The sequence below is a fragment of the Drosophila obscura genome, unplaced genomic scaffold (genome assembly GCF_018151105.1).
Source record: "Drosophila obscura isolate BZ-5 IFL unplaced genomic scaffold, ASM1815110v1 contig_75, whole genome shotgun sequence".
NCBI lineage: Eukaryota > Metazoa > Arthropoda > Insecta > Diptera > Drosophilidae > Drosophila > Drosophila obscura.
Genome location: NW_024542867.1, coordinates 3,493,028 through 3,565,116, shown reverse-complemented (window position 1 = coordinate 3,565,116; position 72,089 = coordinate 3,493,028). Strand labels below are relative to the sequence as shown.

The window sequence follows — 72,089 nt, the reverse complement described above, 5'->3', positions numbered from 1 at the left end:
AACTATGCACGGGGTGAGCTGCTGTCTGAGTGGATTACCGAGAACCGAGCCGGCGTGCTCAACGAGGCCAGTCGGGTGTTTACATTCGATAACCGCAGAGCCCACAGCGACATCGATGTAACAATCGCCAATCAAGCTGCGACTATGTGGGCCACATACGTTTGGGAAGTGAGGGAATGGGATACGAGCGACCACAACATGATCCATGTTGAGGTGACGCGTGATCCGACCGACACAGTTGAGAGCATTGCTCCTGTGCCGTCCTGGAAGCTTTCCAATGCGCGCTGGCGATTGTTCGAGGAAGAGGTGGTAAGGGAGACATCCGAATTGCCGGAGGACATCGCCGAATCGCCGTTGGACAACCAAGTGGCTGCACTGCGCTCTGTAGTGCACAGTGTGTGCGACAGAGTGCTGGGACGCAGCACGCCCAGAGCCGCGAGGAAAGTAGTTTGGTGGACTGCCGAGCTACATTCCAAACGCCGAGAGGTCAGGAGACTGAGGCGGCGGCTACAGGACGCTCGTCGGCACGAGTCCGACGCAGCAGAGCAACTTGTGGTTGCGTTGAGGATCTCCTCGGCGCAATACAAGAAGCTCATCCTGAGGACGAAGGAGGACAACTGGCGACGCTTCGTGGGAGACAACAGAGATGATCCATGGGGGCACGTCTACAAGATTTGCCGAGGACGCAAAAAGTGCACGGAGATTGGATGCCTTCGGACGGATGGTGGGCTGGTTGCAACATGGCGCGACTGTGCGGGTGTGCTCCTCCGCAACTTTTTCCCTGTTGCGGAGTCGAATGCGCACATTGCCATCACGTCCGAAGCTCCACCGGCCCTTGTGGTTTCCGAGGTTGATGCTTGCGTCGCCAGGTTGAAGAGCAGACGCTCTCCCGGCATGGACGGCATCACAGGTGCCATTTGCAAGGCATTGTGGCGTGCCATCCCTCAGCACATGACAGCGTTGTATTCCCGCTGCCTGGAGACCGGATACTTCCCCAAGGAATGGAAACACCCTAGGGTGGTTCCACTCTTGAAGGGACCCGATAAGGACAGGACGGATCCTGCTTCATATCGGGGTATCTGTCTGTTGCCAGTGCTGGGCAAAGTGCTTGAGGGAATCATGGTGAATCGTCTGAAGGACACCATACCGGATGGCTGCAGATGGCAATTTGGATTTCGCCAAGGACGCTGTGTGGAGGATGCTTGGAAGCACGTCGTGAGCACTGTTTCGGCCAGCCGGTCGAAATATGTGCTCGGAGTCTTCGTGGATTTCAAGGGAGCCTTTGACAACGTCGAGTGGGATGCTGCACTACGTCGTCTCCTCGAGCTGGGCTGCCGTGAAGCAGGCTTGTGGCGAAGCTTCTTCTCCGGCCGGAGTGCGAGCATCGTCAGCAGGCATGGAGTAGCCACTGTTCCGGTGACAAGAGGTTGCCCACAGGGGTCCATAAGTGGTCCATTCATATGGAACATCTTGATGGACGTGTTGCTCCAGCGCTTGGAGCCACTTGGAGCGCTCAGCGCGTATGCCGACGACCTGCTCCTCCTCATCGAGGGAAACGCCCGTTCAGAGCTCGAGCGAAAAGGAGAGGAACTAATGTCCATCGTAGGCGCTTGGGGAGTTGAAGTCGGCGTTGCCGTTTCAACTAGCAAGACGGCGATCATGCTGCTCAAGGGCATACTTCGACGGCCGCCCTTGGTACGGTTTGCTGGAGCAAGCCTGCCATATAAGCGCGAATATCGGTACCTTGGCATCACAGTCGGTGAGCGGTTGAGTTTTCTCCCGCACATCACGGGCTTGCGTGATAGGCTGACTGGAGTCGTAGGGGCATTGTCTCGCGTACTGCGGGTCGACTGGGGTCTCAGTCCCCGCGCAAAGCGGACAATATATGCCGGACTCATGGTGCCCTGTGCACTATTTGGTGCCTCGGTTTGGTCTGTCGTGACGACGACGCAAGTGGTTGCCAGGAGGCACCTGCTTGCGTGCCAAAGGGCTATCCTGATTGGATGCCTACCGGTATGCCGAACAGTGTCCACCGTGGCACTGCAAGTACTTGCTGGAGCCCCCCCGTTTGATCTGGTCGCCAGACGCCTGGCAATCAGATTCAAACTCAAGCGTGACTACCCGCTGGAGGAGAGCGATTGGCTATACGGCGAAGATTTGGCAAATCTTAGCTGGAAGCAGAAGATGGCGCGACTAGAGGAATGCCTGCTGAGCGAGTGGCAACGCAGATGGGATGATGGTGACTCCCCAGGTCGGGTGACGCACCGCTTCATCCCGAACGCAGGCTTCGTCTACAGCGAGCCAAGGTTTGGCTTCACGCTGCGCGCTGGATTCCTGCTGACTGGCCATGGATCGCTCAATGCATTTCTGCATGAGAGAAGCCGAAGCGACACGCCTGCATGTCTATGCGGCGCAGAGCGCGAGGATTGGCAACACGTTCTATGTGTTTGTCCGCTCTATGCAGATTTGCGAGACCTTGATGGACTAGGAGTGCAGCACACGGATGGCGAATGGATCTTCTCGGAAGTGGTGGCTTCGCAGGAAAGAATGCAGTTGCTGGACAGATACGCTGGCGACGCGTTCTCCAGACGGCAACAACTGATGGACCCAATGGCGACAGACGGGCCGAGAGCCCCGGACTTGGAGAGTCCCCCTCAAGGGTACCCTATCCGAGCCAGTCGGGGCTAAAAGGGGAGGGTCCACTGAGCCCTAAAGATCGGTACCACGGGTTGTTCAGCGGTCCAAGGCTGTTCATTGAGGTAGGCCCCCTAGTGGGAGCATCGTGGTGGCTGTGGTAGGCTGAATTTTACGCGGCAAGAGCCGCTAGGCTCCACGTGGAGTTGCGATCTCAACCGGGTGCCGAGACCCATAGATCGGAAGAGGTGATAGATACACTTCGCTCCTCACCAAGGGGGAAAGTATGCCCGACTAGTATACTTTCGAATTGGTACCAGGGTGGGTCGCTATGTATTTGCTATAGCTTCTTATCCTGGGGCGTAAATTGGCGCATGTACCAGATTTACCGTGACATGTGCATTGCACTCAGCACATTAAACACCGTGGTTGAAATCCCTTCCTGTGGAACCGCCACGTTAAATAAAGCTGAGAGATCAGATTTATCTGTCCCTATCTACTATCTAGCGAAACCACAGCCAAGGGAACGGGCTTGGAATAATTAGCGGGGAAAGAAGACCCTTTTGAGCTTGACTCTAATCTGGCAGTGTAAGGAGACATAAGAGGTGTAGAATAAGTGGGAGATATTAGATTTCGGTTTGATATCGACAATGAAATACCACTACTCTTATTGTTTCCTTACTTACTTGATTAAATGGAACGTGTATCATTTCCTAGCCATTATACGGATATATTTATTATATCTTATGGTATTGGGTTTTGATGCAAGCTTCTTGATCAAAGTATCACGAGTTTGTTATATAATCGCAAACAAATTCTTTAATGAGAAGATGCATTTATGTGTTTTCAATTTGAAAATTTGGTATAACTCCAATTACTCAGGTATGATCCAATTCAAGGACATTGCCAGGTAGGGAGTTTGACTGGGGCGGTACATCTCTCAAATAATAACGGAGGTGTCCCAAGGCCAGCTCAGTGCGGACAGAAACCACACATAGAGCAAAAGGGCAAATGCTGACTTGATCTCGGTGTTCAGTACACACAGGGACAGCAAAAGCTCGGCCTATCGATCCTTTTGGTTTAAAGAGTTTTTAACAAGAGGTGTCAGAAAAGTTACCATAGGGATAACTGGCTTGTGGCGGCCAAGCGTTCATAGCGACGTCGCTTTTTGATCCTTCGATGTCGGCTCTTCCTATCATTGTGAAGCAAAATTCACCAAGCGTTGGATTGTTCACCCATGCAAGGGAACGTGAGCTGGGTTTAGACCGTCGTGAGACAGGTTAGTTTTACCCTACTAATGACAAAACGTTGTTGCGACAGCATTCCTGCGTAGTACGAGAGGAACCGCAGGTACGGACCAATGGCACAATACTTGTTCGAGCGAACAGTGGTATGACGCTACGTCCGTTGGATTATGCCTGAACGCCTCTAAGGTCGTATCCGTGCTGGACTGCAATGATAAATAAGGGGCAATTTGCATTGTATGGCTTCTAAACCATTAAAAGTTTTTAATTTACTTTATAAACGACAATGGATGTGATGCCAATGTAATTTGTAACATAGTAAATTGGGAGGATCATTGATCACCTGGTGCCGCGCTAGTTACATATAAAAACATTATTTAATACAATGACAAAGCCTAGAATCAATTGTAAACGACTTTTGTAACAGGCAAGGTGTTGTAAGTGGTTGAGCAGCTGCCATACTGCGATCCACTGAAGCTTATCCTTTGCTTGATGATTCGATATATATAATGTATTCTTTATATATGAATAGTATTTTTATATATTTATATAAATATATAATTATACATCTATATAAAAAAATATATTTTATATAATTATTATAAATATATATAGGTATGTATGAAAATCCTAACCTATATAATTTTACATATATTATCAAATATATGTAAATATGAATATGCAGAAAGAGAGAGAAAAATAATATAATATACAAAGGATATATAAAATATAGCAACTTACATAAATAAGAAATGAACAATATGATATAAATGCAAGTCGTAAGTTGTTATATATTATAGCTTCAGCATGATGAGAGTATGAAGAAAAGAAATGATATGATTATTTCATATGATATTTCGTATGATATTGGGCAATCATACATTGATACAAGATACAAGTTTAAAGTGGTTATTATAAAATAACAAAATGATGGCTTATATGGATATGGGAATTTTTCCCATATAGCTTCAGCATGATATGAGTATGAAGCAAAGATATGATATGATTATTTCATATGATATTTCGTATGATATTGGGCAATCATACATTGATACAAGATACAAGTTTAAAGTGGTTATTATAAAATAACAAAATTATGGCTTATATGGATATGGGAATGTTTCCCATATAGCTTCAGCATGAAATGAGTATGAAGCAAAGATATGATATGATTATTTCATATGATATATTGTATGATATTGGGCAATCATACATTGATACAAGATACAAGTTTAAAGAGGTTATTATAAAATAACAAAATTATGGCTTATATGGATATGGGAATTTTTCCCATATAGCTTCAGCATGAAATGAGTATGAAGCAAAGATATGATATGATTATTTCATATGATATTTCGTATGATATTGGGCAATCATACATTGATACAAGATACAAGTTTAAAGTGGTTATTATAAAATAACAAAATTATGGCTTATATGGATATGGGAATGTTTCCCATATAGCTTCAGCATGTAATGAGTATGAAGCAAAGATATGATATGATTATTTCATATAATATTTCGTATGATATTGGGCAATCATACATTGATACAAGATACAAGTTTAAAGTGGTTATTATAAAATAACAAAATTATGGCTTATATGGATATGGGAATTTTTCCCATATAGCTTCAGCATGATATGAGTATGAAGCAAAGATATGAAATGATTATTTCATATGATATTTCGTATGATATTGGGCAATCATACATTGATACAAGATACAAGTTTAAAGTGGTTATTATAAAATAACAAAATTATGGCTTATATGGATATGGGAATTTTTCCCATATAGCTTCAGCATGATATGAGTATGAAGCAAAGATATGAAATGATTATTTCATATGATATTTCGTATGATATTGGGCAATCATACATTGATACAAGATACAAGTTTAAAGTGGTTATTATAAAATAACAAAATTATGGCTTATATGGATATGGGAATTTTTCCCATATAGCTTCAGCATGATATGAGTATGAAGCAAAGATATGAAATGATTATTTCATATGATATTTCGTATGATATTGGGCAATCATACATTGATACAAGATACAAGTTTAAAGTGGTTATTATAAAATAACAAAATTATGGCTTATATGGATATGGGAATTTTTCCCATATAGCTTCAGCATGATATGAGTATGAAGCAAAGATATGAAATGATTATTTCATATGATATTTCGTATGATATTGGGCAATCATACATTGATACAAGATACAAGTTTAAAGTGGTTATTATAAAATAACAAAATTATGGCTTATATGGATATGGGAATTTTTCCCATATAGCTTCAGCATGATATGAGTATGAAGCAAAGATATGAAATGATTATTTCATATGATATTTCGTATGATATTGGGCAATCATACATTGATACAAGATACAAGTTTAAAGTGGTTATTATAAAATAACAAAATTATGGCTTATATGGATATGGGAATTTTTCCCATATAGCTTCAGCATGATATGAGTATGAAGCAAAGATATGAAATGATTATTTCATATGATATTTCGTATGATATTGGGCAATCATACATTGATACAAGATACAAGTTTAAAGTGGTTATTATAAAATAACAAAATTATGGCTTATATGGATATGGGAATTTTTCCCATATAGCTTCAGCATGATATGAGTATGAAGCAAAGATATGAAATGATTATTTCATATGATATTTCGTATGATATTGGGCAATCATACATTGATACAAGTTTAAAGTGGTTATTATAAAATAACAAAATTATGGCTTATATGGATATGGGAATGTTTCCCATATAGCTTCAGCATGAAATGAGTATGAAGCAAAGATATGATATGATTATTTCATATGATATTTCGTATGATATTGGGCAATCATACATTGATACAAGTTTAAAGTGGTTATTATAAAATAACAAAATTATGGCTTATATGGATATGGGAATTTTTCCCATATAGCTTCAGCATGATATGAGTATGAAGCAAAGATATGATATGATATTTCATATGATATTTCGTATTATATTGGTTATTATAAAATACCATCAGGCTTGTATGGATATGGGAATGTTGCCCGTAAAAAAAAACCTTATAACTTGAGGATGATATGATTATGAGATACAACATTTAAATTTATCTCATATACATATGATGTTAAATGAAATATCATATCAGAATGTCTGTTCTATTGTATGTTTATATTGTATATGAATAATAATGAAATCTTTATGTACATTTGTGTTAAAATACTACGGATATAAATGATATTAAGAGGCACTCGCAGTTAAAAACACCCGATTTTCGGAAGCCGTGGCAAAAAACCTATACATGGAGTGGTGTCGTGCTTGGTATATGTCATATGAAGAAAAATAAAAATTTTTTATTTTCATATGATATGGGGAATATACTTTGCTGGCAATGTCTGTTATATTATATGGTTGGATATATATATGTTTATTAATATATATGAATAATATTGAAGTGTAAATGCGTTTCTTGTATTAAAATACGAGAACAAATGATTGTTAAGAGGCACTCGCAGTTAAAAACACCCGATTTTCGGAAGCCGTGGCAAAAAACCTATACATGGAGTGGTGTCGTGCTTGGTATATGTCATATGAAGAAAAATAAAAATTTTTTATTTTCATATGATATGGGGAATATACTTTGCTGGCAATGTCTGTTATATTATATGGTTGGATATATATATGTTTATTAATATATATGAATAATATTGAAGTGTAAATGCGTTTCTTGTATTAAAATACGAGAACAAATGATTGTTAAGAGGCACTCGCAGTTAAAAACACCCGATTTGCGGAAGCCGTGGCAAAAAACCTATACATGGAGTGGTGTCGTGCTTGGTATATGTCATATGAAGAAAAATAAAAATTTTTTATTTTCATATGATATGGGGAATATACTTTGCTGGCAATGTCTGTTATATTATATGGTTGGATATATATATGTTTATTAATATATATGAATAATATTGAAGTGTAAATGCGTTTCTTGTATTAAAATACGAGAACAAATGATTGTTAAGAGGCACTCGCAGTTAAAAACACCCGATTTTCGGAAGCCGTGGCAAAAACCTTCTGCAAAAAACCTATACATGGAGTGGTGTCGTGCTTGGTATATGTCATATGAAGAAAAATAAAAATTTTTTATTTTCATATGATATGGGGAATATACTTTGCTGGCAATGTCTGTTATATTATATGGTTGGATATATATATGTTTATTAATATATATGAATAATATTGAAGTGTAAATGCGTTTCTTGTATTAAAATACGAGAACAAATGATTGTTAAGAGGCACTCGCAGTTAAAAACACCCGATTTGCGGAAGCCGTGGCAAAAAACCTATACATTTTTTTTTTTGTCAACTGTGTTTCAACTTTATTTAAGATCTGTCTTTCGCAGACAATTATTAAATTTCCTCTTTGGGTACTTGGCAATCTTTTTTCAGGTTATCTTACAATATTTTATGTATAATTTCAGTATGTCAAGCTGCTAAGTTCCAGGGGAGGTCCAGCGGGTGGTCTCTTTGAAGTCTTCTGGTGGTTGTGCTGTTGTCCAGAAGGCCAATAGCTAGGTTGTTGTCGTGTTGGTGCAGACGTGTGAGGTACCTGGTGCTACTCTCGGCGATCACTTCCGTAACCCACGGTATCTTGAGGACGCTGTGGATTGTTTCGTTGTCGTGGTACATATGCGCATTACTGACTATGCGCAGGGCTTTATTTTGAAAAGTTTGTATAATCCGCCTGTTTCTTCGTCTGGCAGTTCCCCACAGTTGAATGCCGTAGGCCCATATTGGTTTAATGATCGCCTTGTAGACGAGCAGCTTCGACCGAGTGTTGAGTTTGCTTTTGCGGCCAATTAGCCAGTAGTGTTTCTTCAGCTTGTCATCCGCCTGCTTTCTTTTCTTTATCAGGTGAGCCCTCCAGGTTAGCCTCCTGTCAAGTGTCATGCCAAGGTATTTCGGCGTTTTTTCGTCCGGGATTATGACCCCTTCCAGGTATACAGCTGGACAGTTACCCGGCCTTAACGCGAATGTGGTGGCTGTGGACTTCTCGTTGTTGACCGCGATGTTCCACCTCCTCTGCCAGTCGTTGACTATATCCAGCTCAGATTGCATTATTTGAGAGGCCTCCTCCGGAGTATCAGCAGTGGCTACGAATGCTGTGTCGTCGGCGTAGGTGGCGACAAGTAGCTCGGGGCTCTCAATCACTGGCAGGTCTGCAGTGTATAAGTTGTAAAGCAGTGGGCCGAGCACACTGCCTTGAGGGACGCCAGCTCTGATGCTCTTCAGTGTTGAGCTCGCATTTCCGCATTTCACCAGGAATTGCCTGTCAGCTAAGTATGAGGCAAGGAACGCGTAGTAGGCCGTCGGTAGATTCCTCCTGATTTTGAAGAGTAGCCCGGTGTGCCAGACTCGGTCAAATGCCTGTTTAACGTCAAGCATTACAGCACAGCAGTTTCTTGGACTCAAACGCGTCCAGGATTCGTTGGACGACTCTGTGGCATTGCTCCGGGGTTCCATGACCACGCCTGAAGCCAAACTGGTGATCGGGGATCAAACCAGCCTCGTCCAATACTGGCAACACTCTACGCAAGAATACTCTTTCGAGTATTTTGGAGAGCGTCGCCAGCAGACTGATCGGACGATAAGAGGCAAGATTGGCCTCAGGTTTTCCAGGCTTTGGTATCATTACTACCTGGGCTCGTTTCCATTGCGCTGGAAAGTGCCCAATCTGTAGGCATCTATTGAAGAGCTTAGTAATAAGTTCGATGCAGACTGGGGGTAGTAGCTTCAGTGCAATTGCATTGATACCATCATCGCCTGGCGCTTTATTGTTCCTCAGCGCCAAAATACATTCCGTCGTCTCCTCCTCCAGTACGGGGGTATTTGATTGCTGCCTTGTTGAGTACAACTTGGTTCCTGCTCCGTCTCTGATATTTCATCGGGTGTGCATCTAATACGAGGAGTGAAGACGCTCTCCAGATGTTGTGCAAACGCGTTGGCCCTGTCCGCCTCCGACCTGCACCAGCTGCCGTCCATGTTTTTAACTGGGGCTGCTCTTTTTGTTGGCCGTTTGATATTTTTGGTGACTCGCCACAAATTGTGTTGTGGGTCATTGGGTTCAAGCTCCTCCAGATACTTGTCGAAGGCCTCCCTCCTCAGACTGATGAGCAATTCCTTTAGCGCCTTGGCGGCTCTGTTCAAGGATGCCTTGTCACGTGGGTTCCTTGTTGGAACCAGACTCGCCTTAGTCTGCGTTTTCATGTAATAGTTCGGCGATCTGGGGGCTCCACAGGTGGATTTCCCTATCCAGGATCCTAGGTCGCTGGCGCTGACTCATTCTCGGGGCCGCATATGCCGCTGCGTCGTGAATGTTTTTGGTAAGCGCGTCAATGGCAGCTTCAACATCCTGGCCACTGTCCAAGTTTGGAATTAGGTTGGTGTTTCTGATCAGCCAGCTTTTGTACTTAGCAGTATCGGTATTTTTATAAATAAGCCTTCTGTGCGCTGAATTCATCACTACTGGGGCGTTTATGAGCAGCATAACCGCGCTGTGGTCAGAGAAGAGGTCTCGTCTGCCACAGTTTGTATTATCCCTGGGTCCACGCCACGGGAAATTGCAAAGTCCAGAACGTCTGGAACCTTCAGCGCATCTGTGGGCCAGTAAGTTGGCGCACCAGTAGAGTGGCAGTTTAGGTTATTAGACTGGATCTGTCTGTATAGCGCTCGTCCCTTGGGGTTGTTGGCTCTGGAGCCCCACCAGAAGTGCTTCGCGTTGAAATCACCGCCGATGATAAACCTTCTACCAAGTTGGCTTATCAGTTGGGCAAACTCCTCATCTCCGCATGTGCCTTGGTGGACAATAGGCAGCAGCGATCGTAAGCTCTCCTAGCGCGGTGTTGACTCTGATAGATGCACATTGCACCCAATCCTCCTGGATAGGTGGTAGCTCTGTGTATTCCAGGTTGCTTCTGACCAGGATGGCCGCTCCGCCTCGGGCTCTTCCGTTAGGATGGTTAGCGTAGATGAGGTCATATCCTCTTATGGAGAAATACGACCTTGACGAGAAGTGCGTCTCGGAGATGAGCAATATCTCGATTTGATTGGTCTTGCAGTAGTGCTCGACCTCTGGCCTGCTATTGCACAGGCCGTTCGCATTCCATATGGTAACTTTCAAGTCTATTTGCATAGCTTCGACATGACTGTAGCCAACATGTTTGTCATTTGGCTAAACATTTTGTCGAGCATCCGCTCCATCATTGACTCCATACGGGCAACTACTGCTTCTAGGTGATTTTCAGGCCCTGGGACCGACTGGGGTACCTGATTATTCTCGCTATTGTTGCAGCCTCTGGCGGCATTGGCGTAGCTGAAGTTGGGGCTGACAATTGGCGATGGATTGGCCGTTGCCACCCTGTTAGCCTGGTACTGTGTCCTGGTTGACCTTGGTGCTGCCAGGTTCTTAGCCTTTTTATAAGCTGGGCATCCCTTGTAGGAGGCCACATGATCACCTCTACAGTGCAGGCAGAGAGCCGGGTCGTTTTTGCCCTTGTCGCATGTGTTGGACGCATGGTCACCTCCGCATTTACACATCGCTCCGCTAAGCGGCAATATCGTTGGGTGTGCCCAAAACCTTGGCAACGGTAGCACTGTACTACATCATCGAATTTCAGAGGGGGCTCAACGGTGACAACTGAGTGGCAAATCCTTTTGATGTTGTAGGCCTCTTTGTTGTTGCTTGCCGGCTCAAGGTTTGCAAAAAAATGCTGTACCGCTGTTTTCGCCTTGTTGACCAGGTTATGGACATCCCTGGCGACATGGCCTTGGCTGTGCAGAGCTGCCTTAATATCTTCGAGGTCTGTGGAGTAGTGTAGTCCCTTGATGACGACACGATATGGCCTCTCATCTCGGGCTGGAATGTTTGGTACCTTTTCCCTGAATCATCCAGGAACTTCTTCAGCGCCGAGTAGCTTGCCTCTCATTTGTCATCACCCTTATGTTATTGTCCCTGGTCGCCCTGTAAGTGAACTCCTTGCCCTCTCCAATAACCTGGGCAATGGCACTGGCGAACATTTTGATGTTTGCACACCGGGATGAAGGGGGGGGGCCTGGGCTGGGGGCCGCCGGCTTTGAGCTGGGTGGCCCTCCTCGGAGGAGTCCATGCTGTCGTCATCAAGGTCCTCATCATTGGACAGAGCCGCAATCTGTTGTTGCAAGCCCGGCCCTGGCTGCAGAGCTGGTGCTGGGCCCATCTAGTTGATTAGCGGGAAACTGCTTGCGGGCAGGCTTCCTTTTAATCTCTCCAGGCTCCATTCCTGAGCTGGAGTCGTCAGAGTCAGGCGCATTTTCCGGTATGTTGGCCTTCTTCGGTTTGCTTGATCCCTTACGATTCCTTATGACTCGTGTTGGGGCTTGCCAGTCCATATTGTTTCGGGGGTGAATCGCTTGGAGCGGGGGAGAGGGGCATGCTGCTGCCCAACTGCCGGCGTCAGCCGCGACGAGTTGAATTCCGGGTTCGTTTCGACAGCAGATGGCGAGTAAAACGCACTCCAAGTGCGAGCGTGCGTGTTGGTGAGCGCACGTGCTGACCTCAGAGCGTTTGCCGCTTGGGGCGCTCGACAAGCGTGATTGTCCGCAATCACGTCTTGACTTCGAACGAGACCTATACATGATGGACAGTTGATGTCCATCGATATTGTGTGCAATATTTGGTATAGTATTGTATATGGTATTATTATACGTTGTCATTATACTCATAGTAGTTTAATAAGTGATATTTGTTGTTAAAAAAGTTCTTTAAATATTGAATGCTTGGCTACGACAAATTGATCTTAAGATAATATAGTGAAACTGGCCAAGATATATTGAAGCGTGAATTCTCTTTAGTATATATCATTTTGGTTTCGAATTATTATCGTGAATGTCCGGAAATGGTCTTATATGATTTATAATTGTATGAGTACCATTTCACCAATGTACCAGCATATAATCAAAGCGATTTATATGCAAATTCAAATATTGCCAATATATCAAAATCCATTCTACATGAACACTCATGTGTTTGGTTTTATTTAATGTATATCGCAAATAACGTATACGAAATTGGATAAATTTTAAATTTGTTGTCAAAATACAAAGCTCAAACACAATTTATATTGGTTTAAGCAAATACACGTGTGATAATATATTAAGTGCAAATAAAAAGATATTTTTGAACGAAAAAATGTATATATTTATATGGATATATTTAATAATCGAATGTTGTACATATTAAACAAATGAGAGAATATTAATTCTCTCGTTATATATTGCTAAAATTTTTTATATTAAATATATATAGAAAAATATATAGAGAAAAATGGCGAATGTGAATGCTATATAAAAATGGCCGCATTCGTTTAACAAATTCTCATAAACTGTTGTTAAAAACTATGTATTATTATACTGTTTTTTTTATTCAAAAGTATATTGAGTTGTCAAATATTTACATATGTGTGCATATGCGCACGAAACAAAAACATTATTCTGGTTGATCCTGCCAGTAGTTATATGCTTGTCTCAAAGATTAAGCCATGCATGTCTAAGTACACACGAATTAAAAGTGAAACCGCAAAAGGCTCATTATATCAGTTATGGTTCCTTAGATCGTTAACAGTTACTTGGATAACTGTGGTAATTCTAGAGCTAATACATGCAATTAAAACACGGACCTTATGGGACGTGTGCTTTTATTAGGCTAAAACCAAGCGATCGCAAGATCGTTACATTGGTTGAACTCTAGATAACATGCAGATCGTATGGTCTTGTACCGACGACAGATCTTTCAAATGTCTGCCCTATCAACTTTTGATGGTAGTATCTAGGACTACCATGGTTGCAACGGGTAACGGGGAATCAGGGTTCGATTCCGGAGAGGGAGCCTGAGAAACGGCTACCACATCTAAGGAAGGCAGCAGGCGCGTAAATTACCCACTCCCAGCTCGGGGAGGTAGTGACGAAAAATAACAATACAGGACTCATATCCGAGGCCCTGTAATTGGAATGAGTACACTTTAAATCCTTTAACAAGGACCAATTGGAGGGCAAGTCTGGTGCCAGCAGCCGCGGTAATTCCAGCTCCAATAGCGTATATTAAAGTTGTTGCGGTTAAAACGTTCGTAGTTGAACTTGTGCTTCATACGGGTAGTACAACTTACAATTGTGGTTAGTACTATACCTTTATGTATGTAAGCGTATTACCGGTGGAGTTCTTATATATGATTAAGTACTTGTATTTTTTTATATATTCCTCCTATTTAAAAACCTGCATTAGTGCTCTTCATCGAGTGTTATTGTGGGCCGGTACAATTACTTTGAACAAATTAGAGTGCTTAAAGCAGGCTTCAAATGCCTGAATATTCTGTGCATGGGATAATGAAATAAGACCTCTGTTCTGCTTTCATTGGTTTTCAGATCAAGAGGTAATGATTAATAGAAGCAGTTTGGGGGCATTAGTATTACGACGCGAGAGGTGAAATTCTTGGACCGTCGTAAGACTAACTTAAGCGAAAGCATTTGCCAAAGATGTTTTCATTAATCAAGAACGAAAGTTAGAGGTTCGAAGGCGATCAGATACCGCCCTAGTTCTAACCATAAACGATGCCAGCTAGCAATTGGGTGTAGCTACTTTTATGGCTCTCTCAGTCGCTTCCCGGGAAACCAAAGCTTTTGGGCTCCGGGGGAAGTATGGTTGCAAAGCTGAAACTTAAAGGAATTGACGGAAGGGCACCACCAGGAGTGGAGCCTGCGGCTTAATTTGACTCAACACGGGAAAACTTACCAGGTCCGAACATAAGTGTGTAAGACAGATTGATAGCTCTTTCTCGAATCTATGGGTGGTGGTGCATGGCCGTTCTTAGTTCGTGGAGTGATTTGTCTGGTTAATTCCGATAACGAACGAGACTCAAATATATTAAATAGATATCTTCAGGATTATGGTGTTGAAGCTTATATAGCCTTCATTCATGGTGGCAGTAAAATGTTTATTGTGTTTGAATGTGTTTATATAAGTGGAGCCGTACCTGTTGGTTTGTCCCATTATAAGGACACTAGCTTCTTAAATGGACAAATTGCGTCTAGCAATAATGAGATTGAGCAATAACAGGTCTGTGATGCCCTTAGATGTCCTGGGCTGCACGCGCGCTACAATGAAAGTATCAACGTGTATTTCCTAGACCGAGAGGTCCGGGTAAACCGCTGAACCACTTTCATGCTTGGGATTGTGAACTGAAACTGTTCACATGAACTTGGAATTCCCAGTAAGTGTGAGTCATTAACTCGCATTGATTACGTCCCTGCCCTTTGTACACACCGCCCGTCGCTACTACCGATTGAATTATTTAGTGAGGTCTCCGGACGTGATCACTGTGACGCCTTGCGTGTTACGGTTGTTTCGCAAAAGTTGACCGAACTTGATTATTTAGAGGAAGTAAAAGTCGTAACAAGGTTTCCGTAGGTGAACCTGCGGAAGGATCATTATTGTATGCTTCTACCGTTAACAAATATATATTGCCAATTTACCAAAACATAAAATGTTTTTATAAAATCATAATTGTAAAACAAATATATCCAGTTGTATATATTATATGTATATATTAATAATATTGCCAAAATACTCATTTAGTAGTGGCTATACATATGACATGGTTCTATGTGTGTAGCAATTAATATAAAAATACATATTGATGATATATTACAATATATTGATTTATAAAATCTGTGTGCATATGTACCATAATATGCACGCGTTGCGAATATGTATTGTCCATCATAGCTATGGGCATACATTGGTTAATGCAACAGCCTAAAAAGTACAATGTTGTACCTGAATTCAGGTTAATACTTTTATATAAATTGATATTTATCAAACAAGCCAAACTACACAATATATATTGATAAATATGGTAATATATCGTTTATATAAAACTAAGACATTTCGCAGCATTCTTTTAGGATAAAAATAAAGTTTATTGAAGGAATTGATATATGCCAGTAAAATGGTGTATTTTTAATTTCTTTCAATAAAAACATATCTGACAAATAATTTTATAAACCAATTTTAATCACTCTAAGCGGTGGATCACTCGGCTCATGGGTCGATGAAGAACGCAGCAAACTGTGCGTCATCGTGTGAACTGCAGGACACATGAACATCGACATTTTGAACGCATATCGCAGTCCATGCTGTTATGTACTTTAATTAATTTTATAGTGCTGCTTGGACTACATATGGTTGAGGGTTGTAAGACTATGCTAAATAAGTTGTTTGAAAATTTTACGAAATTTTTAAGCATATTGTATATTATTGGATATATATATATATTCATAATATTGATATTAAATGAAAACGCATTATCTCTCATTGTTGTATATATTTGTGTGAGAAGAACGAAGAAAAATATATTTTTTTTCCCTTTTTGAATCAATTAAATACTGAGGAATGTCTAGCATAAAAAATTAATACATTTTTCATCTAGAATTGCCTCTTATTAATGATTTGGAAGGAAATTATGTTGTAAATATAAATATTTAATATTCTTCGTGGTGTTTGTTATAAAATACGAACATTTTAATGATTTCATTATGAGAACGTGCTATATATAATACATATAGTGTTAGTATCATATATAATTTTTAATATATGTATATACAACCTCAACTCATATGGGACTACCCCCTGAATTTAAGCATATTAATTAGGGGAGGAAAAGAAACTAACAAGGATTTTCTTAGTAGCGGCGAGCGAAAAGAAATCAGTTCAGCACTAAGTCACTTTGTCTATATGGCAAATGTGAGATGCAGTGTATGGAGCGTCAATATTCTAGTATGAGAAATTAACGATTTAAGTCCTTCTTAAATGAGGCCATTTACCCATAGAGGGTGCCAGGCCCGTATAACGTTAATGATTACTAGATGATGTTTCCAAAGAGTCGTGTTGCTTGATAGTGCAGCACTAAGTGGGTGGTAAACTCCATCTAAAACTAAATATAACCATGAGACCGATAGTAAACAAGTACCGTGAGGGAAAGTTGAAAAGAACTCTGAATAGAGAGTTAAACAGTACGTGAAACTGCTTAGAGGTTAAGCCCGATGAACCTGAATATCCGTTATGGAAAATTCATCATTAAAGTTGTAATATTTTAACAATATTATAATAATAGTGTGCATTTTTTCCATATAAGGACATTGTAATCTATTAGCATATACCAAATTTATCATAAAATATGGCTTATAGTTTATTCAAATTATTATGCTTGCATTTTAACATAGAATAAATGTCATTAATTTGATAAAGTGTTGATAAATTAAAATTAATACAGTGCGTTAATTTTTCGAAATTATATAATGGCATAATTATCATCGATTTTTGTGTTTATTATATGCATTTGTATGATTAACAATGCGAAAGATTCAGGATACCTTCGGGACCCGTCTTGAAACACGGACCAAGGAGTCTAACATATGTGCAAGTTATTGGGAGATAAACCTAATAGCGTAATTAACTTGACTAATAATGGGATTAGTTTTTTAACTATTTATAGATAATTAACACAATCCCGGGGCGTTCTATATAGTTATGTATAATAATATTTATATTATTTATGCCTCTAACTGGAACGTACCTTGAGCATATATGCTGTGACCCGAAAGATGGTGAACTATACTTGATCAGGTTGAAGTCAGGGGAAACCCTGATGGAAGACCGAAACAGTTCTGACGTGCAAATCGATTGTCAGAATTGAGTATAGGGGCGAAAGACCAATCGAACCATCTAGTAGCTGGTTCCTTCCGAAGTTTCCCTCAGGATAGCTGGTGCATTTTAATGTTATATAAAATAATCTTATCTGGTAAAGCGAATGATTAGAGGCCTTAGGGTCGAAACGATCTTAACCTATTCTCAAACTTTAAATGGGTAAGAACCTTAACTTTCTTGATATGAAGTTTAAGGTTATGATATAATGTGCCCAGTGGGCCACTTTTGGTAAGCAGAACTGGCGCTGTGGGATGAACCAAACGTAATGTTACGGTGCCCAAATTAACAACTCATGCAGAAACCATGAAAGGCGTTGGTTGCTTAAAACAGCAGGACGGTGATCATGGAAGTCGAAATCCGCTAAGGAGTGTGTAACAACTCACCTGCCGAAGCAACTAGCCCTTAAAATGGATGGCGCTTAAGTTGTATACCTATACATTACCGCTAAAGTAGATGATTTATATTACTTGTGATATAAATTTTGAAACTTTAGTGAGTAGGAAGGTACAATGGTATGCGTAGAAGTGTTTGGCGTGAGCCTGCATGGAGCTGCCATTGGCACAGATCTTGGTGGTAGTAGCAAATAATCGAATGAGACCTTGGAGGACTGAAGTGGAGAAGGGTTTCGTGTGAACAGTGGTTGATCACGAGTTAGTCGGTCCTAAGTTCAAGGCGAAAGCCGAAAATTTTCAAGTAAAAAATCAGTAAGCATATATTGTCAAATCTTTAATGATTTTTTTGAAATACTTGAATAATTTTGAACGAAAGGGAATACGGTTCCAATTCCGTAACCTGTTGAGTATCCGTTTGTTATTAAATATGGGCCTCGTGCTCATCCTGGCAACAGGAACGACCATAAAGAAGCCGTCGAGAGATATCGGAAGAGTTTTCTTTTCTGTTTTATAGCCGTACTACCATGGAAGTCTTTCGCAGAGAGATATGGTAGATGGGCTAGAAGAGCATGACATATACTGTTGTGTCGATATTTTCTCCTCGGACCTTGAAAATTTATGGTGGGGACACGCAAACTTCTCAACAGGCCGTACCAATATCCGCAGCTGGTCTCCAAGGTGAAGAGTCTCTAGTCGATAGAATAATGTAGGTAAGGGAAGTCGGCAAATTAGATCCGTAACTTCGGGATAAGGATTGGCTCTGAAGATTGAGATAGTCGGGCTTGATTGGGAAACAATAACATGGTTTATGTGCTCGTTCTGGGTAAATAGAGTTTCTATCATTTATGGTAGTTACTTGTTCCCCGGATAGTTTAGTTACGTAGCCAATTGTGGAACTTTCTTGCTAAAATTTTTAAGAATACTAGTTGGGTTAAACCAATTAGTTCTTATTAATTATAACGATTATCAATTAACAATCAATTCAGAACTGGCACGGACTTGGGGAATCCGACTGTCTAATTAAAACAAAGCATTGTGATGGCCCTAGCGGGTGTTGACACAATGTGATTTCTGCCCAGTGCTCTGAATGTCAAAGTGAAGAAATTCAAGTAAGCGCGGGTCAACGGCGGGAGTAACTATGACTCTCTTAAGGTAGCCAAATGCCTCGTCATCTAATTAGTGACGCGCATGAATGGATTAACGAGATTCCTACTGTCCCTATCTACTCAGTTGCTCTCTGACTGCTACTGGAAGCAGACGTGTTTTTTAAGCGCCCCGCTTTACCGTCGGTTTTCAATCGTTAAAGAGTGATTTTTTCCCGTGTGGAAATTGTTTACATTTGTCGCGAGTGTTCAGCGCTTTTGTGTATTAAATTACGCGTTAATTTGGTGCCCAATTAGTGTTGGAATTGGCAAATTAAAAATTTGTTGATTCGGCTCTGCAAAAGCCACGTGCGGCTTTAGCTCGACAACAAGTGCGTATAGCTCGTAAACAGGTTCGAGTTCGAAGCTTCCGTTCGAAGCTTTCGTTCGAAGCTTTGGCTCGAAGCCAAGTCGAGCTACTATCGAAGCTTGGTTGAAAACTTGGATAGTTGCATTTTGGTTCGTGTCTCCGCTAAGCTTTAGTGTCAGAGAGAACCGGTAGAGGGAGCCAGAGCATGGAGGTGGACACGGAGGCCGACGCCAGCGACGCTAGCCTGGCTAGTGTTGGAGCGAGCTCGTCGTCGAGTGTCCCCGCCCGTAGGCGGCGTCGGCCGAAGAATACTGCGGCAAAAAAGGGAGCGAAGAAGATCGGGCTGGGGATTGGGGTGACGGGAGAGTTGCCGATCCCAGCCGTCAGGTCGCCGCCACCGTCGCTCCCCTTTGTGGAAGTGGTAGCCACTGCAGAACCCTCTGCCGCTGCCACTGACACCGCTGCTGCCACCGCCAACAGCGCCGCCGCCACCAACGCCGCCGCCACCACTGCTGCCACTACCACTGTCGCCGCCACCACCGCTGCCAATACCACTGCTGCCACCGCCGCTACCGTCACCGCTGCCACATGCCAGGCAACTGGCATTGTTGCGGCTGGATTTTCGGCTGTTGCTGCGGAGTTATCGTCCATTAGGATGAGCGTTAGCGAGGCAGTCCTCAATGGAGGCATGACCCCGGAGGCCGCCATGGCAGTCTTCGTCGCTACCAATAGGTACGACGAGCTGGTTATGGCTCTGGCTGGGGACAAGGTGCGCCTGGAGGAGAGGGCACGTATGCCGCCTCCACAGAGGCCCGCTGCCGCTGCCCACGCTGCCACCACCACCGCTGTTCCCACCGCTGCGTATGCGGCAGCCTTCCCAGGCTTGCCGGCACCGAGCGCTGTCGCCCCACCGATCGCGAGGCCGCGCGAAACCTGGTCGGCTCTTATTAAGAGCACGAACCCGGAGGAGACTGGGAAGCAACTAGTGGAGCGAGTGAGAAAGGACGTTGTGCCCAAACTCGGAGTCCGAGTGCACGAGGTTCGTGAGCTGAAGAGCGGAGGAGCGATCATTCGCACGCCTTCGGTCAGCGAGCTCAGGAAGGTAGTGGACAGCGCGAAGTTCCAGGAAGCAGGACTGGAAGTGAGGAAGAGCCCGGAGACCAGACCTCAGGTCGTGGTGTATGACGTCGACACGTCCATCACGCCTGAAGAGTTCATGGAGGAGCTCTTCACTAAGAACCTGGAGGATTCCATGTCCGCTACGGAATTCAAAAAGACGGTTCACCTGGGCAGCAAACCCTGGTCGGTCACCGACGGCGCCACGATCAACGTGACGCTGGAGGTCGATGCGAAGGCACAGGAGGTGTTACGCGACTGCGTATACATCAAGTGGTTCCGATGCCGCTGTCGTTCCCTGGTCAGGACCTACGCCTGCCACAGGTGTGTGGGTTTCGACCACAAGGTGTCCCAGTGCCGCCTAAAGGAGAACGTGTGCCACCGGTGCGGACAGGGCGGCCACAACGTTTCGAGGTGCCCCAACCCGGTGGACTGCCGAAACTGCCGCTTCAAGGGCTACCCGGCAGCACATTCCATGTTGTCAGCGGCATGCCCGATTTACGCAGCGGTATTGGCGAGGGTGCAAGCTAGACATTAAATGTTTAGCTTCATCCAAGCTAATTGTGGCCGTGGCCGAGCGGCTGTGGTGGATCTCGGATCCATCATGCGCAACTCTGGCCATCTGTTCGCACTGGTCCAGGAGCCGTACGTCGATAGAGCAGGGCGGATTACTGGCCTTCCTTCGGGAATGCGAGTATTCCAGGACCGCCCCTTTCGTGACGGAAACCCGAAAGCTGCCATCATCGTCGATGAACCGGAAGCCATCTGCACGCCAATAGACCCCCTTACCACCGAACATGGAGTATGCGTCAGAGTGCAAGGAAGATTTGGCTCAATCATCCTATGCTCCGTATACTGCCAATTCAACACCGACTTGGAGCCGTACCTCAGGTACCTCAATGCGGTGCTGCTGCTGGCCAGCCGCACTCCCGTCATCTTTGGGCTCGACGCGAACGCAGTATCCCCAGCGTGGTTTAGCAAACTCTCCGAGCATGCTCGGGGGCAAGCTAACTATGCACGGGGTGAGCTGCTGTCTGAGTGGATTACCGAGAACCGAGCCGGCGTGCTCAACGAGGCCAGTCGGGTGTTTACATTCGATAACCGCAGAGCCCACAGCGACATCGATGTAACAATCGCCAATCAAGCTGCGACTATGTGGGCCACATACGTTTGGGAAGTGAGGGAATGGGATACGAGCGACCACAACATGATCCATGTTGAGGTGACGCGTGATCCGACCGACACAGTTGAGAGCATTGCTCCTGTGCCGTCCTGGAAGCTTTCCAATGCGCGCTGGCGATTGTTCGAGGAAGAGGTGGTAAGGGAGACATCCGAATTGCCGGAGGACATCGCCGAATCGCCGTTGGACAACCAAGTGGCTGCACTGCGCTCTGTAGTGCACAGTGTGTGCGACAGAGTGCTGGGACGCAGCACGCCCAGAGCCGCGAGGAAAGTAGTTTGGTGGACTGCCGAGCTACATTCCAAACGCCGAGAGGTCAGGAGACTGAGGCGGCGGCTACAGGACGCTCGTCGGCACGAGTCCGACGCAGCAGAGCAACTTGTGGTTGCGTTGAGGATCTCCTCGGCGCAATACAAGAAGCTCATCCTGAGGACGAAGGAGGACAACTGGCGACGCTTCGTGGGAGACAACAGAGATGATCCATGGGGGCACGTCTACAAGATTTGCCGAGGACGCAAAAAGTGCACGGAGATTGGATGCCTTCGGACGGATGGTGGGCTGGTTGCAACATGGCGCGACTGTGCGGGTGTGCTCCTCCGCAACTTTTTCCCTGTTGCGGAGTCGAATGCGCACATTGCCATCACGTCCGAAGCTCCACCGGCCCTTGTGGTTTCCGAGGTTGATGCTTGCGTCGCCAGGTTGAAGAGCAGACGCTCTCCCGGCATGGACGGCATCACAGGTGCCATTTGCAAGGCATTGTGGCGTGCCATCCCTCAGCACATGACAGCGTTGTATTCCCGCTGCCTGGAGACCGGATACTTCCCCAAGGAATGGAAACACCCTAGGGTGGTTCCACTCTTGAAGGGACCCGATAAGGACAGGACGGATCCTGCTTCATATCGGGGTATCTGTCTGTTGCCAGTGCTGGGCAAAGTGCTTGAGGGAATCATGGTGAATCGTCTGAAGGACACCATACCGGATGGCTGCAGATGGCAATTTGGATTTCGCCAAGGACGCTGTGTGGAGGATGCTTGGAAGCACGTCGTGAGCACTGTTTCGGCCAGCCGGTCGAAATATGTGCTCGGAGTCTTCGTGGATTTCAAGGGAGCCTTTGACAACGTCGAGTGGGATGCTGCACTACGTCGTCTCCTCGAGCTGGGCTGCCGTGAAGCAGGCTTGTGGCGAAGCTTCTTCTCCGGCCGGAGTGCGAGCATCGTCAGCAGGCATGGAGTAGCCACTGTTCCGGTGACAAGAGGTTGCCCACAGGGGTCCATAAGTGGTCCATTCATATGGAACATCTTGATGGACGTGTTGCTCCAGCGCTTGGAGCCACTTGGAGCGCTCAGCGCGTATGCCGACGACCTGCTCCTCCTCATCGAGGGAAACGCCCGTTCAGAGCTCGAGCGAAAAGGAGAGGAACTAATGTCCATCGTAGGCGCTTGGGGAGTTGAAGTCGGCGTTGCCGTTTCAACTAGCAAGACGGCGATCATGCTGCTCAAGGGCATACTTCGACGGCCGCCCTTGGTACGGTTTGCTGGAGCAAGCCTGCCATATAAGCGCGAATATCGGTACCTTGGCATCACAGTCGGTGAGCGGTTGAGTTTTCTCCCGCACATCACGGGCTTGCGTGATAGGCTGACTGGAGTCGTAGGGGCATTGTCTCGCGTACTGCGGGTCGACTGGGGTCTCAGTCCCCGCGCAAAGCGGACAATATATGCCGGACTCATGGTGCCCTGTGCACTATTTGGTGCCTCGGTTTGGTCTGTCGTGACGACGACGCAAGTGGTTGCCAGGAGGCACCTGCTTGCGTGCCAAAGGGCTATCCTGATTGGATGCCTACCGGTATGCCGAACAGTGTCCACCGTGGCACTGCAAGTACTTGCTGGAGCCCCCCCGTTTGATCTGGTCGCCAGACGCCTGGCAATCAGATTCAAACTCAAGCGTGACTACCCGCTGGAGGAGAGCGATTGGCTATACGGCGAAGATTTGGCAAATCTTAGCTGGAAGCAGAAGATGGCGCGACTAGAGGAATGCCTGCTGAGCGAGTGGCAACGCAGATGGGATGATGGTGACTCCCCAGGTCGGGTGACGCACCGCTTCATCCCGAACGCAGGCTTCGTCTACAGCGAGCCAAGGTTTGGCTTCACGCTGCGCGCTGGATTCCTGCTGACTGGCCATGGATCGCTCAATGCATTTCTGCATGAGAGAAGCCGAAGCGACACGCCTGCATGTCTATGCGGCGCAGAGCGCGAGGATTGGCAACACGTTCTATGTGTTTGTCCGCTCTATGCAGATTTGCGAGACCTTGATGGACTAGGAGTGCAGCACACGGATGGCGAATGGATCTTCTCGGAAGTGGTGGCTTCGCAGGAAAGAATGCAGTTGCTGGACAGATACGCTGGCGACGCGTTCTCCAGACGGCAACAACTGATGGACCCAATGGCGACAGACGGGCCGAGAGCCCCGGACTTGGAGAGTCCCCCTCAAGGGTACCCTATCCGAGCCAGTCGGGGCTAAAAGGGGAGGGTCCACTGAGCCCTAAAGATCGGTACCACGGGTTGTTCAGCGGTCCAAGGCTGTTCATTGAGGTAGGCCCCCTAGTGGGAGCATCGTGGTGGCTGTGGTAGGCTGAATTTTACGCGGCAAGAGCCGCTAGGCTCCACGTGGAGTTGCGATCTCAACCGGGTGCCGAGACCCATAGATCGGAAGAGGTGATAGATACACTTCGCTCCTCACCAAGGGGGAAAGTATGCCCGACTAGTATACTTTCGAATTGGTACCAGGGTGGGTCGCTATGTATTTGCTATAGCTTCTTATCCTGGGGCGTAAATTGGCGCATGTACCAGATTTACCGTGACATGTGCATTGCACTCAGCACATTAAACACCGTGGTTGAAATCCCTTCCTGTGGAACCGCCACGTTAAATAAAGCTGAGAGATCAGATTTATCTGTCCCTATCTACTATCTAGCGAAACCACAGCCAAGGGAACGGGCTTGGAATAATTAGCGGGGAAAGAAGACCCTTTTGAGCTTGACTCTAATCTGGCAGTGTAAGGAGACATAAGAGGTGTAGAATAAGTGGGAGATATTAGATTTCGGTTTGATATCGACAATGAAATACCACTACTCTTATTGTTTCCTTACTTACTTGATTAAATGGAACGTGTATCATTTCCTAGCCATTATACGGATATATTTATTATATCTTATGGTATTGGGTTTTGATGCAAGCTTCTTGATCAAAGTATCACGAGTTTGTTATATAATCGCAAACAAATTCTTTAATGAGAAGATGCATTTATGTGTTTTCAATTTGAAAATTTGGTATAACTCCAATTACTCAGGTATGATCCAATTCAAGGACATTGCCAGGTAGGGAGTTTGACTGGGGCGGTACATCTCTCAAATAATAACGGAGGTGTCCCAAGGCCAGCTCAGTGCGGACAGAAACCACACATAGAGCAAAAGGGCAAATGCTGACTTGATCTCGGTGTTCAGTACACACAGGGACAGCAAAAGCTCGGCCTATCGATCCTTTTGGTTTAAAGAGTTTTTAACAAGAGGTGTCAGAAAAGTTACCATAGGGATAACTGGCTTGTGGCGGCCAAGCGTTCATAGCGACGTCGCTTTTTGATCCTTCGATGTCGGCTCTTCCTATCATTGTGAAGCAAAATTCACCAAGCGTTGGATTGTTCACCCATGCAAGGGAACGTGAGCTGGGTTTAGACCGTCGTGAGACAGGTTAGTTTTACCCTACTAATGACAAAACGTTGTTGCGACAGCATTCCTGCGTAGTACGAGAGGAACCGCAGGTACGGACCAATGGCACAATACTTGTTCGAGCGAACAGTGGTATGACGCTACGTCCGTTGGATTATGCCTGAACGCCTCTAAGGTCGTATCCGTGCTGGACTGCAATGATAAATAAGGGGCAATTTGCATTGTATGGCTTCTAAACCATTAAAAGTTTTTAATTTACTTTATAAACGACAATGGATGTGATGCCAATGTAATTTGTAACATAGTAAATTGGGAGGATCATTGATCACCTGGTGCCGCGCTAGTTACATATAAAAACATTATTTAATACAATGACAAAGCCTAGAATCAATTGTAAACGACTTTTGTAACAGGCAAGGTGTTGTAAGTGGTTGAGCAGCTGCCATACTGCGATCCACTGAAGCTTATCCTTTGCTTGATGATTCGATATATATAATGTATTCTTTATATATGAATAGTATTTTTATATATTTATATAAATATATAATTATACATCTATATAAAAAAATATATTTTATATAATTATTATAAATATATATAGGTATGTATGAAAATCCTAACCTATATAATTTTACATATATTATCAAATATATGTAAATATGAATATGCAGAAAGAGAGAGAAAAATAATATAATATACAAAGGATATATAAAATATAGCAACTTACATAAATAAGAAATGAACAATATGATATAAATGCAAGTCGTAAGTTGTTATATATTATAGCTTCAGCATGATGAGAGTATGAAGAAAAGAAATGATATGATTATTTCATATGATATTTCGTATGATATTGGGCAATCATACATTGATACAAGATACAAGTTTAAAGTGGTTATTATAAAATAACAAAATGATGGCTTATATGGATATGGGAATTTTTCCCATATAGCTTCAGCATGATATGAGTATGAAGCAAAGATATGATATGATTATTTCATATGATATTTCGTATGATATTGGGCAATCATACATTGATACAAGATACAAGTTTAAAGTGGTTATTATAAAATAACAAAATTATGGCTTATATGGATATGGGAATGTTTCCCATATAGCTTCAGCATGAAATGAGTATGAAGCAAAGATATGATATGATTATTTCATATGATATTTCGTATGATATTGGGCAATCATACATTGATACAAGATACAAGTTTAAAGTGGTTATTATAAAATAACAAAATGATGGCTTATATGGATATGGGAATTTTTCCCATATAGCTTCAGCATGATATGAGTATGAAGCAAAGATATGATATGATTATTTCATATGATATTTCGTATGATATTGGGCAATCATACATTGATACAAGATACAAGTTTAAAGTGGTTATTATAAAATAACAAAATTATGGCTTATATGGATATGGGAATGTTTCCCATATAGCTTCAGCATGTAATGAGTATGAAGCAAAGATATGATATGATTATTTCATATAATATTTCGTATGATATTGGGCAATCATACATTGATACAAGATACAAGTTTAAAGTGGTTATTATAAAATAACAAAATTATGGCTTATATGGATATGGGAATTTTTCCCATATAGCTTCAGCATGATATGAGTATGAAGCAAAGATATGAAATGATTATTTCATATGATATTTCGTATGATATTGGGCAATCATACCTTGATACAAGATACAAGTTTAAAGTGGTTATTATAAAATAACAAAATTATGGCTTATATGGATATGGGAATTTTTCCCATATAGCTTCAGCATGATATGAGTATGAAGCAAAGATATGAAATGATTATTTCATATGATATTTCGTATGATATTGGGCAATCATACATTGATACAAGATACAAGTTTAAAGTGGTTATTATAAAATAACAAAATTATGGCTTATATGGATATGGGAATTTTTCCCATATAGCTTCAGCATGATATGAGTATGAAGCAAAGATATGAAATGATTATTTCATATGATATTTCGTATGATATTGGGCAATCATACATTGATACAAGATACAAGTTTAAAGTGGTTATTATAAAATAACAAAATTATGGCTTATATGGATATGGGAATTTTTCCCATATAGCTTCAGCATGATATGAGTATGAAGCAAAGATATGAAATGATTATTTCATATGATATTTCGTATGATATTGGGCAATCAATCATACATTGATACAAGATACAAGTTTAAAGTGGTTATTATAAAATAACAAAATTATGGCTTATATGGATATGGGAATTTTTCCCATATAGCTTCAGCATGATATGAGTATGAAGCAAAGATATGAAATGATTATTTCATATGATATTTCGTATGATATTGGGCAATCATACATTGATACAAGATACAAGTTTAAAGTGGTTATTATAAAATAACAAAATTATGGCTTATATGGGTTATATGGATATGGGAATTTTTCCCATATAGCTTCAGCATGATATGAGTATGAAGCAAAGATATGAAATGATTATTTCATATGATATTTCGTATGATATTGGGCAATCATACATTGATACAAGATACAAGTTTAAAGTGGTTATTATAAAATAACAAAATTATGGCTTATATGGATATGGGAATTTTTCCCATATAGCTTCAGCATGATATGAGTATGAAGCAAAGATATGAAATGATTATTTCATATGATATTTCGTATGATATTGGGCAATCATACATTGATACAAGATACAAGTTTAAAGTGGTTATTATAAAATAACAAAATTATGGCTTATATGGATATGGGAATTTTTCCCATATAGCTTCAGCATGATATGAGTATGAAGCAAAGATATGAAATGATTATTTCATATGATATTTCGTATGATATTGGGCAATCATACATTGATACAAGATACAAGTTTAAAGTGGTTATTATAAAATAACAAAATTATGGCTTATATGGATATGGGAATGTTTCCCATATAGCTTCAGCATGAAATGAGTATGAAGCAAAGATATGATATGATTATTTCATATGATATTTCGTATGATATTGGGCAATCATACATTGATACAAGTTTAAAGTGGTTATTATAAAATAACAAAATTATGGCTTATATGGATATGGGAATTTTTCCCATATAGCTTCAGCATGATATGAGTATGAAGCAAAGATATGATATGATATTTCATATGATATTTCGTATTATATTGGTTATTATAAAATACCATCAGGCTTGTATGGATATGGGAATGTTGCCCGTAAAAAAAAACCTTATAACTTGAGGATGATATGATTATGATATACAACATTTAAATTTATCTCATATACATATGATGTTAAATGAAATATCATATCAGAATGTCTGTTCTATTGTATGTTTATATTGTATATGAATAATAATGAAATCTTTATGTACATTTGTGTTAAAATACTACGGATATAAATGATATTAAGAGGCACTCGCAGTTAAAAACACCCGATTTTCGGAAGCCGTGGCAAAAAACCTATACATGGAGTGGTGTCGTGCTTGGTATATGTCATATGAAGAAAAATAAAAATTTTTTATTTTCATATGATATGGGGAATATACTTTGCTGGCAATGTCTGTTATATTATATGGTTGGATATATATATGTTTATTAATATATATGAATAATATTGAAGTGTAAATGCGTTTCTTGTATTAAAATACGAGAACAAATGATTGTTAAGAGGCACTCGCAGTTAAAAACACCCGATTTTCGGAAGCCGTGGCAAAAAACCTATACATGGAGTGGTGTCGTGCTTGGTATATGTCATATGAAGAAAAATAAAAATTTTTTATTTTCATATGATATGGGGAATATACTTTGCTGGCAATGTCTGTTATATTATATGGTTGGATATATATATGTTTATTAATATATATGAATAATATTGAAGTGTAAATGCGTTTCTTGTATTAAAATACGAGAACAAATGATTGTTAAGAGGCACTCGCAGTTAAAAACACCCGATTTGCGGAAGCCGTGGCAAAAAACCTATACATTTTTTTTTTTTTTCAACTGTGTTTCAACTTTATTTAAGATCTGTCTTTCGCAGACAATTATTAAATTTCCTCTTTGGGTACTTGGCAATCTTTTTTCAGGTTATCTTACAATATTTTATGTATAATTTCAGTATGTCAAGCTGCTAAGTTCCAGGGGAGGTCCAGCGGGTGGTCTCTTTGAAGTCTTCTGGTGGTTGTGCTGTTGTCCAGAAGGCCAATAGCTAGGTTGTTGTCGTGTTGGTGCAGACGTGTGAGGTACCTGGTGCTACTCTCGGCGATCACTTCCGTAACCCACGGTATCTTGAGGACGCTGTGGATTGTTTCGTTGTCGTGGTACATATGCGCATTACTGACTATGCGCAGGGCTTTATTTTGAAAAGTTTGTATAATCCGCCTGTTTCTTCGTCTGGCAGTTCCCCACAGTTGAATGCCGTAGGCCCATATTGGTTTAATGATCGCCTTGTAGACGAGCAGCTTCGACCGAGTGTTGAGTTTGCTTTTGCGGCCAATTAGCCAGTAGTGTTTCTTCAGCTTGTCATCCGCCTGCTTTCTTTTCTTTATCAGGTGAGCCCTCCAGGTTAGCCTCCTGTCAAGTGTCATGCCAAGGTATTTCGGCGTTTTTTCGTCCGGGATTATGACCCCTTCCAGGTATACAGCTGGACAGTTACCCGGCCTTAACGCGAATGTGGTGGCTGTGGACTTCTCGTTGTTGACCGCGATGTTCCACCTCCTCTGCCAGTCGTTGACTATATCCAGCTCAGATTGCATTATTTGAGAGGCCTCCTCCGGAGTATCAGCAGTGGCTACGAATGCTGTGTCGTCGGCGTAGGTGGCGACAAGTAGCTCGGGGCTCTCAATCACTGGCAGGTCTGCAGTGTATAAGTTGTAAAGCAGTGGGCCGAGCACACTGCCTTGAGGGACGCCAGCTCTGATGCTCTTCAGTGTTGAGCTCGCATTTCCGCATTTCACTAGGAATTGCCTGTCAGCTAAGTATGAGGCAAGGAACGCGTAGTAGGCCGTCGGTAGATTCCTCCTGATTTTGAAGAGTAGCCCGGTGTGCCAGACTCGGTCAAATGCCTGTTTAACGTCAAGCATTACAGCACAGCAGTATTTCTTGGACTCAAACGCGTCCAGGATTCGTTGGACGACTCTGTGGCATTGCTCCGGGGTTCCATGACCACGCCTGAAGCCAAACTGGTGATCGGGGATCAAACCAGCCTCGTCCAATACTGGCAACACTCTACGCAAGAATACTCTTTCGAGTATTTTGGAGAGCGTCGCCAGCAGACTGATCGGACGATAAGAGGCAAGATTGGCCTCAGGTTTTCCAGGCTTTGGTATCATTACTACCTGGGCTCGTTTCCATTGCGCTGGAAAGTGCCCAATCTGTAGGCATCTATTGAAGAGCTTAGTAATAAGTTCGATGCAGACTGGGGGTAGTAGCTTCAGTGCAATTGCATTGATACCATCATCGCCTGGCGCTTTATTGTTCCTCAGCGCCAAAATACATTCCGTCGTCTCCTCCTCCAGTACCGGGGGTATTTGATTGCTGCCTTGTTGAGTACAACTTGGTTCCTGCTCCGTCTCTGATATTTCATCGGGTGTGCATCTAATACGAGGAGTGAAGACGCTCTCCAGATGTTGTGCAAACGCGTTGGCCCTGTCCGCCTCCGACCTGCACCAGCTGCCGTCCATGTTTTTAACTGGGGCTGCTCTTTTTGTTGGCCGTTTGATATTTTTGGTGACTCGCCACAAATTGTGTTGTGGGTCATTGGGTTCAAGCTCCTCCAGATACTTGTCGAAGGCCTCCCTCCTCAGACTGATGAGCAATTCCTTTAGCGCCTTGGCGGCTCTGTTCAAGGATGCCTTGTCACGTGGGTTCCTTGTTAGGAACCAGACTCGCCTTAGTCTGCGTTTTTCGTGTAATAGTTCGGCGATCTGGGGGCTCCACAGGTGGATTTCCCTATCCAGGATCCTAGGTCGCTGGCGCTGACTCATTCTCGGGGCCGCATATGCCGCTGCGTCGTGAATGTTTTTGGTAAGCGCGTCAATGGCAGCTTCAACATCCTGGCCACTGTCTAAGTTTGGAATTAGGTTGGTGTTTCTGATCAGCCAGCTTTTGTACTTAGCAGTATCGGTATTTTTATAAATAAGCCTTCTGTGCGCTGAATTCATCACTACTGGGGCGTTTATGAGCAGCATAACCGCGCTGTGGTCAGAAAAGAGGTCCTCGTCTGCCACAGTTTGTATTATCCCTGGGTCCACGCCACGGGAAATTGCAAAGTCCAGAACGTCTGGAACCTTCAGCGCATCTGTGGGCCAGTAAGTTGGCGCACCAGTAGAGTGGCAGTTTAGGTTATTAGACTGGATCTGTCTGTATAGCGCTCGTCCCTTGGGGTTGTTGGCTCTGGAGCCCCACCAGAAGTGCTTCGCGTTGAAATCACCGCCGATGATAAACCTTCTACCAAGTTGGCTTATCAGTTGGGCAAACTCCTCATCTCTCGCATTGTGCCTTGGTGGACAATAGGCAGCAGCGATCGTAAGCTCTCCTAGCGCGGTGTTGACTCTGATAGATGCACATTGCACCCAATCCTCCTGGATAGGTGGTAGCTCTGTGTATTCCAGGTTGCTTCTGACCAGGATGGCCGCTCCGCCTCGGGCTCTTCCGTTAGGATGGTTAGCGTAGATGAGGTCATATCCTCTTATGGAGAAATACGACCTTGACGAGAAGTGCGTCTCGGAGATGAGCAATATCTCGATTTGATTGGTCTTGCAGTAGTGCTCGACCTCTGGCCTGCTATTGCACAGGCCGTTCGCATTCCATATGGTAACTTTCAAGTCTATTTGCATAGCTTCGACATGACTGTAGCCAACATGTTTGTCATTTGGCTAAACATTTTGTCGAGCATCCGCTCCATCATTGACTCCATACGGGCAACTACTGCTTCTAGGTGATTTTCAGGCCCTGGGACCGACTGGGGTACCTGATTATTCTCGCTATTGTTGCAGCCTCTGGCGGCATTGGCGTAGCTGAAGTTGGGGCTGACAATTGGCGATGGATTGGCCGTTGCCACCCTGTTAGCCTGGTACTGTGTCCTGGTTGACCTTGGTGCTGCCAGGTTCTTAGCCTTTTTATAAGCTGGGCATCCCTTGTAGGAGGCCACATGATCACCTCTACAGTGCAGGCAGAGAGCCGGGTCGTTTTTGCCCTTGTCGCATGTGTTGGACGCATGGTCACCTCCGCATTTTACACATCGCTCCGCTAAGCGGCAATATCGTTGGGTGTGCCCAAAACCTTGGCAACGGTAGCACTGTACTACATCATCGAATTTCAGAGGGGGCTCAACGGTGACAACTGAGTGGCAAATCCTTTTGATGTTGTAGGCCTCTTTGTTGTTGCTTGCCGGCTCAAGGTTTGCAAAAAAAATGCTGTACCGCTGTTTTTTCGCCTTGTTGACCAGGTTATGGACATCCCTGGCGACATGGCCTTGGCTGTGCAGAGCTGCCTTAATATCTTCGAGGTCTGTGGAGTAGTGTAGTCCCTTGATGACGACACGATATGGCCTCTCATCTCTGGGCTGGAATGTTTGGTACCTTTTCCCTGAATCATCCAGGAACTTCTTCAGCGCCGAGTAGCTTGCCTTCTCATTTGTCATCACCCTTATGTTATTGTCCCTGGTCGCCCTGTAAGTGAACTCCTTGCCCTCTCCAATAACCTGGGCAATGGCACTGGCGAACATTTTGATGTTTGTCACATCCGGGATGAAGATTGGCGGGGGCTTAATTGCTCTGGGCTGGGGTGCCTGCTTCGGCTTTTGAGCTGGGTGGCCCTCCTCGGAGGAGTCCATGCTGTCGTCATCAAGGTCCTCATCATTGGACAGAGCCGCAAATCTGTTGTTGACAAGCCCGGCCCTGGCTGCAGAGCTGGTGCTGGGCCCATCTAGTTGATTAGCGGGAAACTGCTTGCGGGCAGGCTTCCTTTTAATCTCTCCAGGCTCCATTCCTGAGCTGGAGTCGTCAGAGTCAGGCGCATTTTCCGGTATGTTGGCCTTCTTCGGTTTGCTTGATCCCTTACGATTCCTTATGACTCGTGTTGGGGCTTGCCAGTCCATATTGTTTTCGGGCGGTGAATCGCTTGGAGCGGGGGGAGCAGGGGCCACTGCCCCCACTTCCCGGCGTCAGCCGCGACGAAGTTGAATTCCGGTGTTCCCTTTTTTTCGTTCACAGCAGATGGCGAGATAAAACGCACTCCAAGTGCGAGGGGGGGGGGGGGGGGGGGGCGGGGACTTGACCAATCAGAAAGCGTTAAATGCTCACGCAATTATGAGCAATTGAGCGCCCGAAAAAAAAAAAAAAAAAAAGAGCGCAAACGAAATCGACAAGCGTAGATTGTCCGCAATCACGTCTTGACTCAACGAGTGTTCGAACGAGACTAAACCTATACATGATGGACAGTTGATGTCCATCGATATTGTGTGCAATATTTGGTATAGTATTGTATATGGTATTATTATACGTTGTCATTATACTCATAGTAGTTTAATAAGTGATATTTGTTGTTAAAAAAGTTCTTTAAATATTGAATGCTTGGCTACGACAAATTGATCTTAAGATAATATAGTGAAACTGGCCAAGATATATTGAAGCGTGAATTCTCTTTAGTATATATCATTTTGGTTTCGAATTATTATCGTGAATGTCCGGAAATGGTCTTATATGATTTATAATTGTATGAGTACCATTTCACCAATGTACCAGCATATAATCAAAGCGATTTATATGCAAATTCAAATATTGCCAATATATCAAAATCCATTCTACATGAACACTCATGTGTTTGGTTTTATTTAATGTATATCGCAAATAACGTATACGAAATTGGATAAATTTTAAATTTGTTGTCAAAATACAAAGCTCAAACACAATTTATATTGGTTTAAGCAAATACACGTGTGATAATATATTAAGTGCAAATAAAAAGATATTTTTGAACGAAAAAATGTATATATTTATATGGATATATTTAATAATCGAATGTTGTACATATTAAACAAATGAGAGAATATTAATTCTCTCGTTATATATTGCTAAAATTTTTTATATTAAATATATATAGAAAAATATATAGAGAAAAATGGCGAATGTGAATGCTATATAAAAATGGCCGCATTCGTTTAACAAATTCTCATAAACTGTTGTTAAAAACTATGTATTATTATACTGTTTTTTTTATTCAAAAGTATATTGAGTTGTCAAATATTTACATATGTGTGCATATGCGCACGAAACAAAAACATTATTCTGGTTGATCCTGCCAGTAGTTATATGCTTGTCTCAAAGATTAAGCCATGCATGTCTAAGTACACACGAATTAAAAGTGAAACCGCAAAAGGCTCATTATATCAGTTATGGTTCCTTAGATCGTTAACAGTTACTTGGATAACTGTGGTAATTCTAGAGCTAATACATGCAATTAAAACACGGACCTTATGGGACGTGTGCTTTTATTAGGCTAAAACCAAGCGATCGCAAGATCGTTACATTGGTTGAACTCTAGATAACATGCAGATCGTATGGTCTTGTACCGACGACAGATCTTTCAAATGTCTGCCCTATCAACTTTTGATGGTAGTATCTAGGACTACCATGGTTGCAACGGGTAACGGGGAATCAGGGTTCGATTCCGGAGAGGGAGCCTGAGAAACGGCTACCACATCTAAGGAAGGCAGCAGGCGCGTAAATTACCCACTCCCAGCTCGGGGAGGTAGTGACGAAAAATAACAATACAGGACTCATATCCGAGGCCCTGTAATTGGAATGAGTACACTTTAAATCCTTTAACAAGGACCAATTGGAGGGCAAGTCTGGTGCCAGCAGCCGCGGTAATTCCAGCTCCAATAGCGTATATTAAAGTTGTTGCGGTTAAAACGTTCGTAGTTGAACTTGTGCTTCATACGGGTAGTACAACTTACAATTGTGGTTAGTACTATACCTTTATGTATGTAAGCGTATTACCGGTGGAGTTCTTATATATGATTAAGTACTTGTATTTTTTTATATATTCCTCCTATTTAAAAACCTGCATTAGTGCTCTTCATCGAGTGTTATTGTGGGCCGGTACAATTACTTTGAACAAATTAGAGTGCTTAAAGCAGGCTTCAAATGCCTGAATATTCTGTGCATGGGATAATGAAATAAGACCTCTGTTCTGCTTTCATTGGTTTTCAGATCAAGAGGTAATGATTAATAGAAGCAGTTTGGGGGCATTAGTATTACGACGCGAGAGGTGAAATTCTTGGACCGTCGTAAGACTAACTTAAGCGAAAGCATTTGCCAAAGATGTTTTCATTAATCAAGAACGAAAGTTAGAGGTTCGAAGGCGATCAGATACCGCCCTAGTTCTAACCATAAACGATGCCAGCTAGCAATTGGGTGTAGCTACTTTTATGGCTCTCTCAGTCGCTTCCCGGGAAACCAAAGCTTTTGGGCTCCGGGGGAAGTATGGTTGCAAAGCTGAAACTTAAAGGAATTGACGGAAGGGCACCACCAGGAGTGGAGCCTGCGGCTTAATTTGACTCAACACGGGAAAACTTACCAGGTCCGAACATAAGTGTGTAAGACAGATTGATAGCTCTTTCTCGAATCTATGGGTGGTGGTGCATGGCCGTTCTTAGTTCGTGGAGTGATTTGTCTGGTTAATTCCGATAACGAACGAGACTCAAATATATTAAATAGATATCTTCAGGATTATGGTGTTGAAGCTTATATAGCCTTCATTCATGGTGGCAGTAAAATGTTTATTGTGTTTGAATGTGTTTATATAAGTGGAGCCGTACCTGTTGGTTTGTCCCATTATAAGGACACTAGCTTCTTAAATGGACAAATTGCGTCTAGCAATAATGAGATTGAGCAATAACAGGTCTGTGATGCCCTTAGATGTCCTGGGCTGCACGCGCGCTACAATGAAAGTATCAACGTGTATTTCCTAGACCGAGAGGTCCGGGTAAACCGCTGAACCACTTTCATGCTTGGGATTGTGAACTGAAACTGTTCACATGAACTTGGAATTCCCAGTAAGTGTGAGTCATTAACTCGCATTGATTACGTCCCTGCCCTTTGTACACACCGCCCGTCGCTACTACCGATTGAATTATTTAGTGAGGTCTCCGGACGTGATCACTGTGACGCCTTGCGTGTTACGGTTGTTTCGCAAAAGTTGACCGAACTTGATTATTTAGAGGAAGTAAAAGTCGTAACAAGGTTTCCGTAGGTGAACCTGCGGAAGGATCATTATTGTATGCTTCTACCGTTAACAAATATATATTGCCAATTTACCAAAACATAAAATGTTTTTATAAAATCATAATTGTAAAACAAATATATCCAGTTGTATATATTATATGTATATATTAATAATATTGCCAAAATACTCATTTAGTAGTGGCTATACATATGACATGGTTCTATGTGTGTAGCAATTAATATAAAAATACATATTGATGATATATTACAATATATTGATTTATAAAATCTGTGTGCATATGTACCATAATATGCACGCGTTGCGAATATGTATTGTCCATCATAGCTATGGGCATACATTGGTTAATGCAACAGCCTAAAAAGTACAATGTTGTACCTGAATTCAGGTTAATACTTTTATATAAATTGATATTTATCAAACAAGCCAAACTACACAATATATATTGATAAATATGGTAATATATCGTTTATATAAAACTAAGACATTTCGCAGCATTCTTTTAGGATAAAAATAAAGTTTATTGAAGGAATTGATATATGCCAGTAAAATGGTGTATTTTTAATTTCTTTCAATAAAAACATATCTGACAAATAATTTTATAAACCAATTTTAATCACTCTAAGCGGTGGATCACTCGGCTCATGGGTCGATGAAGAACGCAGCAAACTGTGCGTCATCGTGTGAACTGCAGGACACATGAACATCGACATTTTGAACGCATATCGCAGTCCATGCTGTTATGTACTTTAATTAATTTTATAGTGCTGCTTGGACTACATATGGTTGAGGGTTGTAAGACTATGCTAAATAAGTTGTTTGAAAATTTTACGAAATTTTTAAGCATATTGATATATTATTGGATATATATATATATTCATAATATTGATATTAAATGAAAACGCATTATCTCTCATTGTTGTATATATTTGTGTGAGAAGAACGAAGAAAAATATATTTTTTTTCCCTTTTTGAATCAATTAAATACTGAGGAATGTCTAGCATAAAAAATTAATACATTTTTCATCTAGAATTGCCTCTTATTAATGATTTGGAAGGAAATTATGTTGTAAATATAAATATTTAATATTCTTCGTGGTGTTTGTTATAAAATACGAACATTTTAATGATTTCATTATGAGAACGTGCTATATATAATACATATAGTGTTAGTATCATATATAATTTTTAATATATGTATATACAACCTCAACTCATATGGGACTACCCCCTGAATTTAAGCATATTAATTAGGGGAGGAAAAGAAACTAACAAGGATTTTCTTAGTAGCGGCGAGCGAAAAGAAATCAGTTCAGCACTAAGTCACTTTGTCTATATGGCAAATGTGAGATGCAGTGTATGGAGCGTCAATATTCTAGTATGAGAAATTAACGATTTAAGTCCTTCTTAAATGAGGCCATTTACCCATAGAGGGTGCCAGGCCCGTATAACGTTAATGATTACTAGATGATGTTTCCAAAGAGTCGTGTTGCTTGATAGTGCAGCACTAAGTGGGTGGTAAACTCCATCTAAAACTAAATATAACCATGAGACCGATAGTAAACAAGTACCGTGAGGGAAAGTTGAAAAGAACTCTGAATAGAGAGTTAAACAGTACGTGAAACTGCTTAGAGGTTAAGCCCGATGAACCTGAATATCCGTTATGGAAAATTCATCATTAAAGTTGTAATATTTTAACAATATTATAATAATAGTGTGCATTTTTTCCATATAAGGACATTGTAATCTATTAGCATATACCAAATTTATCATAAAATATGGCTTATAGTTTATTCAAATTATTATGCTTGCATTTTAACATAGAATAAATGTCATTAATTTGATAAAGTGTTGATAAATTAAAATTAATACAGTGCGTTAATTTTTCGAAATTATATAATGGCATAATTATCATCGATTTTTGTGTTTATTATATGCATTTGTATGATTAACAATGCGAAAGATTCAGGATACCTTCGGGACCCGTCTTGAAACACGGACCAAGGAGTCTAACATATGTGCAAGTTATTGGGAGATAAACCTAATAGCGTAATTAACTTGACTAATAATGGGATTAGTTTTTTAACTATTTATAGATAATTAACACAATCCCGGGGCGTTCTATATAGTTATGTATAATAATATTTATATTATTTATGCCTCTAACTGGAACGTACCTTGAGCATATATGCTGTGACCCGAAAGATGGTGAACTATACTTGATCAGGTTGAAGTCAGGGGAAACCCTGATGGAAGACCGAAACAGTTCTGACGTGCAAATCGATTGTCAGAATTGAGTATAGGGGCGAAAGACCAATCGAACCATCTAGTAGCTGGTTCCTTCCGAAGTTTCCCTCAGGATAGCTGGTGCATTTTAATGTTATATAAAATAATCTTATCTGGTAAAGCGAATGATTAGAGGCCTTAGGGTCGAAACGATCTTAACCTATTCTCAAACTTTAAATGGGTAAGAACCTTAACTTTCTTGATATGAAGTTTAAGGTTATGATATAATGTGCCCAGTGGGCCACTTTTGGTAAGCAGAACTGGCGCTGTGGGATGAACCAAACGTAATGTTACGGTGCCCAAATTAACAACTCATGCAGAAACCATGAAAGGCGTTGGTTGCTTAAAACAGCAGGACGGTGATCATGGAAGTCGAAATCCGCTAAGGAGTGTGTAACAACTCACCTGCCGAAGCAACTAGCCCTTAAAATGGATGGCGCTTAAGTTGTATACCTATACATTACCGCTAAAGTAGATGATTTATATTACTTGTGATATAAATTTTGAAACTTTAGTGAGTAGGAAGGTACAATGGTATGCGTAGAAGTGTTTGGCGTGAGCCTGCATGGAGCTGCCATTGGCACAGATCTTGGTGGTAGTAGCAAATAATCGAATGAGACCTTGGAGGACTGAAGTGGAGAAGGGTTTCGTGTGAACAGTGGTTGATCACGAGTTAGTCGGTCCTAAGTTCAAGGCGAAAGCCGAAAATTTTCAAGTAAAAAATCAGTAAGCATATATTGTCAAATCTTTAATGATTTTTTTGAAATACTTGAATAATTTTGAACGAAAGGGAATACGGTTCCAATTCCGTAACCTGTTGAGTATCCGTTTGTTATTAAATATGGGCCTCGTGCTCATCCTGGCAACAGGAACGACCATAAAGAAGCCGTCGAGAGATATCGGAAGAGTTTTCTTTTCTGTTTTATAGCCGTACTACCATGGAAGTCTTTCGCAGAGAGATATGGTAGATGGGCTAGAAGAGCATGACATATACTGTTGTGTCGATATTTTCTCCTCGGACCTTGAAAATTTATGGTGGGGACACGCAAACTTCTCAACAGGCCGTACCAATATCCGCAGCTGGTCTCCAAGGTGAAGAGTCTCTAGTCGATAGAATAATGTAGGTAAGGGAAGTCGGCAAATTAGATCCGTAACTTCGGGATAAGGATTGGCTCTGAAGATTGAGATAGTCGGGCTTGATTGGGAAACAATAACATGGTTTATGTGCTCGTTCTGGGTAAATAGAGTTTCTATCATTTATGGTAGTTACTTGTTCCCCGGATAGTTTAGTTACGTAGCCAATTGTGGAACTTTCTTGCTAAAATTTTTAAGAATACTAGTTGGGTTAAACCAATTAGTTCTTATTAATTATAACGATTATCAATTAACAATCAATTCAGAACTGGCACGGACTTGGGGAATCCGACTGTCTAATTAAAACAAAGCATTGTGATGGCCCTAGCGGGTGTTGACACAATGTGATTTCTGCCCAGTGCTCTGAATGTCAAAGTGAAGAAATTCAAGTAAGCGCGGGTCAACGGCGGGAGTAACTATGACTCTCTTAAGGTAGCCAAATGCCTCGTCATCTAATTAGTGACGCGCATGAATGGATTAACGAGATTCCTACTGTCCCTATCTACTCAGTTGCTCTCTGACTGCTACTGGAAGCAGACGTGTTTTTTAAGCGCCCCGCTTTACCGTCGGTTTTCAATCGTTAAAGAGTGATTTTTTCCCGTGTGGAAATTGTTTACATTTGTCGCGAGTGTTCAGCGCTTTTGTGTATTAAATTACGCGTTAATTTGGTGCCCAATTAGTGTTGGAATTGGCAAATTAAAAATTTGTTGATTCGGCTCTGCAAAAGCCACGTGCGGCTTTAGCTCGACAACAGGTGCGTATAGCTCGTAAACAGGTTCGAGTTCGAAGCTTCCGTTCGAAGCTTTCGTTCGAGGCTTTGGCTCGAAGCTTGGGTTCCCTCTGGTGCTTTCGGAGCTTTCAAGTCGAGCTTCTATCGAAGCTTGGTTGAAAACTTGGATAGTTGCATTTTGGTTCGTGTCTCCGCTAAGCTTTAGTGTCAGAGAGAACCGGTAGAGGGAGCCAGAGCATGGAGGTGGACACGGAGGCCGACGCCAGCGACGCTAGCCTGGCTAGTGTTGGAGCGAGCTCGTCGTCGAGTGTCCCCGCCCGTAGGCGGGGTCGGCCGAAGTCTACTGCGGCAAAAAAGGGAGCGAAGAAGATCGGGCTGGGGATTGGGGTGACGGGAGAGTTGCCGATCCCAGCCGTCAGGTCGCCGCCACCGTCGCTCCCCTTTGTGGAAGTGGTAGCCACTGCAGAACCCTCTGCCGCTGCCACTGACACCGCTGCTGCCACCGCCAACAGCGCCGCCGCCACCAACGCCGCCGCCACCACTGCTGCCACTACCACTGTCGCCGCCACCACCGCTGCCAATACCACTGCTGCCACCGCCGCTACCGTCACCGCTGCCACATGCCAGGCAACTGGCATTGTTGCGGCTGGATTTTCGGCTGTTGCTGCGGAGTTATCGTCCATTAGGATGAGCGTTAGCGAGGCAGTCCTCAATGGAGGCATGACCCCGGAGGCCGCCATGGCAGTCTTCGTCGCTACCAATAGGTACGACGAGCTGGTTATGGCTCTGGCTGGGGACAAGGTGCGCCTGGAGGAGAGGGCACGTATGCCGCCTCCACAGAGGCCCGCTGCCGCTGCCCACGCTGCCACCACCACCGCTGTTCCCACCGCTGCGTATGCGGCAGCCTTCCCAGGCTTGCCGGCACCGAGCGCTGTCGCCCCACCGATCGCGAGGCCGCGCGAAACCTGGTCGGCTCTTATTAAGAGCACGAACCCGGAGGAGACTGGGAAGCAACTAGTGGAGCGAGTGAGAAAGGACGTTGTGCCCAAACTCGGAGTCCGAGTGCACGAGGTTCGTGAGCTGAAGAGCGGAGGAGCGATCATTCGCACGCCTTCGGTCAGCGAGCTCAGGAAGGTAGTGGACAGCGCGAAGTTCCAGGAAGCAGGACTGGAAGTGAGGAAGAGCCCGGAGACCAGACCTCAGGTCGTGGTGTATGACGTCGACACGTCCATCACGCCTGAAGAGTTCATGGAGGAGCTCTTCACTAAGAACCTGGAGGATTCCATGTCCGCTACGGAATTCAAAAAGACGGTTCACCTGGGCAGCAAACCCTGGTCGGTCACCGACGGCGCCACGATCAACGTGACGCTGGAGGTCGATGCGAAGGCACAGGAGGTGTTACGCGACTGCGTATACATCAAGTGGTTCCGATGCCGCTGTCGTTCCCTGGTCAGGACCTACGCCTGCCACAGGTGTGTGGGTTTCGACCACAAGGTGTCCCAGTGCCGCCTAAAGGAGAACGTGTGCCACCGGTGCGGACAGGGCGGCCACAACGTTTCGAGGTGCCCCAACCCGGTGGACTGCCGAAACTGCCGCTTCAAGGGCTACCCGGCAGCACATTCCATGTTGTCAGCGGCATGCCCGATTTACGCAGCGGTATTGGCGAGGGTGCAAGCTAGACATTAAATGTTTAGCTTCATCCAAGCTAATTGTGGCCGTGGCCGAGCGGCTGTGGTGGATCTCGGATCCATCATGCGCAACTCTGGCCATCTGTTCGCACTGGTCCAGGAGCCGTACGTCGATAGAGCAGGGCGGATTACTGGCCTTCCTTCGGGAATGCGAGTATTCCAGGACCGCCCCTTTCGTGACGGAAACCCGAAAGCTGCCATCATCGTCGATGAACCGGAAGCCATCTGCACGCCAATAGACCCCCTTACCACCGAACATGGAGTATGCGTCAGAGTGCAAGGAAGATTTGGCTCAATCATCCTATGCTCCGTATACTGCCAATTCAACACCGACTTGGAGCCGTACCTCAGGTACCTAGATGCGGTGCTGCTGCTGGCCAGCCGCACTCCCGTCATCTTTGGGCTCGACGCGAACGCAGTATCCCCAGCGTGGTTTAGCAAACTCTCCGAGCATGCTCGGGGGCAAGCTAACTATGCACGGGGTGAGCTGCTGTCTGAGTGGATTACCGAGAACCGAGCCGGCGTGCTCAACGAGGCCAGTCGGGTGTTTACATTCGATAACCGCAGAGCCCACAGCGACATCGATGTAACAATCGCCAATCAAGCTGCGACTATGTGGGCCACATACGTTTGGGAAGTGAGGGAATGGGATACGAGCGACCACAACATGATCCATGTTGAGGTGACGCGTGATCCGACCGACACAGTTGAGAGCATTGCTCCTGTGCCGTCCTGGAAGCTTTCCAATGCGCGCTGGCGATTGTTCGAGGAAGAGGTGGTAAGGGAGACATCCGAATTGCCGGAGGACATCGCCGAATCGCCGTTGGACAACCAAGTGGCTGCACTGCGCTCTGTAGTGCACAGTGTGTGCGACAGAGTGCTGGGACGCAGCACGCCCAGAGCCGCGAGGAAAGTAGTTTGGTGGACTGCCGAGCTACATTCCAAACGCCGAGAGGTCAGGAGACTGAGGCGGCGGCTACAGGACGCTCGTCGGCACGAGTCCGACGCAGCAGAGCAACTTGTGGTTGCGTTGAGGATCTCCTCGGCGCAATACAAGAAGCTCATCCTGAGGACGAAGGAGGACAACTGGCGACGCTTCGTGGGAGACAACAGAGATGATCCATGGGGGCACGTCTACAAGATTTGCCGAGGACGCAAAAAGTGCACGGAGATTGGATGCCTTCGGACGGATGGTGGGCTGGTTGCAACATGGCGCGACTGTGCGGGTGTGCTCCTCCGCAACTTTTTCCCTGTTGCGGAGTCGAATGCGCACATTGCCATCACGTCCGAAGCTCCACCGGCCCTTGTGGTTTCCGAGGTTGATGCTTGCGTCGCCAGGTTGAAGAGCAGACGCTCTCCCGGCATGGACGGCATCACAGGTGCCATTTGCAAGGCATTGTGGCGTGCCATCCCTCAGCACATGACAGCGTTGTATTCCCGCTGCCTGGAGACCGGATACTTCCCCAAGGAATGGAAACACCCTAGGGTGGTTCCACTCTTGAAGGGACCCGATAAGGACAGGACGGATCCTGCTTCATATCGGGGTATCTGTCTGTTGCCAGTGCTGGGCAAAGTGCTTGAGGGAATCATGGTGAATCGTCTGAAGGACACCATACCGGATGGCTGCAGATGGCAATTTGGATTTCGCCAAGGACGCTGTGTGGAGGATGCTTGGAAGCACGTCGTGAGCACTGTTTCGGCCAGCCGGTCGAAATATGTGCTCGGAGTCTTCGTGGATTTCAAGGGAGCCTTTGACAACGTCGAGTGGGATGCTGCACTACGTCGTCTCCTCGAGCTGGGCTGCCGTGAAGCAGGCTTGTGGCGAAGCTTCTTCTCCGGCCGGAGTGCGAGCATCGTCAGCAGGCATGGAGTAGCCACTGTTCCGGTGACAAGAGGTTGCCCACAGGGGTCCATAAGTGGTCCATTCATATGGAACATCTTGATGGACGTGCTGCTCCAGCGCTTGGAGCCACTTGGAGCGCTCAGCGCGTATGCCGACGACCTGCTCCTCCTCATCGAGGGAAACGCCCGTTCAGAGCTCGAGCGAAAAGGAGAGGAACTAATGTCCATCGTAGGCGCTTGGGGAGTTGAAGTCGGCGTTGCCGTTTCAACTAGCAAGACGGCGATCATGCTGCTCAAGGGCATACTTCGACGGCCGCCCTTGGTACGGTTTGCTGGAGCAAGCCTGCCATATAAGCGCGAATATCGGTACCTTGGCATCACAGTCGGTGAGCGGTTGAGTTTTCTCCCGCACATCACGGGCTTGCGTGATAGGCTGACTGGAGTCGTAGGGGCATTGTCTCGCGTACTGCGGGTCGACTGGGGTCTCAGTCCCCGCGCAAAGCGGACAATATATGCCGGACTCATGGTGCCCTGTGCACTATTTGGTGCCTCGGTTTGGTCTGTCGTGACGACGACGCAAGTGGTTGCCAGGAGGCACCTGCTTGCGTGCCAAAGGGCTATCCTGATTGGATGCCTACCGGTATGCCGAACAGTGTCCACCGTGGCACTGCAAGTACTTGCTGGAGCCCCCCCGTTTGATCTGGTCGCCAGACGCCTGGCAATCAGATTCAAACTCAAGCGTGACTACCCGCTGGAGGAGAGCGATTGGCTATACGGCGAAGATTTGGCAAATCTTAGCTGGAAGCAGAAGATGGCGCGACTAGAGGAATGCCTGCTGAGCGAGTGGCAACGCAGATGGGATGATGGTGACTCCCCAGGTCGGGTGACGCACCGCTTCATCCCGAACGCAGGCTTCGTCTACAGCGAGCCAAGGTTTGGCTTCACGCTGCGCGCTGGATTCCTGCTGACTGGCCATGGATCGCTCAATGCATTTCTGCATGAGAGAAGCCGAAGCGACACGCCTGCATGTCTATGCGGCGCAGAGCGCGAGGATTGGCAACACGTTCTATGTGTTTGTCCGCTCTATGCAGATTTGCGAGACCTTGATGGACTAGGAGTGCAGCACACGGATGGCGAATGGATCTTCTCGGAAGTGGTGGCTTCGCAGGAAAGAATGCAGTTGCTGGACAGATACGCTGGCGACGCGTTCTCCAGACGGCAACAACTGATGGACCCAATGGCGACAGACGGGCCGAGAGCCCCGGACTTGGAGAGTCCCCCTCAAGGGTACCCTATCCGAGCCAGTCGGGGCTAAAAGGGGAGGGTCCACTGAGCCCTAAAGATCGGTACCACGGGTTGTTCAGCGGTCCAAGGCTGTTCATTGAGGTAGGCCCCCTAGTGGGAGCATCGTGGTGGCTGTGGTAGGCTGAATTTTACGCGGCAAGAGCCGCTAGGCTCCACGTGGAGTTGCGATCTCAACCGGGTGCCGAGACCCATAGATCGGAAGAGGTGATAGATACACTTCGCTCCTCACCAAGGGGGAAAGTATGCCCGACTAGTATACTTTCGAATTGGTACCAGGGTGGGTCGCTATGTATTTGCTATAGCTTCTTATCCTGGGGCGTAAATTGGCGCATGTACCAGATTTACCGTGACATGTGCATTGCACTCAGCACATTAAACACCGTGGTTGAAATCCCTTCCTGTGGAACCGCCACGTTAAATAAAGCTGAGAGATCAGATTTATCTGTCCCTATCTACTCAGTTGCTCTCTGACTGCTACTGGAAGCAGACGTGTTTTTTAAGCGCCCCGCTTTACCGTCGGTTTTCAATCGTTAAAGAGTGATTTTTTCCCGTGTGGAAATTGTTTACATTTGTCGCGAGTGTTCAGCGCTTTTGTGTATTAAATTACGCGTTAATTTGGTGCCCAATTAGTGTTGGAATTGGCAAATTAAAAATTTGTTGATTCGGCTCTGCAAAAGCCACGTGCGGCTTTAGCTCGACAACAAGTGCGTATAGCTCGTAAACAGGTTCGAGTTCGAAGCTTCCGTTCGAAGCTTTCGTTCGAAGCTTTGGCTCGAAGCCAAGTCGAGCTACTATCGAAGCTTGGTTGAAAACTTGGATAGTTGCATTTTGGTTCGTGTCTCCGCTAAGCTTTAGTGTCAGAGAGAACCGGTAGAGGGAGCCAGAGCATGGAGGTGGACACGGAGGCCGACGCCAGCGACGCTAGCCTGGCTAGTGTTGGAGCGAGCTCGTCGTCGAGTGTCCCCGCCCGTAGGCGGCGTCGGCCGAAGAATACTGCGGCAAAAAAGGGAGCGAAGAAGATCGGGCTGGGGATTGGGGTGACGGGAGAGTTGCCGATCCCAGCCGTCAGGTCGCCGCCACCGTCGCTCCCCTTTGTGGAAGTGGTAGCCACTGCAGAACCCTCTGCCGCTGCCACTGACACCGCTGCTGCCACCGCCAACAGCGCCGCCGCCACCAACGCCGCCGCCACCACTGCTGCCACTACCACTGTCGCCGCCACCACCGCTGCCAATACCACTGCTGCCACCGCCGCTACCGTCACCGCTGCCACATGCCAGGCAACTGGCATTGTTGCGGCTGGATTTTCGGCTGTTGCTGCGGAGTTATCGTCCATTAGGATGAGCGTTAGCGAGGCAGTCCTCAATGGAGGCATGACCCCGGAGGCCGCCATGGCAGTCTTCGTCGCTACCAATAGGTACGACGAGCTGGTTATGGCTCTGGCTGGGGACAAGGTGCGCCTGGAGGAGAGGGCACGTATGCCGCCTCCACAGAGGCCCGCTGCCGCTGCCCACGCTGCCACCACCACCGCTGTTCCCACCGCTGCGTATGCGGCAGCCTTCCCAGGCTTGCCGGCACCGAGCGCTGTCGCCCCACCGATCGCGAGGCCGCGCGAAACCTGGTCGGCTCTTATTAAGAGCACGAACCCGGAGGAGACTGGGAAGCAACTAGTGGAGCGAGTGAGAAAGGACGTTGTGCCCAAACTCGGAGTCCGAGTGCACGAGGTTCGTGAGCTGAAGAGCGGAGGAGCGATCATTCGCACGCCTTCGGTCAGCGAGCTCAGGAAGGTAGTGGACAGCGCGAAGTTCCAGGAAGCAGGACTGGAAGTGAGGAAGAGCCCGGAGACCAGACCTCAGGTCGTGGTGTATGACGTCGACACGTCCATCACGCCTGAAGAGTTCATGGAGGAGCTCTTCACTAAGAACCTGGAGGATTCCATGTCCGCTACGGAATTCAAAAAGACGGTTCACCTGGGCAGCAAACCCTGGTCGGTCACCGACGGCGCCACGATCAACGTGACGCTGGAGGTCGATGCGAAGGCACAGGAGGTGTTACGCGACTGCGTATACATCAAGTGGTTCCGATGCCGCTGTCGTTCCCTGGTCAGGACCTACGCCTGCCACAGGTGTGTGGGTTTCGACCACAAGGTGTCCCAGTGCCGCCTAAAGGAGAACGTGTGCCACCGGTGCGGACAGGGCGGCCACAACGTTTCGAGGTGCCCCAACCCGGTGGACTGCCGAAACTGCCGCTTCAAGGGCTACCCGGCAGCACATTCCATGTTGTCAGCGGCATGCCCGATTTACGCAGCGGTATTGGCGAGGGTGCAAGCTAGACATTAAATGTTTAGCTTCATCCAAGCTAATTGTGGCCGTGGCCGAGCGGCTGTGGTGGATCTCGGATCCATCATGCGCAACTCTGGCCATCTGTTCGCACTGGTCCAGGAGCCGTACGTCGATAGAGCAGGGCGGATTACTGGCCTTCCTTCGGGAATGCGAGTATTCCAGGACCGCCCCTTTCGTGACGGAAACCCGAAAGCTGCCATCATCGTCGATGAACCGGAAGCCATCTGCACGCCAATAGACCCCCTTACCACCGAACATGGAGTATGCGTCAGAGTGCAAGGAAGATTTGGCTCAATCATCCTATGCTCCGTATACTGCCAATTCAACACCGACTTGGAGCCGTACCTCAGGTACCTAGATGCGGTGCTGCTGCTGGCCAGCCGCACTCCCGTCATCTTTGGGCTCGACGCGAACGCAGTATCCCCAGCGTGGTTTAGCAAACTCTCCGAGCATGCTCGGGGGCAAGCTAACTATGCACGGGGTGAGCTGCTGTCTGAGTGGATTACCGAGAACCGAGCCGGCGTGCTCAACGAGGCCAGTCGGGTGTTTACATTCGATAACCGCAGAGCCCACAGCGACATCGATGTAACAATCGCCAATCAAGCTGCGACTATGTGGGCCACATACGTTTGGGAAGTGAGGGAATGGGATACGAGCGACCACAACATGATCCATGTTGAGGTGACGCGTGATCCGACCGACACAGTTGAGAGCATTGCTCCTGTGCCGTCCTGGAAGCTTTCCAATGCGCGCTGGCGATTGTTCGAGGAAGAGGTGGTAAGGGAGACATCCGAATTGCCGGAGGACATCGCCGAATCGCCGTTGGACAACCAAGTGGCTGCACTGCGCTCTGTAGTGCACAGTGTGTGCGACAGAGTGCTGGGACGCAGCACGCCCAGAGCCGCGAGGAAAGTAGTTTGGTGGACTGCCGAGCTACATTCCAAACGCCGAGAGGTCAGGAGACTGAGGCGGCGGCTACAGGACGCTCGTCGGCACGAGTCCGACGCAGCAGAGCAACTTGTGGTTGCGTTGAGGATCTCCTCGGCGCAATACAAGAAGCTCATCCTGAGGACGAAGGAGGACAACTGGCGACGCTTCGTGGGAGACAACAGAGATGATCCATGGGGGCACGTCTACAAGATTTGCCGAGGACGCAAAAAGTGCACGGAGATTGGATGCCTTCGGACGGATGGTGGGCTGGTTGCAACATGGCGCGACTGTGCGGGTGTGCTCCTCCGCAACTTTTTCCCTGTTGCGGAGTCGAATGCGCACATTGCCATCACGTCCGAAGCTCCACCGGCCCTTGTGGTTTCCGAGGTTGATGCTTGCGTCGCCAGGTTGAAGAGCAGACGCTCTCCCGGCATGGACGGCATCACAGGTGCCATTTGCAAGGCATTGTGGCGTGCCATCCCTCAGCACATGACAGCGTTGTATTCCCGCTGCCTGGAGACCGGATACTTCCCCAAGGAATGGAAACACCCTAGGGTGGTTCCACTCTTGAAGGGACCCGATAAGGACAGGACGGATCCTGCTTCATATCGGGGTATCTGTCTGTTGCCAGTGCTGGGCAAAGTGCTTGAGGGAATCATGGTGAATCGTCTGAAGGACACCATACCGGATGGCTGCAGATGGCAATTTGGATTTCGCCAAGGACGCTGTGTGGAGGATGCTTGGAAGCACGTCGTGAGCACTGTTTCGGCCAGCCGGTCGAAATATGTGCTCGGAGTCTTCGTGGATTTCAAGGGAGCCTTTGACAACGTCGAGTGGGATGCTGCACTACGTCGTCTCCTCGAGCTGGGCTGCCGTGAAGCAGGCTTGTGGCGAAGCTTCTTCTCCGGCCGGAGTGCGAGCATCGTCAGCAGGCATGGAGTAGCCACTGTTCCGGTGACAAGAGGTTGCCCACAGGGGTCCATAAGTGGTCCATTCATATGGAACATCTTGATGGACGTGCTGCTCCAGCGCTTGGAGCCACTTGGAGCGCTCAGCGCGTATGCCGACGACCTGCTCCTCCTCATCAGAGGGAAACGCCCGTTCAGAGCTCGAGCGAAAAGGAGAGGAACTAATGTCCATCGTAGGCGCTTGGGGAGTTGAAGTCGGCGTTGCCGTTTCAACTAGCAAGACGGCGATCATGCTGCTCAAGGGCATACTTCGACGGCCGCCCTTGGTACGGTTTGCTGGAGCAAGCCTGCCATATAAGCGCGAATATCGGTACCTTGGCATCACAGTCGGTGAGCGGTTGAGTTTTCTCCCGCACATCACGGGCTTGCGTGATAGGCTGACTGGAGTCGTAGGGGCATTGTCTCGCGTACTGCGGGTCGACTGGGGTCTCAGTCCCCGCGCAAAGCGGACAATATATGCCGGACTCATGGTGCCCTGTGCACTATTTGGTGCCTCGGTTTGGTCTGTCGTGACGACGACGCAAGTGGTTGCCAGGAGGCACCTGCTTGCGTGCCAAAGGGCTATCCTGATTGGATGCCTACCGGTATGCCGAACAGTGTCCACCGTGGCACTGCAAGTACTTGCTGGAGCCCCCCCGTTTGATCTGGTCGCCAGACGCCTGGCAATCAGATTCAAACTCAAGCGTGACTACCCGCTGGAGGAGAGCGATTGGCTATACGGCGAAGATTTGGCAAATCTTAGCTGGAAGCAGAAGATGGCGCGACTAGAGGAATGCCTGCTGAGCGAGTGGCAACGCAGATGGGATGATGGTGACTCCCCAGGTCGGGTGACGCACCGCTTCATCCCGAACGCAGGCTTCGTCTACAGCGAGCCAAGGTTTGGCTTCACGCTGCGCGCTGGATTCCTGCTGACTGGCCATGGATCGCTCAATGCATTTCTGCATGAGAGAAGCCGAAGCGACACGCCTGCATGTCTATGCGGCGCAGAGCGCGAGGATTGGCAACACGTTCTATGTGTTTGTCCGCTCTATGCAGATTTGCGAGACCTTGATGGACTAGGAGTGCAGCACACGGATGGCGAATGGATCTTCTCGGAAGTGGTGGCTTCGCAGGAAAGAATGCAGTTGCTGGACAGATACGCTGGCGACGCGTTCTCCAGACGGCAACAACTGATGGACCCAATGGCGACAGACGGGCCGAGAGCCCCGGACTTGGAGAGTCCCCCTCAAGGGTACCCTATCCGAGCCAGTCGGGGCTAAAAGGGGAGGGTCCACTGAGCCCTAAAGATCGGTACCACGGGTTGTTCAGCGGTCCAAGGCTGTTCATTGAGGTAGGCCCCCTAGTGGGAGCATCGTGGTGGCTGTGGTAGGCTGAATTTTACGCGGCAAGAGCCGCTAGGCTCCACGTGGAGTTGCGATCTCAACCGGGTGCCGAGACCCATAGATCGGAAGAGGTGATAGATACACTTCGCTCCTCACCAAGGGGGAAAGTATGCCCGACTAGTATACTTTCGAATTGGTACCAGGGTGGGTCGCTATGTATTTGCTATAGCTTCTTATCCTGGGGCGTAAATTGGCGCATGTACCAGATTTACCGTGACATGTGCATTGCACTCAGCACATTAAACACCGTGGTTGAAATCCCTTCCTGTGGAACCGCCACGTTAAATAAAGCTGAGAGATCAGATTTATCTGTCCCTATCTACTATCTAGCGAAACCACAGCCAAGGGAACGGGCTTGGAATAATTAGCGGGGAAAGAAGACCCTTTTGAGCTTGACTCTAATCTGGCAGTGTAAGGAGACATAAGAGGTGTAGAATAAGTGGGAGATATTAGATTTCGGTTTGATATCGACAATGAAATACCACTACTCTTATTGTTTCCTTACTTACTTGATTAAATGGAACGTGTATCATTTCCTAGCCATTATACGGATATATTTATTATATCTTATGGTATTGGGTTTTGATGCAAGCTTCTTGATCAAAGTATCACGAGTTTGTTATATAATCGCAAACAAATTCTTTAATGAGAAGATGCATTTATGTGTTTTCAATTTGAAAATTTGGTATAACTCCAATTACTCAGGTATGATCCAATTCAAGGACATTGCCAGGTAGGGAGTTTGACTGGGGCGGTACATCTCTCAAATAATAACGGAGGTGTCCCAAGGCCAGCTCAGTGCGGACAGAAACCACACATAGAGCAAAAGGGCAAATGCTGACTTGATCTCGGTGTTCAGTACACACAGGGACAGCAAAAGCTCGGCCTATCGATCCTTTTGGTTTAAAGAGTTTTTAACAAGAGGTGTCAGAAAAGTTACCATAGGGATAACTGGCTTGTGGCGGCCAAGCGTTCATAGCGACGTCGCTTTTTGATCCTTCGATGTCGGCTCTTCCTATCATTGTGAAGCAAAATTCACCAAGCGTTGGATTGTTCACCCATGCAAGGGAACGTGAGCTGGGTTTAGACCGTCGTGAGACAGGTTAGTTTTACCCTACTAATGACAAAACGTTGTTGCGACAGCATTCCTGCGTAGTACGAGAGGAACCGCAGGTACGGACCAATGGCACAATACTTGTTCGAGCGAACAGTGGTATGACGCTACGTCCGTTGGATTATGCCTGAACGCCTCTAAGGTCGTATCCGTGCTGGACTGCAATGATAAATAAGGGGCAATTTGCATTGTATGGCTTCTAAACCATTAAAAGTTTTTAATTTACTTTATAAACGACAATGGATGTGATGCCAATGTAATTTGTAACATAGTAAATTGGGAGGATCATTGATCACCTGGTGCCGCGCTAGTTACATATAAAAACATTATTTAATACAATGACAAAGCCTAGAATCAATTGTAAACGACTTTTGTAACAGGCAAGGTGTTGTAAGTGGTTGAGCAGCTGCCATACTGCGATCCACTGAAGCTTATCCTTTGCTTGATGATTCGATATATATAATGTATTCTTTATATATGAATAGTATTTTTATATATTTATATAAATATATAATTATACATCTATATAAAAAAATATATTTTATATAATTATTATAAATATATATAGGTATGTATGAAAATCCTAACCTATATAATTTTACATATATTATCAAATATATGTAAATATGAATATGCAGAAAGAGAGAGAAAAATAATATAATATACAAAGGATATATAAAATATAGCAACTATACATAAATAAGAATATGAACATATATGAAATAAATGCAACTTACTTCTATAAGAAATGACAATATGATATAAATGCAAGTCGTAAGTTGTTATATATTATAGCTTCAGCATGAATGATAGAAGTATGAAGAAAATGAAAAAATGATATGATCATATGAAGATGATATATGATTATTTCATATGATATTTCGTATGATATTGGGCAATCATACATTGATACAAGATACAAGTTTAAAGTGGTTATTATAAAATAACAAAATGATGGCTTATATGGATATGGGAATTTTTCCCATATAGCTTCAGCATGATATGAGTATGGAAGCAAAGATATGATATGATTATTTCATATGATATTTCGTATGATATTGGGCAATCATACATTGATACAAGATACAAGTTTAAAGTGGTTATTATAAAATAACAAAATTATGGCTTATATGGATATGGGAATGTTTCCCATATAGCTTCAGCATGAAATGAGTATGAAGCAAAGATATGATATGATTATTTCATATGATATTTCGTATGATATTGGGCAATCATACATTGATACAAGATACAAGTTTAAAGTGGTTATTATAAAATAACAAAATTATGGCTTATATGGATATGGGAATTTTTCCCATATAGCTTCAGCATGAAATGAGTATGAAGCAAAGATATGATATGATTATTTCATATGATATTTCGTATGATATTGGGCAATCATACATTGATACAAGATACAAGTTTAAAGTGGTTATTATAAAATAACAAAATTATGGCTTATATGGATATGGGAATGTTTCCCATATAGCTTCAGCATGTAATGAGTATGAAGCAAAGATATGATATGATTATTTCATATGATATTTCGTATGATATTGGGCAATCATACATTGATACAAGATACAAGTTTAAAGTGGTTATTATAAAATAACAAAATTATGGCTTATATGGATATGGGAATTTTTCCCATATAGCTTCAGCATGATATGAGTATGAAGCAAAGATATGAAATGATTATTTCATATGATATTTCGTATGATATTGGGCAATCATACATTGATACAAGATACAAGTTTAAAGTGGTTATTATAAAATAACAAAATTATGGCTTATATGGATATGGGAATTTTTCCCATATAGCTTCAGCATGATATGAGTATGAAGCAAAGATATGAAATGATTATTTCATATGATATTTCGTATGATATTGGGCAATCATACATTGATACAAGATACAAGTTTAAAGTGGTTATTATAAAATAACAAAATTATGGCTTATATGGATATGGGAATTTTTCCCATATAGCTTCAGCATGATATGAGTATGAAGCAAAGATATGAAATGATTATTTCATATGATATTTCGTATGATATTGGGCAATCATACATTGATACAAGATACAAGTTTAAAGTGGTTATTATAAAATAACAAAATTATGGCTTATATGGATATGGGAATTTTTCCCATATAGCTTCAGCATGATATGAGTATGAAGCAAAGATATGAAATGATTATTTCATATGATATTTCGTATGATATTGGGCAATCATACATTGATACAAGATACAAGTTTAAAGTGGTTATTATAAAATAACAAAATTATGGCTTATATGGATATGGGAATTTTTCCCATATAGCTTCAGCATGATATGAGTATGAAGCAAAGATATGAAATGATTATTTCATATGATTTTCGTATGTATTGGGCTCATACATGATACAGTCGTTAAAGTGGTTATTATAATCTTGGTTTCGGGGAGTTTCTGTGGGATACGCGGGGTTTTTACGGCTTATAGGATATGGGTTTTCCCGCGCGTGGTTGAAGCAAAGATATGAAATGATTATTTCATATGATATTTCGTATGATATTGGGCAATCATACATTGATACAAGATACAAGTTTAAAGTGGTTATTATAAAATAACAAAATTATGGCTTATATGGATATGGGAATGTTTCCCATATAGCTTCAGCATGAAATGAGTATGAAGCAAAGATATGATATGATTATTTCATATGATATTTCGTATGATATTGGGCAATCATACATTGATACAAGTTTAAAGTGGTTATTATAAAATAACAAAATTATGGCTTATATGGATATGGGAATTTTTCCCATATAGCTTCAGCATGATATGAGTATGAAGCAAAGATATGATATGATATTTCATATGATATTTCGTATTATATTGGTTATTATAAAATACCATCAGGCTTGTATGGATATGGGAATGTTGCCCGTAAAAAAAAACCTTATAACTTGAGGATGATATGATTATGAGATACAACATTTAAATTTATCTCATATACATATGATGTTAAATGAAATATCATATCAGAATGTCTGTTCTATTGTATGTTTATATTGTATATGAATAATAATGAAATCTTTATGTACATTTGTGTTAAAATACTACGGATATAAATGATATTAAGAGGCACTCGCAGTTAAAAACACCCGATTTTCGGAAGCCGTGGCAAAAAACCTATACATGGAGTGGTGTCGTGCTTGGTATATGTCATATGAAGAAAAATAAAAATTTTTTATTTTCATATGATATGGGGAATATACTTTGCTGGCAATGTCTGTTATATTATATGGTTGGATATATATATGTTTATTAATATATATGAATAATATTGAAGTGTAAATGCGTTTCTTGTATTAAAATACGAGAACAAATGATTGTTAAGAGGCACTCGCAGTTAAAAACACCCGATTTTCGGAAGCCGTGGCAAAAAACCTATACATGGAGTGGTGTCGTGCTTGGTATATGTCATATGAAGAAAAATAAAAATTTTTTATTTTCATATGATATGGGGAATATACTTTGCTGGCAATGTCTGTTATATTATATGGTTGGATATATATATGTTTATTAATATATATGAATAATATTGAAGTGTAAATGCGTTTCTTGTATTAAAATACGAGAACAAATGATTGTTAAGAGGCACTCGCAGTTAAAAACACCCGATTTTCGGAAGCCGTGGCAAAAAACCTATACATGGAGTGGTGTCGTGCTTGGTATATGTCATATGAAGAAAAATAAAAATTTTTTATTTTCATATGATATGGGGAATATACTTTGCTGGCAATGTCTGTTATATTATATGGTTGGATATATATATGTTTATTAATATATATGAATAATATTGAAGTGTAAATGCGTTTCTTGTATTAAAATACGAGAACAAATGATTGTTGAGAGGCACTCGCAGTTAAAAACACCCGATTTGCGGAAGCCGTGGCAAAAAACCTATACATTTTTTTTTTTTGTCAACTGTGTTTCAACTTTATTTAAGATCTGTCTTTCGCAGACAATTATTAAATTTCCTCTTTGGGTACTTGGCAATCTTTTTTCAGGTTATCTTACAATATTTTATGTATAATTTCAGTATGTCAAGCTGCTAAGTTCCAGGGGAGGTCCAGCGGGTGGTCTCTTTGAAGTCTTCTGGTGGTTGTGCTGTTGTCCAGAAGGCCAATAGCTAGGTTGTTGTCGTGTTGGTGCAGACGTGTGAGGTACCTGGTGCTACTCTCGGCGATCACTTCCGTAACCCACGGTATCTTGAGGACGCTGTGGATTGTTTCGTTGTCGTGGTACATATGCGCATTACTGACTATGCGCAGGGCTTTATTTTGAAAAGTTTGTATAATCCGCCTGTTTCTTCGTCTGGCAGTTCCCCACAGTTGAATGCCGTAGGCCCATATTGGTTTAATGATCGCCTTGTAGACGAGCAGCTTCGACCGAGTGTTGAGTTTGCTTTTGCGGCCAATTAGCCAGTAGTGTTTCTTCAGCTTGTCATCCGCCTGCTTTCTTTTCTTTATCAGGTGAGCCCTCCAGGTTAGCCTCCTGTCAAGTGTCATGCCAAGGTATTTCGGCGTTTTTTCGTCCGGGATTATGACCCCTTCCAGGTATACAGCTGGACAGTTACCCGGCCTTAACGCGAATGTGGTGGCTGTGGACTTCTCGTTGTTGACCGCGATGTTCCACCTCCTCTGCCAGTCGTTGACTATATCCAGCTCAGATTGCATTATTTGAGAGGCCTCCTCCGGAGTATCAGCAGTGGCTACGAATGCTGTGTCGTCGGCGTAGGTGGCGACAAGTAGCTCGGGGCTCTCAATCACTGGCAGGTCTGCAGTGTATAAGTTGTAAAGCAGTGGGCCGAGCACACTGCCTTGAGGGACGCCAGCTCTGATGCTCTTCAGTGTTGAGCTCGCATTTCCGCATTTCACCAGGAATTGCCTGTCAGCTAAGTATGAGGCAAGGAACGCGTAGTAGGCCGTCGGTAGATTCCTCCTGATTTTGAAGAGTAGCCCGGTGTGCCAGACTCGGTCAAATGCCTGTTTAACGTCAAGCATTACAGCACAGCAGTATTTCTTGGACTCAAACGCGTCCAGGATTCGTTGGACGACTCTGTGGCATTGCTCCGGGGTTCCATGACCACGCCTGAAGCCAAACTGGTGATCGGGGATCAAACCAGCCTCGTCCAATACTGGCAACACTCTACGCAAGAATACTCTTTCGAGTATTTTGGAGAGCGTCGCCAGCAGACTGATCGGACGATAAGAGGCAAGATTGGCCTCAGGTTTTCCAGGCTTTGGTATCATTACTACCTGGGCTCGTTTCCATTGCGCTGGAAAGTGCCCAATCTGTAGGCATCTATTGAAGAGCTTAGTAATAAGTTCGATGCAGACTGGGGGTAGTAGCTTCAGTGCAATTGCATTGATACCATCATCGCCTGGCGCTTTATTGTTCCTCAGCGCCAAAATACATTCCGTCGTCTCCTCCTCCAGTACCGGGGGTATTTGATTGCTGCCTTGTTGAGTACAACTTGGTTCCTGCTCCGTCTCTGATATTTCATCGGGTGTGCATCTAATACGAGGAGTGAAGACGCTCTCCAGATGTTGTGCAAACGCGTTGGCCCTGTCCGCCTCCGACCTGCACCAGCTGCCGTCCATGTTTTTAACTGGGGCTGCTCTTTTTGTTGGCCGTTTGATATTTTTGGTGACTCGCCACAAATTGTGTTGTGGGTCATTGGGTTCAAGCTCCTCCAGATACTTGTCGAAGGCCTCCCTCCTCAGACTGATGAGCAATTCCTTTAGCGCCTTGGCGGCTCTGTTCAAGGATGCCTTGTCACGTGGGTTCCTTGTTAGGAACCAGACTCGCCTTAGTCTGCGTTTTTCGTGTAATAGTTCGGCGATCTGGGGGCTCCACAGGTGGATTTCCCTATCCAGGATCCTAGGTCGCTGGCGCTGACTCATTCTCGGGGCCGCATATGCCGCTGCGTCGTGAATGTTTTTGGTAAGCGCGTCAATGGCAGCTTCAACATCCTGGCCACTGTCTAAGTTTGGAATTAGGTTGGTGTTTCTGATCAGCCAGCTTTTGTACTTAGCAGTATCGGTATTTTTATAAATAAGCCTTCTGTGCGCTGAATTCATCACTACTGGGGCGTTTATGAGCAGCATAACCGCGCTGTGGTCAGAGAAGAGGTCCTCGTCTGCCACAGTTTGTATTATCCCTGGGTCCACGCCACGGGAAATTGCAAAGTCCAGAACGTCTGGAACCTTCAGCGCATCTGTGGGCCAGTAAGTTGGCGCACCAGTAGAGTGGCAGTTTAGGTTATTAGACTGGATCTGTCTGTATAGCGCTCGTCCCTTGGGGTTGTTGGCTCTGGAGCCCCACCAGAAGTGCTTCGCGTTGAAATCACCGCCGATGATAAACCTTCTACCAAGTTGGCTTATCAGTTGGGCAAACTCCTCATCTCTCGCATTGTGCCTTGGTGGACAATAGGCAGCAGCGATCGTAAGCTCTCCTAGCGCGGTGTTGACTCTGATAGATGCACATTGCACCCAATCCTCCTGGATAGGTGGTAGCTCTGTGTATTCCAGGTTGCTTCTGACCAGGATGGCCGCTCCGCCTCGGGCTCTTCCGTTAGGATGGTTAGCGTAGATGAGGTCATATCCTCTTATGGAGAAATACGACCTTGACGAGAAGTGCGTCTCGGAGATGAGCAATATCTCGATTTGATTGGTCTTGCAGTAGTGCTCGACCTCTGGCCTGCTATTGCACAGGCCGTTCGCATTCCATATGGTAACTTTCAAGTCTATTTGCATAGCTTCGACATGACTGTAGCCAACATGTTTGTCATTTGGCTAAACATTTTGTCGAGCATCCGCTCCATCATTGACTCCATACGGGCAACTACTGCTTCTAGGTGATTTTCAGGCCCTGGGACCGACTGGGGTACCTGATTATTCTCGCTATTGTTGCAGCCTCTGGCGGCATTGGCGTAGCTGAAGTTGGGGCTGACAATTGGCGATGGATTGGCCGTTGCCACCCTGTTAGCCTGGTACTGTGTCCTGGTTGACCTTGGTGCTGCCAGGTTCTTAGCCTTTTTATAAGCTGGGCATCCCTTGTAGGAGGCCACATGATCACCTCTACAGTGCAGGCAGAGAGCCGGGTCGTTTTTGCCCTTGTCGCATGTGTTGGACGCATGGTCACCTCCGCATTTTACACATCGCTCCGCTAAGCGGCAATATCGTTGGGTGTGCCCAAAACCTTGGCAACGGTAGCACTGTACTACATCATCGAATTTCAGAGGGGGCTCAACGGTGACAACTGAGTGGCAAATCCTTTTGATGTTGTAGGCCTCTTTGTTGTTGCTTGCCGGCTCAAGGTTTGCAAAAAAAATGCTGTACCGCTGTTTTTTCGCCTTGTTGACCAGGTTATGGACATCCCTGGCGACATGGCCTTGGCTGTGCAGAGCTGCCTTAATATCTTCGAGGTCTGTGGAGTAGTGTAGTCCCTTGATGACGACACGATATGGCCTCTCATCTCTGGGCTGGAATGTTTGGTACCTTTTCCCTGAATCATCCAGGAACTTCTTCAGCGCCGAGTAGCTTGCCTTCTCATTTGTCATCACCCTTATGTTATTGTCCCTGGTCGCCCTGTAAGTGAACTCCTTGCCCTCTCCAATAACCTGGGCAATGGCACTGGCGAACATTTTGATGTTTGTCACATCCGGGATGAAGATTGGCGGGGGCTTAATTGCTCTGGGCTGGGGTGCCTGCTTCGGCTTTTGAGCTGGGTGGCCCTCCTCGGAGGAGTCCATGCTGTCGTCATCAAGGTCCTCATCATTGGACAGAGCCGCAAATCTGTTGTTGACAAGCCCGGCCCTGGCTGCAGAGCTGGTGCTGGGCCCATCTAGTTGATTAGCGGGAAACTGCTTGCGGGCAGGCTTCCTTTTAATCTCTCCAGGCTCCATTCCTGAGCTGGAGTCGTCAGAGTCAGGCGCATTTTCCGGTATGTTGGCCTTCTTCGGTTTGCTTGATCCCTTACGATTCCTTATGACTCGTGTTGGGGCTTGCCAGTCCATATTGTTTTCGGGCGGTGAATCGCTTGGAGCGGGGGGAGCAGGGGCCATGCTGCTGCCCAACTGCCCGGCGTCAGCCGCGACGAAGTTGAATTCCGGTGTTTCCCTAGTTTTCGACAGCAGATGGCGAGATAAAACGCACTCCAAGTGCGAGCGTGCGTGTTGGTGAGCGCACGTGCACTTGACCAATCAGAAAGCGTTAAATGCTCACGCAATTATGAGCAATTGAGCGCGAGAGAGAATTAGAGTAAGAGAGCGCAAACGAAATCGACAAGCGTAGATTGTCCGCAATCACGTCTTGACTCAACGAGTGTTCGAACGAGACTAAAACCTATACATGATGGACAGTTGATGTCCATCGATATTGTGTGCAATATTTGGTATAGTATTGTATATGGTATTATTATACGTTGTCATTATACTCATAGTAGTTTAATAAGTGATATTTGTTGTTAAAAAAGTTCTTTAAATATTGAATGCTTGGCTACGACAAATTGATCTTAAGATAATATAGTGAAACTGGCCAAGATATATTGAAGCGTGAATTCTCTTTAGTATATATCATTTTGGTTTCGAATTATTATCGTGAATGTCCGGAAATGGTCTTATATGATTTATAATTGTATGAGTACCATTTCACCAATGTACCAGCATATAATCAAAGCGATTTATATGCAAATTCAAATATTGCCAATATATCAAAATCCATTCTACATGAACACTCATGTGTTTGGTTTTATTTAATGTATATCGCAAATAACGTATACGAAATTGGATAAATTTTAAATTTGTTGTCAAAATACAAAGCTCAAACACAATTTATATTGGTTTAAGCAAATACACGTGTGATAATATATTAAGTGCAAATAAAAAGATATTTTTGAACGAAAAAATGTATATATTTATATGGATATATTTAATAATCGAATGTTGTACATATTAAACAAATGAGAGAATATTAATTCTCTCGTTATATATTGCTAAAATTTTTTATATTAAATATATATAGAAAAATATATAGAGAAAAATGGCGAATGTGAATGCTATATAAAAATGGCCGCATTCGTTTAACAAATTCTCATAAACTGTTGTTAAAAACTATGTATTATTATACTGTTTTTTTTATTCAAAAGTATATTGAGTTGTCAAATATTTACATATGTGTGCATATGCGCACGAAACAAAAACATTATTCTGGTTGATCCTGCCAGTAGTTATATGCTTGTCTCAAAGATTAAGCCATGCATGTCTAAGTACACACGAATTAAAAGTGAAACCGCAAAAGGCTCATTATATCAGTTATGGTTCCTTAGATCGTTAACAGTTACTTGGATAACTGTGGTAATTCTAGAGCTAATACATGCAATTAAAACACGGACCTTATGGGACGTGTGCTTTTATTAGGCTAAAACCAAGCGATCGCAAGATCGTTACATTGGTTGAACTCTAGATAACATGCAGATCGTATGGTCTTGTACCGACGACAGATCTTTCAAATGTCTGCCCTATCAACTTTTGATGGTAGTATCTAGGACTACCATGGTTGCAACGGGTAACGGGGAATCAGGGTTCGATTCCGGAGAGGGAGCCTGAGAAACGGCTACCACATCTAAGGAAGGCAGCAGGCGCGTAAATTACCCACTCCCAGCTCGGGGAGGTAGTGACGAAAAATAACAATACAGGACTCATATCCGAGGCCCTGTAATTGGAATGAGTACACTTTAAATCCTTTAACAAGGACCAATTGGAGGGCAAGTCTGGTGCCAGCAGCCGCGGTAATTCCAGCTCCAATAGCGTATATTAAAGTTGTTGCGGTTAAAACGTTCGTAGTTGAACTTGTGCTTCATACGGGTAGTACAACTTACAATTGTGGTTAGTACTATACCTTTATGTATGTAAGCGTATTACCGGTGGAGTTCTTATATATGATTAAGTACTTGTATTTTTTTATATATTCCTCCTATTTAAAAACCTGCATTAGTGCTCTTCATCGAGTGTTATTGTGGGCCGGTACAATTACTTTGAACAAATTAGAGTGCTTAAAGCAGGCTTCAAATGCCTGAATATTCTGTGCATGGGATAATGAAATAAGACCTCTGTTCTGCTTTCATTGGTTTTCAGATCAAGAGGTAATGATTAATAGAAGCAGTTTGGGGGCATTAGTATTACGACGCGAGAGGTGAAATTCTTGGACCGTCGTAAGACTAACTTAAGCGAAAGCATTTGCCAAAGATGTTTTCATTAATCAAGAACGAAAGTTAGAGGTTCGAAGGCGATCAGATACCGCCCTAGTTCTAACCATAAACGATGCCAGCTAGCAATTGGGTGTAGCTACTTTTATGGCTCTCTCAGTCGCTTCCCGGGAAACCAAAGCTTTTGGGCTCCGGGGAAGTATGGTTGCAAAGCTGAAACTTAAAGGAATTGACGGAAGGGCACCACCAGGAGTGGAGCCTGCGGCTTAATTTGACTCAACACGGGAAAACTTACCAGGTCCGAACATAAGTGTGTAAGACAGATTGATAGCTCTTTCTCGAATCTATGGGTGGTGGTGCATGGCCGTTCTTAGTTCGTGGAGTGATTTGTCTGGTTAATTCCGATAACGAACGAGACTCAAATATATTAAATAGATATCTTCAGGATTATGGTGTTGAAGCTTATATAGCCTTCATTCATGGTGGCAGTAAAATGTTTATTGTGTTTGAATGTGTTTATATAAGTGGAGCCGTACCTGTTGGTTTGTCCCATTATAAGGACACTAGCTTCTTAAATGGACAAATTGCGTCTAGCAATAATGAGATTGAGCAATAACAGGTCTGTGATGCCCTTAGATGTCCTGGGCTGCACGCGCGCTACAATGAAAGTATCAACGTGTATTTCCTAGACCGAGAGGTCCGGGTAAACCGCTGAACCACTTTCATGCTTGGGATTGTGAACTGAAACTGTTCACATGAACTTGGAATTCCCAGTAAGTGTGAGTCATTAACTCGCATTGATTACGTCCCTGCCCTTTGTACACACCGCCCGTCGCTACTACCGATTGAATTATTTAGTGAGGTCTCCGGACGTGATCACTGTGACGCCTTGCGTGTTACGGTTGTTTCGCAAAAGTTGACCGAACTTGATTATTTAGAGGAAGTAAAAGTCGTAACAAGGTTTCCGTAGGTGAACCTGCGGAAGGATCATTATTGTATGCTTCTACCGTTAACAAATATATATTGCCAATTTACCAAAACATAAAATGTTTTTATAAAATCATAATTGTAAAACAAATATATCCAGTTGTATATATTATATGTATATATTAATAATATTGCCAAAATACTCATTTAGTAGTGGCTATACATATGACATGGTTCTATGTGTGTAGCAATTAATATAAAAATACATATTGATGATATATTACAATATATTGATTTATAAAATCTGTGTGCATATGTACCATAATATGCACGCGTTGCGAATATGTATTGTCCATCATAGCTATGGGCATACATTGGTTAATGCAACAGCCTAAAAAGTACAATGTTGTACCTGAATTCAGGTTAATACTTTTATATAAATTGATATTTATCAAACAAGCCAAACTACACAATATATATTGATAAATATGGTAATATATCGTTTATATAAAACTAAGACATTTCGCAGCATTCTTTTAGGATAAAAATAAAGTTTATTGAAGGAATTGATATATGCCAGTAAAATGGTGTATTTTTAATTTCTTTCAATAAAAACATATCTGACAAATAATTTTATAAACCAATTTTAATCACTCTAAGCGGTGGATCACTCGGCTCATGGGTCGATGAAGAACGCAGCAAACTGTGCGTCATCGTGTGAACTGCAGGACACATGAACATCGACATTTTGAACGCATATCGCAGTCCATGCTGTTATGTACTTTAATTAATTTTATAGTGCTGCTTGGACTACATATGGTTGAGGGTTGTAAGACTATGCTAAATAAGTTGTTTGAAAATTTTACGAAATTTTTAAGCATATTGTATATTATTGGATATATATATATATTCATAATATTGATATTAAATGAAAACGCATTATCTCTCATTGTTGTATATATTTGTGTGAGAAGAACGAAGAAAAATATATTTTTTTTCCCTTTTTGAATCAATTAAATACTGAGGAATGTCTAGCATAAAAAATTAATACATTTTTCATCTAGAATTGCCTCTTATTAATGATTTGGAAGGAAATTATGTTGTAAATATAAATATTTAATATTCTTCGTGGTGTTTGTTATAAAATACGAACATTTTAATGATTTCATTATGAGAACGTGCTATATATAATACATATAGTGTTAGTATCATATATAATTTTTAATATATGTATATACAACCTCAACTCATATGGGACTACCCCCTGAATTTAAGCATATTAATTAGGGGAGGAAAAGAAACTAACAAGGATTTTCTTAGTAGCGGCGAGCGAAAAGAAATCAGTTCAGCACTAAGTCACTTTGTCTATATGGCAAATGTGAGATGCAGTGTATGGAGCGTCAATATTCTAGTATGAGAAATTAACGATTTAAGTCCTTCTTAAATGAGGCCATTTACCCATAGAGGGTGCCAGGCCCGTATAACGTTAATGATTACTAGATGATGTTTCCAAAGAGTCGTGTTGCTTGATAGTGCAGCACTAAGTGGGTGGTAAACTCCATCTAAAACTAAATATAACCATGAGACCGATAGTAAACAAGTACCGTGAGGGAAAGTTGAAAAGAACTCTGAATAGAGAGTTAAACAGTACGTGAAACTGCTTAGAGGTTAAGCCCGATGAACCTGAATATCCGTTATGGAAAATTCATCATTAAAGTTGTAATATTTTAACAATATTATAATAATAGTGTGCATTTTTTCCATATAAGGACATTGTAATCTATTAGCATATACCAAATTTATCATAAAATATGGCTTATAGTTTATTCAAATTATTATGCTTGCATTTTAACATAGAATAAATGTCATTAATTTGATAAAGTGTTGATAAATTAAAATTAATACAGTGCGTTAATTTTTCGAAATTATATAATGGCATAATTATCATCGATTTTTGTGTTTATTATATGCATTTGTATGATTAACAATGCGAAAGATTCAGGATACCTTCGGGACCCGTCTTGAAACACGGACCAAGGAGTCTAACATATGTGCAAGTTATTGGGAGATAAACCTAATAGCGTAATTAACTTGACTAATAATGGGATTAGTTTTTTAACTATTTATAGATAATTAACACAATCCCGGGGCGTTCTATATAGTTATGTATAATAATATTTATATTATTTATGCCTCTAACTGGAACGTACCTTGAGCATATATGCTGTGACCCGAAAGATGGTGAACTATACTTGATCAGGTTGAAGTCAGGGGAAACCCTGATGGAAGACCGAAACAGTTCTGACGTGCAAATCGATTGTCAGAATTGAGTATAGGGGCGAAAGACCAATCGAACCATCTAGTAGCTGGGGGGCCCTGCACGCCTCGTTATGCACAAACAAAGCGTTTTCGCTTCTTCCATTTAGCAGCAAATTAGAAGCTGGCGCTTTCAGTTCAGTCTCCTGCCACGTTACGGGGCAGGATGCTGGGCAGCAGGGGGCCAGCAGGGGGGCCAGCTCAGGTGGGACACATGCATGAAAAGCGAAAACTGAATAAAAAAGAACTTTCGAAAGAGATTACATTACGAATTAATTAACAGTAAATAAAAGCGCTCTCTCCCCCATCTGCCCCATCCGCCCCTCCCCCCCTTCACATGTGTGTGTGTGCGTGTTTTTAATCACTAAAACGCAGGGAGAGCGGGAGAGGGAGGAAGGGAGCCAGCAGCAGCAGCAGCTGCCTGATTAATTTCCAGAACATTTCAGAATGGCCAGAAACTTTTGAACCGGTCATATAATGGTTTACGGCATCCCGCACCCTCCGATATGATACTTTGCAGCCACGAGCACGGTGGGCCCCTGCTGCACTGAGAGAAAAAGGGTACCAACCACCAACTGGGCGAAATTTGAGGCCCCATTTCGTATCGAAACAGAAAAGAAACTTAATAGCAGTCAAAACGGGGCTGAATGTACATAAAACAGAAAAAACATGAAGCTAGCAATCGATATTGTAGGCCTACACATATCGGGGATTATTATGAGATATCTGCTGCGGGGATTATCGATATACGTGCCCCATATTGGCAGTCGATTGCTGGCCATTTTTAAGTTTCTTTTTATACCCGTACTCAAAAAAGAGTTAAGGGGTATATTAGATTTGTGGTAAAAGTGGATGTGTGTAACGCAGAGAAGGAAACGTTTCCGACCCCATAAAGTATATATATTCTTGATCAGCATCAATAGCCGAGTCGATATAGCCATGTCTGTCTGTCCGTCTGTCTGTCTGTCTGTCTGTCTGTCTGTCTGTCTCGATGAGCGCCTAGATCTCAGAAACTATAAGAGCTAGGGCAACCAAATTTGGTTTCCAGACTCATGTGATATCCCACTGCTACAAGTGTATTTCAGAATTTCGCCCCGCCCCCTTCCACCCCCACAAAGGACGAAAATCTGTGGCAGGCACAATTTTAAAGATACGATAAAACTAAAAACGCAGTATCGTAGAGAATGCCCATATCTACCAGACTGCTGAATCTGAATTAGATCGGATCATAATTATAGCCAGAATGACGAAATTAATTTTCAGTTGCTTCCCCTGCCCCCCCCCCACAAACGACAACGAAACTCATTTTCCTTCTCGCTCGCACACTCTGCCGCGTTCAGTGCGCGAGCAACCCCTAGCGGAAAAGATGTAGAATATGAATAGTACATCTATAATCTACATGTTAGATGTAAAATATACATTGTAGATGTAGATGTAGATAACAGATGTAGCAAAAAAATGTAATATGTAAAATTTTTTTTTTTAATTCTAAATTCTGAAAATCATATGCTCAAAAATGTAAATACTGACTGAGTACGGGTATAAGTAGAGTCGCGTCTTTAGAAGCGACTCACACGTTCCTTCTCGTTTTGTTTGTTGCGCTGCTCTCCCGCTGAGTGCTGCCATAACCATAATGACAATTGACAAGGCCGATAATGAGAACGATAATGATGATGATAATGATGATGATGATGATGATGGCAGTGATGGTGCTGCTAAGCTACAGCCGCTCCTCTCCTTTTGTACCATCAGTGGGTAGCTTGCCCCATGCCCCCGCCCCACAGCCAAGGCTGTTGTTAAAACATTATCGTTCACTTGGGCATCATTGATAACAAATGTGTGGCCATTAATCGAGGCATTTGCTTAGTGCTGCTGCTAAGAGAGCCTGTTTAAGTCGGCATACAGATACAAGTACACACACACACAGACACACACAGACACACACAGGCACACACACAGGCATATGTGAAGAGGGTCTAATGTGTGTGTTAAACTTTGTTATGCCTTTCAAGCCTTGTTTAATAATTAAACAATAAAGAATGAACGACCGAACGAACGGCATTAAGTAATTTGTGTCGGTTAAGTCATAAAACTCACACACCCACACCCATACCCATAAAGAAGCGCTCACTAAGTGCAAACACACACACACACACACGCACACTTATATACATATGTACATATGTACATGCATAAATTGTTAATTCTGTGCACAAGTTTAATGAGTCGTTGGCATGAAAATTTCAAATTTATTGCAGGCACCCAGTCCCAGTCTCAGTGCCAGTCCCAGTCTCCATCCCCAGCTCAATAAATTTTGAGGGCTTGCGTGCCTGAGCTGAGCATTGAACTTGAGAGCCTCAGGAAGTTTTTGCCTCTTTTGCCAACCCACACCAAACCCACACCAAACCCACACCAACCCAACCCGCCCCTGGATGAGCCATTGATTCATGTTAATTAAATGTGACAAAAGTTGAGAAACTTTTACTGGCTTTTTGCCTCTGGCTGTGGCTGTGGCGGTGGCTGTGGCTGTGTGACTCTCCTTTGTGTCCTCAGCTGCACACAATTTTCATTTGGCCATGTTGCGGTTACTTTATTGCCACTTTCCTTTCACCCTGCTCCTCCTGCTGCTCCTCCTGCTCCTCCTGCTCCGCCACTATAATGTGCGACATTTTCGATTGCGATCATCAGGCCAAAATGTTGCATAGCAAAACTTTGTTCACTTTTAATTAGAAATCGAATCGAATCCGCAAGCTGTCGAAGTTTTATCTATGCCCTGATATCACTGGCTACAGCGGGGTGGGGGGCTCCAGTGGGTGGCTACAGCGGGCGGAATGGCCTGCTGCACTGCCAGTTCAGAGCCCAGAGCCCATCCCCAGAATGTTGACTTGGATATGGGCTCCTGCCCCTGCTCCTGCTGCTGCTGCCGCTACCCACCAGGGAAAAGTTTATGCAACGTTTGGCCGTCGGCAAGTGGATGATGAGGGTGGTGGGAAGTGAGTGAGAGTCGGAAGCGGAAAGCGGAGACACAAAAAAGGAGTTGCAGCTCGCACTGATTCCGGTCCGTTGCCAGGATTAGCAACATTTTCTTTTGCTGCCAACTTAAATCTTTTGCCATCAAGTTTCCATTCTCAAACTTTATCGATATCGATAACGATGCAGCATCGTGAGCTGTCACCTGCTCCAGCCACCATACCAGACTTCAAGTCCACTCTAGACTCTAGACTGCAAGATCTGCAAGACTGCAGGATGAGGCTGATGACTGGTGTGGCCGCAGAGGTGGATTGCCGGGGGTTCACTGCACCTGGCAATCGCCCGTCGTTCAGTGGAGTTTCGCCCCTGGGCCACTGGAGTGGTCCCAACGCCCCTTGGACTCTCACTGCTTTAATTTTTGCTAATCAATTTGCATACTGGCGGCCAGTGGCCACACCCCAATGTGGAATCTGCCACTCCCCCTGCCAACGAGGCGAGCACTAACTTCGCGCATTCAGCTAAAGCCCAGCTCAGCCCAGTCCAGTCCAGCCCACTCCCCTCCCACGCCAACGCTCCCTTTGCTATGCAACCCTCCATCTGCATCTTACAGCGGAAACTTGCAGCTTACTGTCCGCTGTCTGTTGTTTCAATTTCAATTATAAACTTTAAATAATTCAGCCTCGACCTGCCACGACTGTCCTCAGCTTCTCCCACGCCCCGATATACATATTTCAGCTCCCTTAAGCCGCCTGCACAGCCAAAAGAAAGAATTTAAGAAAGTTCTGGTGAGTTGCCGTCGCTGAGGCATACTGCCAGATACTTCAGCCGGATGACAGATGGTTGCAAATGAAAAAAAAAACGTCACAGAAATCCCTCACAACTTCAAACATCACATAGCTGGTAGGGAATGGGGAATGGGTTGGCTAATACACCGATAATACTTGAGATAATGGTGTATGCTCGTAGCCGAAAAGCTTACTTAAGCGTGGCCCCACGATATATCGGACTGGGCCTACTATACCTCTCGACTCAAGACCGAGCTGCACTCAATACAAGAAAAGACATTGATCTCTGATCAGCTGGCTGATTGGCTGATTTAATCTTAACAAAAACCAAAAATAATTGCAGCAAATTTTAGCCCAAGTGTTTCATGTTCGTGGCATCACTACTGGCGCCCTGCTTTTCCGGCTTTACCTGCTTTTCCTGCTGCTTGATAAACGCCTTGAATTGCTCGGCATTCCCCTTGAGCGCCGTGAGCAGATTCTGCTGCGTGTTGGAAATGTCCACAGTTGGTGTGCCGGCGCAGAGGCTCTGCAGCGTGAGGGAATCGTCAAGTTGCAGCTCGACATCGAAGAGCTTCGCCTTGTCCACATCCACATAGTGCTCGCTTAGGATTTTCGCCTGCCTCTTGTTGAACTTCTGCAGCCTGCTCATTTGAATCTCAGCACTACGAATCTCAGCCAACTTCTCCGCACAGCTACTGCACTTCTCTGGCTCACATTTCGCCTGCAACTGCTGCAGCTCGCTCTGCAACTGCTGCAGCTCGCCCTGCAGACTCTTCTTCTCCGACACCAGCCTTTTGGCCTGCTGCTCTGCATTCAACTCGACGCTCTGTAGACTTTGCTTGAGCTTGGCGAATTGTTCGCGCTGCTGCTGCAGCTCGTAGCTGAGCACATCCTTCTCGTGTGAGGTCTCTGCGTGCGGTTGGGTCAGTCGATCCACCTCCGTTTGGGCAGCCACCAAGAGGCCTTGGTGCCGATCCAGCTCCAGGCGCAAAGCATCCGCTGTCTCCCGCTTCGTGGACATGCGCCAGTTGTCCTCCTTCAACCGATCACACTCCTGTTTGAGATGCTTGTTGTCCTCGCTCAACTGCAGCATGTCCAGCTGAATGCTCTTCAGCTGGCTGTCGGCCTTCTGGCGGCGATCCCGCAGCGCATCCCGTTCGGCTATCAACGGATTAATTTTCTGCTGTAGCTGCGAATAGGTTGTGGCCAAATTTTGCTTCACTGCGCCCCATTCCTTTTCCATGTGCACAAGGCGCAGCTGCAGTCGCGTTTTCTCGTCACTCAATGTGGCCACGGTACGTAGGGCCTCCTGCTCCTGCTCACGCAGCAGGAGCAGCTCCTTGTTCCGCTCTTCCAGTTGCTTTTGCAGATCATCTGTCAGGCTTTGGGGACTGCCCACGGCCCGAGGCAGCTCCTCATTGAGTTGGCCACTGCGATCGGCGCGACTGAGGCCCAAGCGAGACATATTATTCTTGAGCAGCAGATCATCGAGCGAATTGAGCTCAGCCAGGGTCTCCTCCATGTGGCTATTCAGCTGTGCATTGCAGTGCTCCAAGGTCGCCCGCCTGGCCTCCAGCTGCTGGATGTACTGCTGCTGGCGCACGTTCTCCGGCTCCAGCTGCTGGCATCGATTCTGGGCCAGCTCGAGCGAGCCCTTCAGCTCATGTATCTGGACCTCCTTCTCCAGCACCATGGCCTCAAAGTCCGACTCCAGGGCGTTGTATCGCTTTGTGATTCTATCGAAGTCGATCTGTTTCATATCCAGCAGCTCGCCGCTATGGGCGCATTTTTCATCGAGCTGCTTGCACTGGATGAGGGTCTGCTGCAGCTTGGACTCCAGCTGGGTATTGCACTGCTCCGCCCACTTCTTCTTCTCGCGCAGTTTATCGAGGCGGCTCTCCAGACTCCGGCGTATCACCTGCGTGTCCGCCAGTAGATCCTTCGATTGCTGCTTCTCCTCACAGGCTCGCTGCAGCTGCTGCTCCATGCTGTCCGCACGTGTCTGCTCCTCCTCCAGCTTCTTGCGTGTCTCTGCGGCCTGCTGGGCCATGTTGTCCTGCTCGTGCGACTTCGATTTTAGCATCTTCTTGAGCTTGTGTATCTGTGCCTGCTGCTGGAATCCCTGCTCGCATATATCCGACAGCGAATTGCTTGTCGAATAGCTGGTGGTCCCCTCATCTTCTGATGAAGATGATTCCAAGTCAAAGAAAACGTCCTTGGACCCTTCATCCAGCAACTCGCTGCCTTCTGGCTTAGCCTTGGGCGCCGCACTCGTGCCCGGTTGACCGCTCGTGTCACTCATTTGCTACGAA

The 72,089-nt window shown here is 44.4% G+C and overlaps 1 protein-coding gene, 7 non-coding genes and 1 pseudogene across 8 annotated transcripts; 8 read left to right on the top strand and 1 right to left on the bottom strand.

Moving 5' to 3' along the window:
- Window positions 1-13,412: 13,412 nt before the first annotated feature.
- On the top strand, window positions 13,413-15,407 carry LOC121405185. The gene has a single exon (XR_005968397.1). It is a non-coding gene; the product is annotated as a small subunit ribosomal RNA (ribosomal RNA).
- A 585-nt stretch (window positions 15,408-15,992) lies between these two features.
- LOC121405193 lies at window positions 15,993-16,171 on the top strand. The gene has a single exon (XR_005968404.1). It is a non-coding gene; the product is annotated as a 5.8S ribosomal RNA (ribosomal RNA).
- Window positions 16,172-16,578: 407 nt separating this feature from the next.
- LOC121405189 lies at window positions 16,579-26,030 on the top strand. The gene has a single exon (XR_005968401.1). It is a non-coding gene; the product is annotated as a large subunit ribosomal RNA (ribosomal RNA).
- An 8,814-nt stretch (window positions 26,031-34,844) lies between these two features.
- Window positions 34,845-36,839, top strand: LOC121405184. Its single transcript, XR_005968396.1, has one exon. It is a non-coding gene; the product is annotated as a small subunit ribosomal RNA (ribosomal RNA).
- A 585-nt stretch (window positions 36,840-37,424) lies between these two features.
- Window positions 37,425-37,603, top strand: LOC121405192. Its single transcript, XR_005968403.1, has one exon. It is a non-coding gene; the product is annotated as a 5.8S ribosomal RNA (ribosomal RNA).
- Window positions 37,604-38,011: 408 nt separating this feature from the next.
- Window positions 38,012-40,798, top strand: LOC121405190 (annotated as a pseudogene).
- Window positions 40,799-61,778: 20,980 nt separating this feature from the next.
- On the top strand, window positions 61,779-63,772 carry LOC121405186. Its single transcript, XR_005968398.1, has one exon. It is a non-coding gene; the product is annotated as a small subunit ribosomal RNA (ribosomal RNA).
- Window positions 63,773-64,357: 585 nt separating this feature from the next.
- On the top strand, window positions 64,358-64,536 carry LOC121405191. Its single transcript, XR_005968402.1, has one exon. It is a non-coding gene; the product is annotated as a 5.8S ribosomal RNA (ribosomal RNA).
- Window positions 64,537-70,126: 5,590 nt separating this feature from the next.
- LOC121405106 (putative leucine-rich repeat-containing protein DDB_G0290503) lies at window positions 70,127-72,079 on the bottom strand. The gene is made up of 2 exons (XM_041595704.1): window positions 71,381-72,079; window positions 70,127-71,311 (listed from the first exon to the last, which is right to left on the bottom strand). The coding sequence occupies exons 1-2, from the start codon at window positions 72,077-72,079 to the stop codon at window positions 70,127-70,129; spliced, it is 1,884 nt and encodes a 627-aa protein (XP_041451638.1).
- Window positions 72,080-72,089: the final 10 nt, after the last annotated feature.

Excerpts from the sequence above, each read along its gene's own strand:
- LOC121405106 (XM_041595704.1), bottom strand. The coding sequence starts at position 72,079 with ATGAGTGACACGAGCGGTCAACCGGGCACGAGTGCGGCGCCCAAGGCT. Across the intron at positions 71,312-71,380 it reads AGCAGCTGGAGCCGGAGAAC|CTGAATAGCCACATGGAGGA; the intron begins GTGCGCCAGCAG and ends TGCAATGCACAG.